Raw genomic sequence first — 72,089 nt, 5'->3', positions numbered from 1 at the left:
TTCACATGTGTTAGTCAAGCCTCTATTTTAAAATTTCTATTTACACTGCTTCCAAAATAAAACTGAAAAATCTAGAAATCCCCAAACGAATCGAAAATAAAACTGAAAAAATTGAAAAATCACAATTGAAGCATCCCCAATTATGATAAAAAAACCACGGGCCAAAATCACAAAACAATCCATTAAGAAGACAAAAGGAATTACACAAGTGTACTCTCAATTACCTAGCGAATCCACCCCTGAATTAAACCGACCCCTATATGCCTCTTCCACCACGGTCTTCACCTCGGAATTGTCTTGCCCAATGTTAAATCCACAACGCCGATGTCGAATCACGACGATGAGCCACTCTAGAATCCACCAAAGCTTCAAGCTCAAATTTCTCAGAATTCACTGAAGAACAACTCTCTCTTTTGTATAGAATGAACAAACAATCCTTTGATGTATACTTCTTAAACCATGAGTTGAATACTTAATCAAACATCAAAGAAAATTAACAAAATAGCCCCAGATATAAACCCTAATATCCAAGAAGAACATCTGGAGGCGTAACCCTAAAATCTGACTGAAACTAAGGGTGGGCGCGGATTGGTTGCGGCCACGGAACCTCCAATCCGCCATCCGTCCGCTAGATTGGTGGATTGGAGAAAATCAATCCGCATCCATCTGCCAATTTGGCGGATGTGGATTGAACGGTTTGGTGGTTTGGCGGATGGATGCGAATTAGTTTAGCGGTTTAAAATTTTATAAATTTTCAACATAATTCAACTTATGTACTTCCTCAAAAAAAAAGAGAAGAAAGTATTAAAGTCAATGACTTAAAAAAATATTATAATCACTGCATGTCTCATCCAAAGTAAGAAAGTTTGAAACTTTAGAATATGACAATCACTGCATGCCTCATCCACATACTACAATCACAGCATGTCTCAACCACATAAAGTATTACAATATGTGGTTCTTAAAACATAAAAATAATTCAAACCTCCAAAAACATGAACAAAGAAGTAGTAGAGATTGTATGTCTCTGTCTTGTTACAGCTATAACCACCAACATATATTATATTTTCTATTTATTATTTTTAGAGATAGATTTAAAAACCAAAAAATATAGATAAGTAATACGTTTATTTTTTTCAATTCAAAAAAGATATTCAAATTGAAAACCTTTTTTCAACAGAATATTTAAACTCTTTTTTAATTGAAAACACAAACAGAATATTTAAACAAACTGAAAACACAAAGTCTTATAAATTACTAGGGGTGCTCGCGGTTTGGCAGTTCGGTTGCGACCAAAGGAATCTCAAAACCGCCATCCGTCCGCCAGATTGGGGGATTGGAGAAAATCAATCCGCAACTGTCCGCTCGTCATCACGCATCCGTCCAAAATACGGCGGATCGGTTCGGTTCGGTCGGTTTTGGCGGATCGGTATATCCGCTGCTCACCCCTAACTGAAACACATATTTATGGCAAACTGTTCCTCGATCTCTGCTCGAGAGCAGGAAAGTTCGCTCGAGCATAAAATCCCAACTTCCAGTACTTTTGCAGACAGGTCAAATTTTTAGAACCAAACATTCTTCGCTTGAGCGCACAAACGGCCGCTCAAGCAAACAAGCAACTTCGAATGCATTTTTACATTTTGCTTCTGTGGCGCTGCCCCTCAACCCCATCGTGGCGCTGTCCCAGACCCGCTAAGGGATGTTGCCCCCTAGACCCTCGTGAGCTAACCGGGCAGCTCAATCCCCGGCATAGTCAGTGAAGTGGCAAACATAAAAGAATTATCTTCTGAAGCTTCTCTGCAAGGCACAATTCGGGTTGGATTCGCATCTAAATACTCATAGCCACACTAAAATAAAAGAGCGAATAAAACTACAACTGAAAGGAGTTTTGTTAAACGGGATTGTCAAGAACAAATACCCAACAATAACCATAAGAAATGCCATCTAATTTCTTTGTAATTATCTACAACTTATAGAATTATAATCCAAGGCTCAACAATTTGCATAGTTTAATCATTGCATATTGTTCATTTACACTTGCAATATATGAAAAATATAACCTTATGATCTATCCACATATAACAGGAAATGCCATCTAATTTTCTTATAAATCATAAAAAATTTGCTTGCATATTGTTTGTACTTTGTAGTGGTGATGAGACAAAGAACTACGAGGATTTGTCAGTTGTTTTGCTGTGTATATAAATGGGTTTTTTTCGATGGCTTTCAGGTACGATGTGTTGTTGGAAAATTTGAAGTAAAATTTACTCCAATGGTTGTGTCTCTTTAGTTGGAAAGGTGTGTCCTTTTGAAGGATCAGAACATTTCCGAAGAGTCACATAGAAGTCTATTTATTCCATCTCCCTCACTTCATTTTGATATCGAATTCGACCGTGTTTTCTTCCATCTTTGAGTTTATTCTTCATATTTCTGAGTCTGATTTTTCAATAAAGAGAGTGGATGCATAGCGACGTTCGCTAGGCATAGTGCTGCTAGTGCAAGATGTTGTTCGTTATATCCTGGGAGATAGACGTCCATTGAATCCTGAGCACCAGTGGGAGGATGAATCTGTCTTAAGGAGAGAGTGTCACACTCTTGACTTGATCAGGTTTTATCTATTTATGTACACTGTAAGTTTTATCACGTTGTTATGTTGATTCGTTTTAGTTTTGGTTTTGATCAAAAACCATTTACATATTTTAAAATTATATTTTCTATATAATTTGGTAAAATTTTCTAACAATTTTAAGACAGATTATGATCCTGCTTATGGTTTTTGGGAAAATATAATTATTTGTTTTTGTATGTGTTTGGGTACTTATACTGTGCAATTATATAGATTTGATTAAACAAAATTGGAACTGTTTTAAACAGGATCTGATTATTATTGAAAGGTATGTATACCATACATAATTGCTTAGACACAACAAAACAAATTTGGAGTTATTCAGATTTTGAAAAACTGAATGCGTTTTCCAGAATATGTTTTCTTTTTTTTTTTTTGGTATCTGTAAAATATAAAAATAAAAAAAATAAAAAATTGTTGTTTCTGGTAAGTGATTGATTTTATTGTCAAATATTAAATCAATAGATTTATTTTACTAGTTTGAGAATCTTCCTATTGGCCTAAGTTCATGAACATAAAAATAAATATATATATATATATATATATAAAGCGGCACAGACCGCAGATGTGTTTGCACCAAATATAACAAACAGATGAAATACGTTTAACAAAGATGACATTGCATGTACACCTGATATGTTGCAATAGAGTTGAATAATATATAAATGACATTCCCATGAATTCGTAATGAAGAAGATGCCTTAAGCATTTGAATCTTCTTGTTTGTCTTTGTAAAAGCAACACCTTGCCTTCATATGAATAATTACAATTACAAATTTCTATCTATTTGGTTTGGTTTACATAAATTATTGTTTCAGTCCAAGCCGCATTTGGTTTAGATAGAGTTTGTTTATGTGCTTTTGCCGACGTATCATCCGGGGTTGTTCCGGTATAGTCTTCACAAGAATTGCAACACTAGCCTTTCTTTGTCGTACTCGCCTAATCGATTAAACACTTTCTGCACCGATCAGACATGGGAAAAGAAAAAAAAAAATTCTTTTTCTCTAAACGTCAAAACAGAAGAAGGTTGTCGGATTGAATTTTGACATCTGAATCGGTGAGCTTTCCTTGAATCTCTCATCCTGAAGTTCACACTTTTGTGTTTCCTTCTAATGATTCCGATCCCTGAATCGTCTTGTTTGGTTTCCGAGAAAAATCGAAGGAATTTAGGCCTATGTTTCTATTTGTTTGATTTCATGAGAAAATTGAAAGATTCTTATTGACTATGGTCAATTGTCAAGTTTTATGTCATCTAATGATATATTCTGATGATCCAAACCATTGCTTTACATTTCCATGCGAGTAATAAGGATGTTTTCTAGGCACACCATGTGTTTGATGAAATGTCTGTGAGAAATACTTTTACTTAAATGCAATGGTAAAGGGTAATTGTTCACAGAAATTGAGAGTTTGTGAACATGTCGGCAATGAATTGTTGTTGTTTAAGTGCATGTTTGTTGATATCAGTGGATTGAAACCAACTGATATGACTATGGTTTTGTGTGTAAGTTGCAAGTCCATGTTAGAATGGTAATTTATTAAAATTAATTAATTATCTTGTAGCAAGTATGAATAGATGCAACGTTTTCCTGATGAGTCTTATGTACATTCAAGTATTGAAATACGGTTTTGACCGTTTGGTTTTTTATTTTTAAATTTAAAACCAAGTGTATGGTAAGATGCCTTTCTTTAGACTTGTACGGATCGATGTGAACTCTTGTTTTTTAAATAATTTCATATAATTAGAAATGATAAACAAATATATTCATTCTGTTGACAATTGTTTGTTATATTATTGATGTCATTTATCTGAGCGTATTAATTTTTTTGTATTTTTAATTAATTTGGAATGAATTTTATGGCATCATGCTGCCATAATTTATTTAATAATAGTGTATTTTTATAGTGATTAGTGGATGTTTTGAGAAAGTCAATCACCATTCACAAATATCAAAACGTATATAGTACTTTTGATGTCCAATTATTATTCAATTTTGACAACTTGTTATGGTCAAAATGTTTCCTTTTTTTTTTTTTTTTTTTTTTTTTTTTTTTTTTTAATACATTTCGGGTTTTATGTGTAATTTGGTTGTGGTAGTAATATTCTTGTAATATCAAAGCAATCATTAACATTGAAAAATTTAAACATGATATTTTAAATAGCAGTGTTGTTCCATTTAATTGAAAATAGATTGAGAAATCTTTTGTGTTGATTATTATTTTTAAATAATCAATTGAAAATTATTTTTAAAGTAACTTTGAATTTTGTGAGATAGGATGTCTTCAATCTTTATTTTACTTGTCTGGAAATGAATCATGTTGTTTGTGCTAATTTATGTATTATCACAAATGTGGGGGAGAGAGAGTAATGGGAAAATTATGATTATGATTGATTTGTTAATCTTGTCTATGTCTACATATGTTGTAGAGTTGACGATACATGATGTCATTAATATCAATTTGGTATGTGGTGTATTATAAATGAATGTCAATTTTTTTATCAAACTGTTGGTAAAAATGTGAACTTATGTGTTTTGACATAAGAGGAACTCTAACTATTCTTTGGAATAATGACTAAAATTGGTGTGGTGATTGATAACTCCGTAATGAAATATTATATGAGTTAAAATATTTCATGGGTGAAAGACACTTTGGTAATTGTTGACGTAGTCCCCAATACTGAATAAGACAAATAAGATGTAAATGTAATTATACAGTGATATTTATATTCCATGTTGAGATTGGAATAAAATAATGCATGGCTAAAGAAATGTTATTTGACAAAGTGTTGTGGCCACAACCGGTATTAGCCATTTTTCTTTTATACTGTAAAAGAAAGTTATGAAGTCTAATTGTTTTTTAGACAAATTATTATTGTGATTATATTCACAAAGGGCCGATTTGGTAACGTTTACATTTTCAATTTATATTTACAAAAATTTTATAAACTGGTTTTTGTTTACTTTTAGAAAAACATAAACCACAAATGCGTTTGGTTTAGAGAAAATGTTTAAAAAAATTTAAAAATATAAAAAAGAGTGAGAAATGGCAAGTGGTGGCGGGTGGTGGGTGGTGACGAGTGGTGGTGGCGGAAGACGGTGGTGGAAAATGATGGCAGGTGGTGGTGGCAGAAGACGGTGGGGGAAAATGGTGGTAGGTGGTGGGTGATGGTGGCAGAAGACGGTGGTGGAAAGTGGTGGCAAGTGGCGGGTGGATGGGTGGTGGTGGCAGAAGACGGTGGTGGAAAGTGGTGGCAAGTGACGGGTGGTGGTGGTGGCGGTGGAAGACGGTGGTGGAAAGTGGTGACGGGTGGGTAGAGGGTAGTAGTAGGTGGGTGGTGGATGGCGGGAGGTGGTGATGGGTGGTGGTAGCGGGTAGGTGGCGGGTGATGGTGGTGGGTCGGTGGGCGACGGTGGTGGGTGGTGGTGGCAGGTAGGTGGTGGTGGTGGTGGTGGTGAGTGGTAGGTGGTGGTGGCGGGTGGATGGCAGGTGGGTGGTGGGTGGCGGTGGCGGGTGGTGGATGGTGGTGGCAAGTGGGTGGTGAGTGGTGGTGGCAGGTGGTGGTGGTGAGCGGATGGATGGTAGTGGCGGGTGGTGGGTGGGTAGCAGATGGGTGGTGGCGGCAAGTGGGTGGCAGGTGGGTGGTGGGTGGTGGTCTGTCACAACCCAAACCCGCCCCTCTAGGTTTAGTATCGTAACCGGCCAGTAATCCTTGGATTACCAAAGGCCTCTTGACAGATTAGCAAATAATAAGGGCTGCGGAAGCAAATATACGAAATAGACAAGGTCCAATGAGCTGTGATAACATACATGGTACAAAGGGTTTCAAAACTTATATATATACATAAGCATGCCGGTCAAAGGATACCATATTTATAGAATATTTACAGGAGTGCAGTACCCAGGACCCAACTGTACAAAACAGACAAAGACCAACATAAGCACAAAAACAGCCATGTAGCTAGACTTTGGTCGGAACCTCATCGGGAGGCACAATAGTTGGCTGACAAAAACAGACACAAAGGCCGTCAACTCTGGCTCTGATCACGCGCCGGATCACCTACATACATAATATAAACTGTGAGCGAAAGCTCAATGAACAATAACAGAGTAAAGGGGTTTCAATGAAAGAGTCCGTACAGATTCAGAAATCATAATTCAGTTTTGTATCAAATTCATAGTTTGTTCAGATCATATACAGAAATCATAAGTCATACGTAAGCATACGTGATACATCTATTAGCATTAACAGAATAGATACGTAACAGATACAGACACGTGAGGGTTACGAATAACCAGTTCTATATAAGAACCTCCGGATCCGGGTAACAGAGAACAGATATGCTGAGCTCCCATGACAAAGCCTTCGGTACGGGTAACAGAGTGCAAACATATTAAGTTCCATAAAGGAACCTCTGATACCGGGTAACAGCCACAGATATCACAGAATGCTAAGGATGTCACAAATACATATTTCAGAAATTAGATAGTCATTCATTGTACAGAACATAGCACTTTAGGAAACAAATCTTATTTTATCGCACAGAAAATAAATACAGTTGAACATAACTTTACTAAGTTATTACTCACAGTTGGCCTTGAGACAGACAGACGGAGCAGATTAGTCAGACAGTACGTGGCACGTGACCTATACGACACATAACAGATACACACTTGAAACACACGTTTGAATTGTACATAACTTACGTCGTTTGCTCTTAGTGTGTTTCTAACCCTTAATCCTCATTATGAAATCTTAAACATGGCCTAGGGATACCTAGGATGGAATGAAGGTGCAAGAATGCATTGGAAAACATTTCTCAAAATTTGCTGAAAATAAGGTCCACGCTCGAGCGTGGCTTTCCTTGCTTGAGCGGACATTCAAATTGTGGAGAAGTGGTTTGGAAATACTCTTTTGATCTTGGGGAACGCTCGTGATCCTCTGCTAATCACCTGAAAAGGAACAAACACTCGGGTGCCGAAATTAGCACTTCGACGGGCAAGTTAGTCTCTACACTCAAGATTACTTGTATTCTCAACTAAGCCTAATAATTCTCACATACCATTGTTTAACTGTTGTTCCTCTATTTATACTTGTTTCTAGGGCCTTGGGGCCTGGTCCACTTTTCGCTCTTAAACTGCTTAGTTATTCGGCCCCATAGTTACTCGGCCTGTTAATTGTAATCGGCCTCCTAATCTTGCAGGTTAGAGCCGAACAAATGTCCATCCTTCAGAGCATACGCTTCTGACTCTGCCAATTATTCGGCTCCCACAATTACCCCCCAAACTCCCCATTGACGGTAGTTAATTAGTGTGTTTGGTTTCGAATTTGAAAAGTCAAGAGAAACATAAATTAAGCAGCTTCACCTATCCCAATGTGTATGTTAGAACACAGGCCTTTCGGTCATCATTATACGTTCCCGCCTCATTCGTGCATCTTTTGCATATATTACGATTTGAAACTCGAGTCTCTTCGAATGCATGCTTTTCGAATATTAGGGCCTCCTGGATTGCCAGCCGGAATTCCTCTTCTATCTCGCGTCCTCTGCAACTTCTTCCCGTCTCTCCGTGTCTCCTTTGCCTCTCGTAAGTTTTCTTCTCTTCTCTCTGTAATCCTATTTTTCGTGTTCATTTTTGATTAATAATACCCGAATCCTTACTATAATGGCTAAGCATTTGAAAGACCTCCTCTTTGAAGGTCGTATCTCTGGGTTCTGGAGACATTTCTCTATCCCTGATGATGTCCATATATCTCTAGTGACGGACAATAAGGAGGACCAAAATGCCATCGTCTTTCCTCTTCTATCCATTGCGGAAGGCGGGGTTCGCTTTCCCTTGCACCCATTTCTTAGGGTCGTCCTCTGCCATTGGGGTCTGATTCTTTCTCAACCCAATGTGAATTTCTTTCGAATCATAATGGGAATCGTAGAACTGAACCGGCGCCTTAGGATCAACCTCGGCATTCCGGCGATTCGGCACTGCTATGCTCTGGCCAAATCATTCGGTCGGCTCGGGCACTACTTTCTCAGGGCCAAGGACACCAACCATCACTTGGTAACCATGCTTGCCAGTTCTGGTAAACGAGTTGACGATGTCATGGTCAATGTCCACGGCAACTGGGAATTCGGTGAGGGCGAAGATTGCCTAGACCCTGTTCCCAGAAAGAGGGGTGAACCAGGTGGCCGAGTAAATCCTTATTTTTGTTGATCTTTCTTTTATTCGGCTTTCTCTTCAAGTCTAATCCTTTGTTTTTGCAGGCAATAAGTTGAAGAAGATTCAGACTTTGGCTGACGACGCAGGCCTCGCGGAGATTAAGATTGCACTCAAGTATTTTGGCCGTCCAGACGTACAAAAGCAAGGGAGAGCCGCCCATACGCTTTTGCGGTACGAGCTTACTTATACTACGTTTTCGGTTGCGGACAATATCCCGATCCCATCCGGCTAACACCACCTTAGGGCTCTTATCTTCCCCAGCTTCAAGACCCTCAGACAAATTGGTTTCGAAACTTCTGATTCGGAGCAAGACGTAGAGACGGTGGTCGAGGTAGTTGCCGAACCAACATGAGAGTTTGCTGTGGAGGCTGAAGAAGTCGACGAGGCTCTAAACTCGGCGTTTGAGGCAGCCGGTCTTAACCAGCCTGACTCACCGTCCACTTCGGGCCGGCCAGAGTTTTCCTTTGGAGATATTTTTACAGATTTGGGAGATCTACCCGGCGATTTTTCTGAAGGTATGGCTGCGGAAAACCTAATGCACATGGCGCGAAAGAGAAATGCCGAACGCATGGCCGCGCGACGGAAAGCCGAGGCCAGTCATTCTGGGTCTACCCTAATTGAATCTTCATAACCCGTTATGGTAAAAGAGACGGCTTAAGTTGTTTCGGCCGAGTCGGATAAGGTGGCCGAACAGCAGATCCCAGAAGAAAGGCCGATTCAACAAGAGCGGGGCAAAAAATGTACCGCCGAGGAAGAGGTCGGCTCAGGGGAGAGCCCTGCTGGCAAACAGCCTTGTCTAGAGGAGTCGGATGCGGTTGTTCCTTTCGTTATTCAACCGAAGATCAAAAATACGCCGATCTCCTCTGACGCATCTGCCTTGAAGGATTTAGCTGTAGCATTGAGCTTGGCCACCTCAACTTCGTTGCCGGCTGACAAGGCCACCTTTCGAGCAGAGCCGGATTTGGTAACTATAGTGTTAGCTGCCCAGTCGGCCCTTCTGGTATGTGACTTGATCTTTTTTACTCCTTGTTTATTTTGGTTTGCATACGATATTTGTTGATATGTGATGATCCTGACTTCTTGTTTTGCAGACGGTTGGAAGGATAGCCGAACTTGGCCGCCGCCAACACGAAGCCATTAAAATAATTGGCCGCTTGAAGTCGGAAGTTGAAGGTGAGAGAAGTAGGGCTGAATTTGAGGCGATAAAAGCTGCGATGGAAAGTGCTCGAGCCGAAGCTGAGAAGGAGAGGGCTCAGACTGTTGACCGGCTCAGATCCGATGCTGAGGAAAGGGCGAACGCGAGCGAGGAATCGCTCAAGTTAGCCAAGGAGGCGCTTGCTAAGGTGGAGGCCGAATTGGAAGAGTTGAGGAAGGCCAAGGAAAAAGCTGACTCTGAGGCTTCTGCGGCGCTCGAGGCTGGAAAGAGCACCGCCCTTAAGGACTACGTAGAAGAAGTTTCCAAATTCGAGAATCGGGGATTCAAACATGGGTGGCTCAAAGCCCTTGCTGCCACTGGAGTTACATTGGCCATGCCAATTCCATACGAGCAAGTGGACGTTGAGCCATTTGAGTATGATCCCAAGGATTGATTTGGGAGACACTAGTTTTATTAAGTATATTCAATTTCAATGTATGTTTTTGTCTAGTGGATTTTCATATGTAAAATGTCCGCTGCTAGCGCCTAATTTATGAATGAAAATTTAATATTGTACTCAAGTTACTGCTTGTATTGTTTGTTGTATGAGTGCGTAATTAGGAGAATTAGCAATTAGAACAAAATGTCATGATTACGTGAGATGGCAAACTTAGAAGCCGGTTAAATTTATGGATCTGATTTAATCATAAACAAAATGAATTCATGAGGTGCCGAATAACACGAACTTATGAATGTTGTACTGATGAATCGATTCGTGGAACGGCTGGGGCACTCAAGTCGACTAGATTGATGAATCTGCCCTTACCCTAGCTGGTTCACGAACATTAAACGCCAAATAACACGTTACTTATGAATCTTGTACTGATGAATTGATTTGTGGAACGGCTGGGGCACTCAAGCTGACTAGATTGATGAATCTGCCCTTGCCCCAGCTGGTTCACGAACATTAAACGCTGAATAACAGCGGCTGACGAGGCGATCGGGGCATATGACTCAGTCAGCGCCGGGCTGTTGACATTTCGATATTAATGAGATTGCCTCGAAGGTGCTGCCCGCGTAGGGAATAAATGGGCGTGTACTTTGAGGACGAGGGTCCTATTTATATGCTCAGTCAGCAACTCAGTCTAGCCCTTTGAGGAAGATTAAACAAGTGCGAATGTCTGAAAGACTTTTCTTCAACAGTAGAGGCGAAGCGAAGACGCTAGCTGAGCTGGGAGGAGCCATGAGTTGAAATGATGATCCGTCACGCACGGGAAGTAGGACTTCGAGGGATCAGGAGAGACACCAATCTCCTCATCGTCGAAATAGGTCACCCAGGAGGGATAGGCAGCCTCAGGGCAAAGCTCCTCAGCCCAGTTCTAGAAGGGAATCTGACGCGCCTCCGTGCCGATTGAGTTTTGTGGTTTTCGTGGGGAACAAATCAATGACAGAGGCGGACTCGATCGTTCGAGATCCAAACGTGGCCATCGAGTTCGCCCGACAGATTTTTCCACCCAAAGTTCAGCAATCGATGGTAGGTCGACAAGACTTCGAAGTGTTTCGCGAAGGCGTTCACGGGGCAGTGAAGGGGTTGTACACAGCTTATGAAATCGGCATGTGTCTTCGCGCCGCTCAGCGCGATATAGAACAAAGAGGTGAATGCATTCGGAAGTTACAAGCTCGTGCGGAGAAGGCCGAGCGTGAGCTAAGGAAAATCAGGCCTGCCGAGTCTCAATCAGCCAGCCAAACCAATTCGGTTGTGGAAAAAAGGGTGACTCAAAGGCTGATAAGTGATGCTATTGTCGATCGAAACACGGCTAGTATGTTCACGATTGAGACTGGGAGGGCCGCAGCCTATGAAAAAGGTTTTCATGATGGCCGAAAGATCGGAATTCAGAAGACCAAAGAGAAACTTGCCGAAGAGGTTTGCCGATGTGAAAATCGCGGTTTTAAGCACGGTTGGATCAAGACATCTCAAGCCGCGGAAGTTCTCAGAGCGTCGGGCATTGATTCGGCATCTCTACTCTACCGACGAAAGCATTTTTCGTTTTCCGCCTTTGAGGTTGAGCAGAGTGAGGATGAGGGTGATGCCGTATAAAAATACTCATTGTAATGTTTAAACGCAGATTGCGTTCAAAACTATGTAATCATTGCCTGATTGAATAAAATGTTGTATTTTAAATGTTTCGTTATAACTTTCATTCGGCACACACGTGTTTGCATGAGTTTTATTATATAAACATCATTCTGAATGTTTATATGTTTCGAAGTATAAAAGGATTTTGCTGGCTCAAAATGAGAGCATTCTATATTAAGTATTTAATTGGCATCATTATGTTACGCATGACCCGAATATCCGCGAAGGGTGCTCCGAATCCGGAGGCTTGATCGGCCCAAAGACGTCATGTGCCGACGGAGCTACGAATTCGGAGGCTTAATCGGCCCAAAGACGTCGTGCGCCGATGGGGCTCCGAATCTGGAGGCTTAATTGGCCAATCGTGATATCCATGAAGGGCGCTCCGATTCCAGAGGCTTAATCGGCCCAAAGACGTCGTGCGCCGATGGGGCTCCGAATCTAGAGACTTATTTGGCCAATCGTGATATTCATGAAGGGCGCTCTGAATCCAGAGGCTTAATCGGCCCAAAGACGTCGTGCACCGATGGGGCTCCGAATCCGGAGACTTATTTGGCCAATCGTGATATCTACGAAGGGCGCTCCGAATTCAGAGGCTTAATTGGCCCAAAGACGTCCTGCGCCGATAGGGCTCCAGATCTGGAGGCTTCTTCTGTCTTGGTCAATCAAGATATCCACAAAGAGGGCTCCGAATTCGGAGGCTTAATCAGCCCAAAGACGTTGTGCACCGATGAGGCTCCGAATCTAGAGGCTTAATTGTCCAATCGTGATATCCACAAAGGGCGCTCCGAATCCGGAGGCTTAATCGGCCCAAAGACGTCGTGCGCCGATGGGGCTCCGAATCCGGAGGCTTAATTGGCCAATCGTGATATCCACAAAGGGCGCTCCGAATCCGGAGGCTTAATCGGCCAATCGTGATATCTACGAAGGGCGCTCTAAATCCGGAGGCTTAATCGGCCCAAAGACGTCGTGCGCCAATGGGGCTCCGAATCCGGAGACTTATTTGGCCAATCGTGATATCCACGAAGGGCGCTTCGAATCCGGAGGCTTTTATTGGAACACCCTTGAACTGGATTTTAAAGTGAGTAAGTAGCGATCTTTGTATTACAGAAAATGAGATATACATGGCGAACCGTTTAGAACAAGTATCATGCCCCACAAGTTGGGTCAATGATAAAATTTGCGTAAATGTGTGGAATTCCAAGGCCGAGACAGACTCCTTCCTGACATGTCTTTGAGTCGATATGCCCCTACTCCCGCGATTGAATCAATCTAATAGGGGCCGTCCTAGTTAGGACCCAATTTTCCATCAGCCGGTTTCTTGGCATCTGGAAGTACCTTCTTCAGGACCAATTCCCCTAGTATGAAGCGGCGCAGCTGAACACGTTGGTTATATGACTTGGCAAGCTACTGCTGGTACCACGTCGTGGAAGCAAAGGCATGGTCTCTTCGTTTTTCAATCAGAATCAAATCCAAAGTCAGCATCATGTCATTTTGGCCCATGTCAAAAACTTGAGTTTTCAGGGTTGGGTGGCCGATCTCCAGGGGTATGATCGCCTGGGTTCCAAAGCATAGAGCAAACGGCGTTTCTCCAGTAGATCGCCTCGGCGTAGTTCGATGAGCCCACAATACACTCGGCAATTCTTCGACCCATTTGCCTTTAGCTCTCTTCAGCCTCTTCTTGATACCGTCCAAGATGGATTTGTTAGAGGCCTCGACTTGACCATTTCTTTGTGGGTAAGCCGGTGTAGAAAAGTAGGGCTGGATACTATACTTGCTGCATAGTTCTCGGTAGACACCACAATCAAACTAGGTGCCGTTGTCTGAAATAAGAGCTCTTGGAATGCCGAATCACGTTATGATATTTCTCCATACAAAACGCTTGACATCAGAATCTCGAATGTGCGTTAATGCTTCCTCTTTGATCCATTTTGTGAAGTAGTCTGTGGCGACGATCAAGTATCGCTTGTTCCCTAGGACCCTCGGCAACGGTCCTACGATATCAAGCCCCCACTGGACAAACGGCTAGGGACTGGTGATAGAGCTCAACTCTTTAACAGGCAGATGGGTTAACGAGGAGAACTTCTGGCACTGTTCACATTTTTTCACATAGCATTTTGCATCAGATCTCATTGTCGACCAATAATACCCCTGTGTTATAGCTCTATGGGTCAAGGAGCGCCCGCTAGAATGGGCACCACAACTGCCTTCATGTATTTTAGCAAGAAGCTCCTTGACTTTGTCAAGGTGCACACATTCCAAATATCGACCAGAGAGGGATTTTTTATAAAGCCTTCATTGCGGATCCAAGTAGTATCGCAGGGCTTTGTTTCGCAGCTTGTTTGCTTATTTCTTGTCTTCTGGGAGCTGTTCGGAAGACAGAAATGCAACAATGAGATCTATCCAACTCGGTCCAGATTCTACAACATTGACCTGAACTTCCTCCGATGGGCCGATGCTCGGCTCTGGGATGAAACCTACTTCAATGGTCAGTTTAATCTCTGAGTTAATGGGGGAGGCTAGGCAGGTAAGGGCATCTACATGTGTGTTCTGATCACGTGTTATCTGGTTCAATTCATGATGGTCAAATTTTGCCAGCAGGGAGTTTACCGTTTTCATGTAAGCCGTCATACGATCGTTTCTTGCCGCGCACTCCCCTTTTAGCTGATTGATCACCAGTTTTGAATCGCAAAATACATGCAAGCGCCGAGTGCCCAGAAGATGTGCATTCCACAAACCGGCTAGAAGGGCTTCGTATTCGGCTTCGTTATTTGATGCCTCGATGTCGAGCTTGACGGCCTATTCAATTATTGCGCCGTCGGGAGCATGATCACAACTCCGGCTCCACTGCCCCGCTGATTAGATGATCCATCACAGTACAACTGCCAGATGTCCCCAACATAAATTCTCCAGTTCGGCTCCGGTCGAATTTCATCAAACTTGAAATCGGCAAGCCCCCCAGTGAATTCGACAACAAAGTCAGCTAGCACCTGTCCCTTGATTGAAGTTCTAGGTAGAAATTGAATGCCGTATTGGCCGAGTTCAAGAGCCCACTTTGAAACACGCCCTGATGCTTCTGCACTTCGTAGTACTGATCGAAGGGGATAATCTGTTAGCACCCCAATGCTATGTCCTTGGAAGTAATGCATCAATTTTCTTACCACCATGACTAGGGCTAGGATGAGTTTTTCCAGCGGAAGGTAGCGTGTTTCGGCGTCCACCATTGCCTTGCTCACATAATACACTGGCCGCTAATCCCCCAGCTCTTCCTTTATCAATACGGCGCTGACGGCCCTGTCGGAAACTGCCAGATACAAAATGAGCGGGTTACCAGCTGCAGGTGTTGTCAAGAGTGGTACTGAGCGGAGGTAAGTCTTGAGGCCGTTGAAAGCAGCTTCGCATTCGGCGGACCACTCAAAAGCCTTGCGCTGCCGTAGTGTATGAAAGAATTGTCGGCAGCGGTCCGTGGAACGGCTGATGAATCTGTTGAGAACGGCGGCCATCCCCATTAACTTCTGAACTTCTTTAACCAATCGAGGGGAGCCGAGTTCTAGGATTGCTGTGATTTGCCTTGGGTTGGCTTCGATTCCTCGGTGGTTGACAATGTATCCCAAGAATTTGCCAGAGCCGATCCCAAATGCACATTTGGAAGCGTTCAGTTTCATTCTATATTTGCAAAGAATGCCGAATGTCTCTTCCAAATCGGCTATATGATTATGCTCTTCCTTGGACTTGACCACCATATCGTCAATGTACACTTCCATAGTGCAGCCGAGTTGTTCCTTGAACATGGCAGTGACCAGTCTTTGGTAGGTTGTCCTTGCAGTCTTCAGCCCAAAAGGCATAACCTTGTAGCAGTAGGTTCCTCTTGGGGTGAGGAATACAGTCTTTTCCTGGTCCTCAGGATGCATGGCGATTTAATGGTAACCTTTGTAAGCATCGAGAAAGCTCATACGTTGATGGCGTATCGTCGCATCTACAAGTTGGTCAATTCTGGGTAGGGGAAAACAATCTTTGGGGCAAGCTTTGTTTAGGTCCGTGAAATCGACGTACACTCACCAAGTCCCATTTTTCTTCTTCACGACCACCGTATTAGAGAGCCATGTAGGATAAGTCACTTCCCTGATTGCCCTGGCTTCAAGCAGCTTGTCAACCTCATCAACAATGGCGGCAGTGTGCTCTGCGGCTGACCGTCGACTTTTCTGAATGATCGGCTTGCACTTAGGGTCAACATTCAAATGGTGCTGTGAAACGGAAGGATCTATACCCAACATCTTGTATGGAGTCCATGCAAAGACATCAAGGTTGCTGAGCAGGAAAGAAATTAGCTGCTATCTGTTGGCTTGATTTAGGGAGGCGCCGACCATGAAGAACTTGTCTGGGCTTCCATCGATTTCAACTCGGTCTAAGCCTTCTGTGGCTTTTTCATTAGGGAGCCACCCAACATCGTCGAGGCTCTCTCGATCCGGCAGCTCAATGGAATTCACCCGTAGTTCCTTTGGCTTTTTTTCAGCAAGGAGATAACATGCTTGTGCCGAGTTCTGGGAGCCATGGATTTGCTCAATACCGCGTTCTGTCGGGAAGCGTAGCAGCTGATGATAGGTGCTTGGCACGGCCTGCATAGTATGCAACCAGGATCGCCCCATGATCAGATTATATGGCGACAGCAGTTTGACGACCAAGAATTCCACATCCACTGTTCGGGAGCCTGCTCGAACGGGTAGTCTGATTTTCCCCAACGGGTACTCTGGATTGGCATTGAAGCCGAATAGGGGATAAAGGGCCAGAGAGACATCTGATTCGAAAAAACCGAGTATGGTAAATGTCTTAGAGTACATAATCTCCGATGTGCTCCCCAGATCAATGAGTACGCGCTCAACTGTGAATCGGTTTATGCGTAATTCAATTACCAAGGGATCAATGTGGGGCAGTGTTACTCCGGCCAAATCCGAATCATCAAAAGTAATGCCCTCGTCTTCATGGGGCCGTTTAGCCGGAATGAGTTGGCCTTGAGGGTCAAACTTCGACTGAATCGCATGCACCGCCGATGGCATTGGCAGGCTATATGTTATGTGGATCACACCGAGCGGAGGTGAATCTTGTCTCAAGGCTATTGCTTTGGTTGGGTTGCCTTTTCGGACATACTGTTGTAGCCGGCCATCTTGTACCAGTTCCTCTAAGTGATCCTTCAATGCATAACAACTCTCAGTGTCATGGCCATGGTCCTTGTGATACTCACACCGTCTATCCCGTCTTCTCGTGTCGGGAGGTCCCACCATTTTCGATGGCCATTTGAAGAACGAAAGGTGTTGGATTTTGGACATAACCACATTGATTGGCTCTGCCAACTCCGTGTACTTCTTGTCAGCGCGCCTTGTGCGCCTGCTGTCAACTTGCAGTTGTTCATTTTCTCGGTGGGAGCCGTGGTCGTTTGATCGGCGGGAATCCCGTCTCTTGTCTCGTTTTGCCCAATGACGTGGTTCAGGGTTCTGAAGTGCTACAGAATTTAACGACTGAATAATTTTAGCAAGAGCCGTCTTGTTAATCACATTGCCGACTTTAACCCTCAAGGCATCATCTTCCACTTTACAGTACTCTTCAACTTTCTTCATCAACGACCAAACTGTTTTGGGGGGCCGTCTGGTCAAAAAGATGTGAAAGGCACTGTTGGGATGCAGCCCCATCTTAAAGGCGGTGATGGCCATAGAGTCATTGCAAGAATCGTCTACCAGATTGAAACATTCCCAATACCGCGCCGAATAAGCACGAAGGGTTTCCCTCGGTTGAATTTGCATTGCCCAGAGGGAATCGGCTTGCTTTGGCTGGACCTCATTAGTGATAAACCTTTCCCTGAAGGACTTTTAGAGTTGGTGGAAGCTTTTAATCAAAGCCGGCTCCAGTTTGTAATACCACCTAACAACTAGTGGTCCCAAACTGCTCGGAAATATTCTGCACATCAAAGCCTCGTCATCTGCATCCAGTGTCATGGCTTGCTTGTAATGGTGGATATGATCGGTGGGGTCTGATTTACCGTCGTACGAGGTGAATGACGGTGCTTTGAATTTCTTGGGTAGCATTGCCTTTGCAATCCGTCGTACGAAGGGATCATGCTGGTCTTCTTCATCTGAGCTATTTCGTCTGCGTTTATGCCTTATACGTGGACTCTCTTCAGAGGAGCTAGAAGTTTCAGATCACCCCTTCTTCTTGGGCTCCGGGGATAACGAGTCGAAGTCACTATCAGTGTCTTGTTGTCAGGCTCGAGATCGTCGACCTCCTGCCCTCACAGGTCGTTCCGGATCTTGGCGTACAGCTTGTTTGGACTTCGCCACCTCCATGGCCAAATCCTGACAGAGACGTTCATTTTCTGCAATCATGTTCTCCAACCTTTGTTCGTTTTGCTTTGCTTGTTCCATGATTGCTTGCATTGCCTCATGTTCTGAAGTCGACGGTGAGGCAAAGTTCAAAGTGCGTCTTACGATGATAGTCTCCGGTCCAATCATGTTCGTTGGAGTGAGGTCGTCTCTCTGCGTGGTTTCATCAGTGACTATTGGAAGGTCTTCCGTTACACCCGCCATGGATGTGTTTGAGTATTTCCACAGACGGCGCCAATTGTAGAGAAGTGGTTTGGAAATACTCTTCTGATCTTGGGGGACGCTCGTGATCCTCTGCTAATCACCTGAAAAGGAACAAGCACTCCGGTCGAGGGTGCCGGAATTAGCACTCCGACGGGCAAGTTAGTCTCTGCACTCAAGATTACTTGTATTCTTAGCCAAGCTTAATAATTCTCACATACCTTTCTTTAACTATTGTTCCTCTATTTATACTTGTTTCCAGGGCCTCGGGGCCTGGTCCACTTTTCGCTCTTAAACTGCTTAGTTATTCGGCCGCATAGTTACTCGGCCTATTAATTGTAGTCGGCCTCCTAATCTTGCAGGTTAGAGCCGAACAAATGTCCATCCTTCAGAGCGTACGTTTCTGACTCTGCCCATTATTCTGCTCCCACACAGACAATGAAGCCCCGCTCGAGCGTGACTTCCCTCGCTCGAGCAGACTGTAAACTCATGAAAAAGTGCTGGATGCATGATTTTTTATGCTCGACGAACGCTCGGCCTTCGCTCCAGCGTGAGACTCAGACTCTCGCTCAAGCGTGAATTCCCTTGCTCGAGCGGACTGCAAAACACAAGAACTTCTGGGTATATGCATTTCACGCTCAAGTGTAAACATCTTCGCTCGAGCGGAGTGCACGTACTCAGAGTGCACGCTCGTGCATGGATCAAATTTCTGGAAATTCCAGATTTGATCACCAAGCTCAAATTCGACCTTGAAGCATTCAAAACTCAATTTTCTGGGCCCAAAACTTTGGAAAACACTAATAACTCATAGAACAACATGTTTAAAAGATCATTTCAAGAAATCATGGCCCAAAAGGATATCAATTTTGCACAAACTCAACTTAATTTCAAAATCAATTTATGAACATCACATGCATGTACATTTTTGAGCTAAGGCTCTCCAAAACATGATCAAATCCAAAACATGCATGCATGCATGAATTCACTCTTAATTCTCATCCTTTAGTTCAATTCACATATTAATCCACCTAACACCATTAATTTCATTCTCTAATCAACCATACTTCAAGGCTAGCGGTTAACATTCTTACCTAGGGGTCTCAATTCCTTATGCTAGAGATGGTCTTGAGTGATCTTCCAAGTTTTCCTCGCAATTTCCCTCCTTGTGAATTCAATCTTCAAGCTCTACACCAATTCTCCCTTCCCTCACTCTCTCTTACGTTTTCTTCCTCTCAAAGCTCAAGTGTGATTAAAAATGAATAAGAGAGGTGAGTGGGGTTCAATTAGCCTAATAAGTGGTAAAGGCTCAAAAATAAACAAATGGCATTATTTTAATCAAATTTAATTGTTCCGAACTGAGTTTTAATTAAACCTACCATAAAATTTTATAAATCCTAATTAGCACGTAAATCAAGTCAATTTTCGATTCGGACGCCGATAAGGCTTTCAATTCGCAAACCGAAACTAGAACATGAACAGATCTTTCTACACCGAACAGATAGAGACACAAAAATAATGCAAGGCACATGAAAATTAATTCCAAATCCCTCTTAAATTACTGTTAGGCATAATTAAATACGGATTAACATTAATCAGAGGTCGGGGTTGTTACAGTCTTCCCCCTTTAAAAGAGTTTGGTCCTCCAAACTCAAATTATCTTTATTCTGGAACAACATTGGGTCTAATGGGAACAAATCCGGATATCTCTTCATCATGTCTTCTTCTGTTTCCCAAGTTGCATAGGTTCCTTCGTGGTTTTGCCAATCAACTTTCACCAACGTTATTTCTTTGTTTCTCAATCTTTTGATCCTGCGATTCACAATCTGGATAGGTCTTTCCTCGTAAGTGTAGTCATGTTTCAAAAGTACACGTGTTGGCTCAATGACGTGGAGTGGATCTCTCAAGTATTCTCGAAGCATCGATACATGAAACACGTTATGCATATGCTCCATTACCGGTGGTAAGGCTACCCAATACGACACCGGATTGATCTTTTCAAGGACTTCATAAGGTCCAACATACCTTGGCGCCAACTTGCCCTTAACACCAAACCGAGTTTGACCCTTCATCGGGGTCACTTTAATGAACACATGGTCCCCAACTTCATATTCCCTATCTCTTCTTCAGACATCAGCATAGCTCTTTTGCCAGCTCTGGGCAGTTTTCAGACGTTGCTGGATCAATTTCACTTCCTCAGTTGTTTCTTGCACAAGTTCCGGTCCCAACAAAGGTCTATCACCTACTTTAGCCCAGCATATCGGAGAACGACACTTTCTTCCATACAAAGCTTCGTAAGGAGCCATTCCAATGCTTGAATGGTAACTGTTGTTGTACATAAATTCAACTAATGGAAAATAGGTCTCCCAATTCCCCTGGAAGTCTAACACACACATTTTAAGCATATCCTCTATAGTTTGATTGGTTCGTTCAGTTTGCCCGTCTGTCTGTGGGTGGTAGGCACTACTCAACCTTAGTTCAGTTTCCAAAGCCTGTTGCAAACTCTACCAAAACCTTGACACAAACTTTGAGTCTTTGTCAGACACAATAGATACTAGCACTCCATGCAATCTCACAATTTCAGTCATATAAATATTGGCCAATTTTTCTGCATTATAAATAGTTTTGACAAGTAAAAAATGGGCAGACTTAGTTAAACGGTTAACTATGACCCAAATAGAGTCCATACCTCGGGAAGAACGAGGTAATCCCACAATGAAGTCCATAGTAATGTGCTCCCATTTTCATTCCGGTATTGGGAGTGGTTGTAGCAAACTAGTGGGTCGTTGATGTTCAGCTTTAACTTGTTGGCAATGTAGACATCTAGCCACAAAATCAGCAATACTCTTTTTTATTCCAGGCCACCAAAAATTCTGTTTCAAGTTGTGATACATTTTCGTGTTCCCCGGGTGCATGGCAAATTTACTACTGTGAGCTTCGGTCATCACACATTTTCTCAAATCACAATAATCGGGTACACAAAGACGGTTATGAAATTTCAGCACATCATTCTCAAACACAAATCCCGGCCTTGGCTTGGAATCAAATTCTTCTATGATCTTTTTCAAGTATTCATCTTCGCATTGTTTTTGTTTGATCTCGTCAAGAATTGTAGGTTAAGCGGAGATAGCAGTTAAGACTCCACCTTGTTCTCGCACAACAATCTCAATCTCCTTCTGTTCCAGGTCATCTAGCAATTCTTTTCTGTTGGATAACAAGCATGACAAATTCACACTGGATTTTCGGCTCAAGGCATCTGCCACGGTATTAGCTTTCCCTGGGTGATATAAGATCTGCAAATCATAATCTTTGGTCAACTCTAACCATCGCCTCTGTCTCATGTTCAATTTCTTTTGGGTGAAGAAATATTTCAAGCTTTTATGATCGGTGTACACCTTGCAAGTTACCCCATATAAGTAGTGACGCCAGATTTTCAAAACAAACACCACTGCTGCCAATTCAAGATCGTGTGTTGGGTAATTTTTTTCATGAGGTTGGAGTTGTCGAGAAGCATAGGCAATCACTTTTCCGTTTTGCATTAATACACACCCCAAACCTTTGTAGGAAGCATCACTGTAAACTTGAAACCCATCAGTACCATTGGGCAAAGTTAAAATCGGTGCAGTCACTAACCTGGTTTTCAATTCTTGAAAGGCGGCCTTTCTTTGTTTGTTCCAGTCAAATGGTACATTTTTCTGAGTTAACTGGGTCAATGGCATGGCAAGCTTGGAAAAATCTTTTACAAATCTCCTATAGTAACCTGCAAGTCCCAGAAAACTTCTAATCTCTGTCACATTTGTCGGTCTAGGCCAATCCACAATAGTTTCAATTTTCTGAGGGTCAACAAAAACACCATCCATGTTAATTACATGGCCCAAAAATGCCACACTATCAAGCCAAAACTCACATTTGGACAATTTCGCGTATAATTTCTTTTCTCTTAAAGTCTGTAAGGTAATTCTCAAATGGTTCTCATGTTTTTCTCTGCTTTTGGAACAAATTAGGATATCATCAATAAACACAACAATAAATTCATCCAGAAATGATCTAAACACTCTGTTCATGAGGTCCATAAAGGCGGCAGGTGCATTGGTCACCCCAAACGACATTACCAAAAATTCATAATGTCCATATCTAGTTCTGAATGAAGTTTTCTCTATGTCTTCAGCCTTAACTTTTAATTAGTGATACCCAGATCTGAGGTCAATTTTGAAAAATATTTGGGCTCCCTGAAATTGGTTAAACAAATCATCTATTCGGGGCAGAGGGTATTTGTTATTGATAGTTACTTTGTTGAATTCTCGATAGTCTATACACAATCTCAAAGATCCATCCTTCTTTTTAACAAATAGGATCGGAGCACCCCAAGGTGAAGTGCTCGAACGGATAAATTTCTTATTCAATAGCTCCTGGAGTTGAGTTTTCAATTCTTTCAATTCTGAGGTAAACATTCTATAGGGAGTCTTGGAAACAGGTTGTGTTCCTGGAAACACCTCAACAGTGAATTCAATTTCTCTATCAACTAAGTCCCTAGGTAAGTCATTTGGAAACACATCGGGAAATTCACAAGTAACAGGGATAGTTTCTACATTCGTTCCGTCAGATGATGCAGTCAGTACACAACACAAGTAACCCCCACATCCCTTCCTAAGCAGTTTTATGGCTTTCAGAGCTGAAATCAGATATGGGAGAGGAACTACCCCATTCCCAGTAAAAGTGAATTCAGGCATACCCGGTGGTCTAAACACAACAGATTTACTTACACAGTCAATGGTAGCACAGTATTTAGTCAACCAGTCCATTCCCAAAATACAATCAAAATAACCAATGTTCAAGGGCAATAAGTCAACATATAACATCATATCACCAATCATAATATCACATGCTGGATAAACATGAGCACACATCATAGAACCCCCAGACGGCGTAAATACAGATAACACATATGTCATAAGTTCTAATGGTCTAGTCAATTTTCGAGAAAAAGCATGCGATACAAAGGAATGTGTAGAACCAGAATCTATCAGTACACATGCATTTTGAGAACATACAGAGAGTGTACCTGACACCACAGTATAGGTGTTTGGTACGTCACCGGGCACTAAGGCGAACACTCGACCTTGCCTCAGAGGTTCTTTCCCAGTATTGGCCATTGCATTTGTTTTGGCCATAGAGGCGGATCCAGCTGAACTTGCCGTAGGACGGCTAGTATTCTCAGACCTGAGTGGGCAATCTTTCACCACATGACCTGATTGGCCACATCGGAAACAAGCACCGGACACTCGGTAGCACACACCCCTATGCCTTCTACCACAATCAGAACAGACCAGGGTAGACCCACTACTCTAGCTTGAGTTGCTTGTAGACCCCGTGTTTTGCTTCTTATTGACAAAAGACCGGCCTCTTTTAAAACCAAACCCAAACCTTTTTCCTCTCCAATCAGTTATTGTAGCTGCTGGGGCTTTACTTTGTTTCATAGCGGCTATGGTGGCTTCCGCCATTAAGGATCTATCTAAAACTTCCACATAAGTAGGCAACTTCAATACGCCTACCAGATCAAACATCTCTAAATCCAATCCACCTTCACATTTTTGTGCTTTCTTGTAGTCGGTGTCCACCATATGTGGAGCAAACCGTGCTAGTTCGGTGAATTTGGTTTCATACTCTGCTATAGACATTCTTCCCTGTTTAAGTTCTTGAAATTCAGACACTTTCCGATCCCTGAAAAATTGGGGAAAATATTTATCATAAAAGATGGCATTAAACTGTGCCCACGTCATATTCCCATTGTTACTTCAAATCAGTAACCACCACCTTCGGGCTTCATCCTTTAGAGTATAGGTGGCTAGGAGGACTTTCTGGATTTCAGAATAAGGAAGCACCTCATATAGTTTCTCCATTTCAAGTAACCACGTCTCTGCTTTCAACGGTTCAATTCCACCATAGAATGTCGGTAGTTTCATTTTCATGAATTTCTGTGTCAAGTTGATGATGTCATTATTATCTGCTTCGGCTTGTGCTGGCGGAGGTGGAGGGGGTAAAGGTTGTTGTCTTTGCTGTTGTGTCAAAGTTTCAGTCAATGCTGCAAGCATCTGTTCCATTCAGCCCATGCGAGCCTCCGAAGATTCACTTACGTCACTTCCCCTTACATTCTCCATGTTACTATAGAGACATCAAACGATAATAAACATAGGCATAATCTCATTCATTTCTTTCAATTCATTTGCTCCAAATTTACATTCAGTTTTCACATTCATTTGGATTACCACACACTCACACATGCAGATGGAATGCTCCTAACTTTTATTAGGACATCCTAAGCTCATATGGACTTGTATGTGCGGTAGAACACGTGCTCTGATACCACTCAATCACGACCCAAACCCGCCCCTGTAGGTTTAGCATCGTAACCGGCAAGTAATCCTTGGATTACCAAAGGCCTCTTGACAAATTAGCAAATAATAAGGGTTGCAAAAGCAAATATACGAAATAGATAAGGTCCAATGAGCTGTGATAACATACATAGGATAGAAGGTTTCAAAACTTATATATATACATAAGCATGCCGGTCAAAGGATACCATATTTACAGAATATTTACAAAAGTGCAATACCCAGGACCCAACTGTACAAAACAGACAAAGACCAATATAAGCACAAAAACAACCATGTAGCTAGACTTCAGTCGGAACCTCCTTGGGAGGCACAATAGTTGGCTGACAAAAACAGAAACAAAGGCCGTCAACTCTGGCCCTGATCACGCGCCGGATCACCTACATACATAATATAAACTGTGAGCGAAAGCTCAGTGAACAATAACAGAGTAAAGGGGTTTCAACGAATGAGTCAGTACAGATTCAGAAATCATAATTCAGTTTTGTATCAAATTCATAGTTTGTCCAGATCATATACAGAAATCATAAGTCATACGTAAGCATACGTGATACATCCATTAGCATTAACAGAGCAGATACAGAACAGATACAGACACGTGATGGTACGAATAACCAGTTCCATATAGGAACCTCCAGATCCGGGTAACAGAGAACAGATACGCTGAGCTCCCATGATGGAGCCTCCGGTACGGGTAACAGAGTACAAACAGATCAAGTTCCATAAATGAACCTCCGATACTGGGTAACAGCCACAGATATCACAGAATGCTAAGGATGTCACGAATACATATTTCAGAAATTAGACAGTCATTCATTGTACAGAACATAGCACTTTAGGAAACTGATCTTATTTTATCGCACAGAAAATAAATACAGTTGAACATAACTTTACTAAGTTATTACTCATAGTTGGCCTTGAGACAAACAGACGAAGCAGATTAGTCAGACAGTACGCGGCACGTGACCTACACGACACATAACAGATACACACTTGAAACACACGTTCGAATTGTACATAACTTATGTCGTTTGCTCTTAGTGTGTTTATAACCCTTAATCATCATTATGGAGTCTTAAACATGGCCTAGAAATGCCTAGGATGGAATAAGGGTGCAAGAATGCATTGGAAAACATTTCTCAAAATTTGCTGAAAATAGGGTCCACGCTCGAGCGTGGCTTTCCTCGCTCGAGCGAACATGCAGACTGTGGAGAAGTGGTTTGGAAATACTCTTCTGATCCTGGGAAACGCTCGTGATCCTCTGCTAATCACCTGAAAAGGAACAAACACTCCGGTCGGGGGTACCGGAATTAGCACTCCGACAGGCAAGTTAGTCTCTGTACTCAAGATTACTTGTATTCTCAGCTAAGCTTAATAATTCTCACATACCTTTCTTTAACTGTTGTTCCTCTATTTATACTTGTTTCCAGGGCCTCGGGGCCTGGTCCACTTTTCGCTCTTAAACTGCTTAGTTATTCGGCCCCATAGTTACTCGGCCTGTTAATTGTAGTCGGCCTCCTAATCTTGCAGGTTAGAGCCGAACAAATGTCCATCCTTCAAAGCGTACGCTTCTGACTCTACCCAGTATTCTGCTCCCACACAGACAATGAAGCCCCACTCGAGCGTGACTTCCCTCGCTCGAGCGAACTGTAAACTCATGAAAAAGTGCTGGATGCATGATTTTTTACGCTCGACGAACGCTCGACCTTCGCTCCAGCGTGAGACTCAGACTCTCGCTCAAGCGTGAATTCCCTCGCTCGAGCGGACTGCAAAACACAAGAACTTTTGGGTATATGCATTTCACGCACTCCGCTCGAGCGACGATATTCACGCTTAAGCGTAAACATCGTCGCTCGAGCGGAGTGCACGTACTTAGAGTGCACGCTCGAGCGTGGATCAAATTTCTGGAAATTCCAGATTTGATCACCAAGCTTAAATTCGACCTTGAAGCATTCAAAACTCAATTTTCTGGGCCCAAAACTTTGGAAAACACTAATAACTCATAGAACAACATGTTTAAAAGATCATTTCAAGAAATCATGGCCCAAAAGGATATCAATTTTGCACAAACTCAACTTAATTTCAAAATCAATTTATGAACATCACATGCATGTACATTTTTGAGCTAAGGCTCTCCAAAACATGATCAAATGCTACTAAATCACATGAAACTCGTTGTGTTTCCAAAATTAGAATGGACTCAACACCTGCATGAAGGAATTCTTGAAAATCAATCTCCAAAATGCCATGAAACATGCATGCATGCATGAATTCACTCTTAATTCTCATCCTTTAGTTCAATTCACATATTAATCCACCTAACACCATTAATTTCATGTTCTAATCAACCATACTTCAAGGCTAGCGGTTAACATTCTTACCTAGGGGTCTCAATTCCTGTAGCTAGAGATGGTCTTGAGTGATCTTCCAAGTTTTCCTAGCAATTTCCCTCCTTGTGAATTCAATCTTCAAGCTCTACACCAATTCTCCCTTCCCTCACTCTCCCTCACGTTTTCTTCCTCTCAAAGCTCAAGTGTGATTAAAAATGAATAAGAGAGGTGAGTGGGGTTCAATTAGCCTAATAAGTGGTAAAGGCTCAAAAATAAACAAATGGCATTATTTTAATCAAATTTAATCGTTCCGAACTGAGTTTTAATTAAACCTACCATAAAATTTTATAAATCCTAATTAGCACGTAAATCAAGTCAATTTTCGATTTGGACGCCGATAAGGCTTTCAATTCGCAAACCGAAACTAGAACATGAACAGATCTTTCTACACCGAACAGATAGAGACACAAAAATAATGCAAGGCACATGCAAATTAATTCCACATCCCTCCTAAATTACTGTTAGGCATAATTAAATACGGATTAACATTAATCAGAGGTCGAGATTGTTACATGGTGGCAGGTGATGGGTGGTGGTGGCAGGTGGGTGGCAGGTGGTGGTGGCAGGTGGGTGGTGGAAAATGGTAGCGGGTGGTAGCTAGTGTTGGGTGGTAAAAAAAAAAACTGAAAACTCAAAACGTAAACTCATTTTTTGAGTTTACATTTTTTGGCCAAATTTATAAACTAAGACCACTAATTTATAAATCAAAAATTTACCAAACAAGTTTTTATTTGAGTTTTTAAAATTTTTGTAAATATAAACTGAAAACTGAAAACGTAAGTGTTACCAAACAGCACCAAAGCAATTTGCATCTTGTTCAAGCACACCAATTAATGATATATTCTGATTTACCTTAGAATTGTGGGGGTGTATTAATATTTTTGTATAATTATACATCAGCAAGAGAAATTAAGTTTCCTTAGAATGCTTCAAATGTGGGGGTGCTAGGAGGATTTTACCAAAGTAATGGTTCTGTTAAATAGGTCCACAAAGAATCTTAATTCTATAGGACAAAGGTGGTGTAGAAGCAAAAATAGTTTCATTAACTCCTAAGGAACAACTCTATGTTTATTATTTAAATTTGAAAATGGGAGTGACATAGAGTAACAGCAAATCTCGATGTAATCAAAGACTTAAACACCATAGGACATTTTCTTTTAGTTGTGAATATTGTCTTAAGGATAATATAATAGATCCACTAATTGAGAAGGTCAAACGAAAAATAGCGGCCGCTAAACAAAAAGTTTGACCAGAGAGGAAATGAGGGAAAGTTCATCGAGGGAAATGTGATTAAAACCTATTACACCAGAGTCATCATAATGGTAACCCTACTTAGATGACTGGAGATCCTAAGAACTAAGTTCAAAGGGGCAACTAAGTTATATGTGGTTCGCCAGAAATCACTAAAGGAGTCTATCTCCTATCCATTCCTATGATGAGAGTGATATCTACAACATGTGTTGTATGTAGGGGACTTAGGATAAGCTATGCTTTTAATGATCACTTAAATCTTGAAAACCCTAGAGAAGTATCTTTCAAGAGGAGTATTTAAAAGACTTGAAATAAGAATCACTTATATGAGTGTGAATGGGCCGCTTCTATGAGAATTAATAAGGCTAAATTTTCTAAAGCACTCATGAAACACCAGGACTTGCCCAAGGCCAAAACGGGCACAACCATGAGAACTAAGTTGTGTTTGGAGATATTCTGTGTGAATTCTATTGTCTTGGCTTACACAAACGGTTGAACAATTCAAGGCATCACGTCCACTAATTAGCTAATAAGTCCGATAAGCTTTCACTAGGGAAGGTTCAAAGCCTAAAACTACCTATCTCAATGCAGGGTATTTCTTTCTCTACACTGTAAGTTTTATCACGTTATTATGTTGATTCGTTTTAGTTTTGGTTTTGATCAAAAACCATTTACATATTTTTAAATTATATTTTCCATATAATTTGGTAAAATTTTCTAACATGTGTGGCTTCGGACCTTGAAAGGAAAAGGATTTGTAGCGGTGGTCATAATGGGCTGCTTAGGTTGTGGGATGCAACCATCAACATCTAAATTTTCTCGGTGTTGTAATCTTGTATCATGTCAAATAGCGTGTTCTATATCAAACCATAATGTATCAGAACAATGCAGTTTTGTCTCTCTATTTTTGTGTTTACTTTCATTTCCATTAAAGTTGTTATGGTTGTAAACTCAAGCTACACTACTATTTTGCCTCAAATTGTTGCCCTAACATTATGGTTTGTTTGACTGCTAAGGAAATAGAGCAAAACAAAAATGTTTTAAATTTTCTTGATACTGGAGCTATTGTTTTGCTTGTCTATCTGTTTTAGGTACACATCTTCGGTTAGTATTATTTTTTTATAATAAATGCTATGGTGTCACTGGACCAAGTTTGATCATTTTTGCATTATTGTTATTATTATTGTGGGTGTTGATTTCCGACCACACTACGAAAAGGGGGAACTCAGCTGGAGAGCACCGGCAGAATAGATTAAGCCCAAACAACTTGTCACAGAAAGATAAGAATCTCGCGATGGTTCGTCTACCCGGGGGCACTCCAACGATCAAGTCAGTAAAATATCTCTCAAAGATAACCAATAGTGCTTAACTCACTAGACAGAGCATAAAAGACATACCTTAGACCCATGAGGGTGCCTTACTTTTAGGTGTCCAACTTCCCCTAGAAGTCTTACTTTATGGGATTCTATCCTTTACAAGGATAACATTTATTACAACTCACATTATTCAAATTAAGATGAACTCCCTCAAGAGTCTCATCTCTATCCAAATAGGTAGCTTGGTGTCATCTAGGACTCTAGTCCTCTATCCAAATATCTCAGATTTCGATATCCCCGCAGAATACCTCGGCAGTGCCCCAAACATCTCGACAAACATGATCTACCCACGTGGCACCTCGGCTAACAACCTTAGTCATGTGGACTATCCAAAAAATATGTCCCCGCAACCGCCCCCTAGGTTCTACTACCTCGGCAACCTGAGGTGATGGAACCTATACATGTACTTCCCCGACCGAGATCGTGACTCGTTGGCACCAAGAAACAAGGACTCAAATGTCCACTCGTCAAGAATGAAGAATGACGAACCAAGAACCATGAACCATCATGTTCCATTTCATCTAGGCCCAACATCTCGAAAGAGATCGTACTACTAGCAGAGATCATGACTTTCAAGAACATCAAGATCCCAGTATCAACTCATCAGGTGCCAAGAACAGACAAGTTTTGTTCTATCAAATTCAATATCTCAACCAAGATCAACATCTCAAATGAAATCATCATCTCAACCAAGATCAACATCTCAAATGAAATCATCATCTCAACTAAGATCAACATCAGATTAGAGTGTATCAATCATTGTTTTTGAAGCTTTCATTGCTATAAATACTCCGTTTGTGCCCAAGGTTCAAACTCTACCAGCTGAACCAGACTAGCAGCCAAGCACTTTACCAACTGCTCCGCGCATCAACCCACCATCTCAATGGCAGAGCAAACACTGACATAGCGACAATCTTGCAGCTAGAACCAGGAACAGGAAACACTAAGGTCCAAAGATCTCAGCTTTTAGACCTTGATAATCCTCAAATTGCCCTATCTGCGAGTAACCATCACCGTAACCAATGACAACATGTCTTGCCGAACTCTTGTCGTAGAAGATCTTCTTGTTAACATCCCCGATGTCATAACCGTGCAATCCACTCCATCTTCTTATAGTCAATCTAATATACTCATGCCTCCAGCAAACATCTCAGAAGAGAAGCACATGAGGAAAAAGGACCAAGTTACTACTAGGAGCAGACGCCAAGACCTGCTCTGAAGGGTAAACTGATGTGTGGGATGTGTACAAAAAATAAGTCAACATGGCCTGCAACAAAGGCTACTATTTTGGCTGGATGACAGCCCTTAAAAAAGCTGTTTGTCCCAAGGACTCACCCCTCCGTGACATCGGTCAACTCAATTTTCCTTTTCCCTCCCTCTCCCAATTAATCTGAGAATGAGGCCGATGAAGCAGAAGAAGCCGACGACGAGGAGGCCAAAGATAAGAAAGAGGTCGAGGCCGGGGTTGCAGAGAAAGAATCTGAAACTGTTGCTGGGGCCAAGTCCTTTACTCTAAATGATCAAGTCCTGGACTTGATTGAGGAGAATGAGGATGAGGTCTCCAAGAGCACCTTACCAAAGAAGGCGGACACTTCTGAAACCGAGATCACTGCCGCTGCAAAACGCCTGGACCAGACTCTTCTGGAAATCGACGCCGAAATCACGACCGAGAAGTCTGCCCAGCTGTCTGCCGAGACCGAAACAATGCTAACAGCTAAGGTCAAATAGTCTGAGATCAATGCACAAGATCCTAGTACTTAGGAATTTTTTCTTTCCATTTGTACTTTTTTCTTTGTAATTTTATTCTCTGTTTTAAACAGTATCTGTTTTGTCAGACCGATATGCCTGTTTATGTACTTGAACAAGCTGTCTCTTTTCAATGCAAACTTTCTATTTTCTTCTAAGTGTTGAATATTGCTTTCATCATGTATGTTTACCGCTTTTCTTCTATGCTTTGCATGTTTTTATACTTAGAATATTTTTGTACTTCTTCCAAGTATACTTTAACTGTGTAATCACTTTGGGTTAGAACACATCTAACATGTATCACCTCAGATCCATTTCATCTCGGGTGTACCCTTAGTTGGTCACCTCGGACCAACTTACCTCGGAATTCACCTTTTACTGTGATCTCGGCCAACGGGCACTTTGTAGAATTTCTTTGAATAACATTCAACAAGTATTGCTTCATTTACTTGTACTTGCTGTCTTTTATCAAGACTTCACCCTTCCAACATTCCCAGGTTTGACGACCTAGTTGGTGATCTCGGGTAACCAACAACTCGAGTGTCCCCTCATCTAGATACCTCGGCTAACTCCAACTTGTAAATTTTTTCAAAAATTTCAACAAGCGTCAAGCCTATTCCTGTTTCCTTCATTTGGATACCTCGGCTGACTCCAACTTGTAAATTTGAACAAGTGCCAAGCTTATTCCTTATTCCTTCTTCCTACTCCCTAATATGAACCTAAGTATCACTTATGTTCACATTAGGCATGCATCTTCAATTTCGCCGGAGTTTGATTCAAACAAAGACTAGCCGAGGTATTCAACCTTGGTTTCTCTAAAGCAAACATAGTTCCATTCTGAGTTTTAACTCTGCCAACATGGCAAGTCTAGGTGAATTCAACTTAGTTCAACTCTATTATATGCAAGTATAATTCAACTCTGCCATATAATAAGTCTAAGTTACTTGTCACGTTTCATTCAGAAACATCGCCAACTTAGTTCAACTTTATTATATGCAAGTATAATTCAACTCTGCCATATAATAAGTCTAAGTTACTCGTCATGTTTCATTCAGAAACATCGCCAACTTAGTTCAACTCTATTATATGCAAGTATAATTCAACTCTGCTATATAATAAGTCTAAGTTACTCGTCATCTTTCATTTCAGAAACATCGCTAACTTAGTTCAACTCTATTATATGCAAGTATAATTCAACTCTGCCATATAATAAGTCTAAGTTACTCATCATGTTTCATTCGGAAACATCGTCATAGGACTGGTCGGCCCTATCGCACAAATTTCAAATTCACAAAAATCAAACTAGTACTTTTATTATTACTTCAGCTGATATGACCCATTGCCGCAATCGAGATAATTCTATTTGGGCCAAGTTTGCCCTCCCTAGGATCCTTTTTATTGCCGACAACCTTTCTCAGGATGAGGTCTCCAACCTTGAACTCTCTTTCTTGTTGTAAGCCCTAGCAAGCTGTTGCCAGTATGCCCCTAGTTGAATTGTTGCTCTCTCGCACGTTACAGGTGGATTTCAACAAAATTTTCACGCTTTTTTACATAGGCTTCGGCTTCCTTTTGCATGTAGGGCCACCAGAATCCCTGCGATATAGCTTTGTGGGCAAGGGATCTGCCCCCTGCATGACTTCCACATACTCCTTTGTGGACCTTGTATAAAAAGTCTTCAACCTGGCCGACTTCAGTCTGATCTTGTGTGCTTCCTTTTTGTCTACTGGGATCCGGGATTTGCATACTTAGATTGAGTTCTTCTCTTCTTGGATTTAATCATCTAGGTCGAGATCTTGGAATCTGGGATCTGCTCAATTAGGCTGAGCTCTTCTCTTCTCGAACTTAATCATCTAGGCCGAGATTTTGCTTTCTAGAGTCTAGGATCTGCTCACTTAGGCTAAGCTCTCGTCTTCTCGAATCTAATCATCTAGGCCAAGATCTTATCTTCTTGAATCTAGGATCTGCTCACTCAGGCTGAACTCTTCTCTTTTCGGATCTAGGTCCAGATCTTGTCTTTTAGAATTTGGGATCTGCTCACTCAGACTGAGCTCTTCTCTTCTCGGACCTAATCATCTAGGCCGAGATCTTGTCTTCTAGAATCTGGGATCCGGGATTTCGGATTTGGAATTCGGGATCTACTCACTTAGGCTGAGCTCTTGTCTTCTCGGACCTAATCATCCAGGCCGAGATCTTGTCTTCTAGGATATGGGATCTAGGATCTGGAATCCGGGATCTACTCACTTAGGCTGAGCTCTTGTCTTCTCAGACCTACTCATCTAGGCCGAGATCTTGTCTTCTAGGATCTGAAAGCCGGGATCTGCTCACTTTGGCTGAGCTCTTGTTTTCTAGGCACCAGTTTTGGTTACTGGTGCCGGCATGTCTTGTAATAGGGATGTCAGCTACATCACGTTGTTCTGTATCATGAGGTTGACCACTGTTTGTAGATCTGTCAACTTATTTGCCATGTCTTTCAGTTCTCTCGTCTTTTCTCCGGCATCTATCTCTCCATACCTGAAGGTTGCTTTTATGGTAGTACTTATCTCGACCTGCTTTCTTCGGTGCGTCTCCCTTTTGGCCGACGTCATTCTCTCCAGGATTCTGATCCCGTGCTCCTTCATTACGATTTTCTTTTTCTACGTTTAGATTGGCAAGTTTACCACTCCCACTAGGGATGTTGTCCCCAATCTTTTCTCCCTGCTCGTTGTTGGCTGTCTATTCTCCTTAAGTTCCCATAGACGGCACCAAATTGTGGGTGTTAATTTCCGACCACACAACCAAAAGGAAAACTCAGCTGGAGAGCACCGACAGAATAGATTAAGCCTAAACAACCTATCACAGAAAGATAAGAATCCCACGGTGGTTCGTCCACCTGGGGGCACTCCGACAATCAAGTCAGTAAAATATCTCTCAAAGATAATCAATAGTGCTTAACTCACTAGACAGAAGGTGCCTTACTTTTATAATGATCGGTGTCCAACTTCCCTTAGAAATATTACTTCATGGGATTCTATGCTTACAATGATAACTTCTATCACAACTCACATTATTCAGATTAAGATTAACTCCCTCAAAAGTCTCATATCTATCCAAATAGGTAACTTGATGTCATCTAGGACTCTAGTCCTCTATCCAAATATCTCAGATTCCGATATCCCCGCAGAATACTTCGACAGTGCCCCAAACATCTTGACAAACATGATCTACCCACGTGGCACATTGGCTAACAACCTTGATCACGTGGACTATCCAAAAAATATGTCCCCACAATTATGTTTACATTCTTTAGCTGGAAAGCTAATAAGGTTTTCTCTTTATTTTGCCAACCCATAAATTTTTAGCAGAAAATATAAGCTGTAGTCGAGATTATTTTAGATGAAGGCGCCACCGCCCGAGAATTAAATCTAGGCTATATATAAATTTTCTGGGTAAAATTCTGATTCCGTAGTCTTTTTAAGTTTTTTGTTTTTTTTTGGACCTTGCCTTCCCTACTTGTACTGGTCCTTCGTTTGAGCCTTATATACTAGGGGCTTCTTCCTCTGTTTATATACCAGGGGCTTATTCGCTGTTTTTGGTTGAATTTTTTGATTTCGTAAAAAAACAAGAAGAAAGGGAAAAAAATTAGTTTGACGAAAAAAAACACCATTTATGAAAATATTGATTTTTAACCATGGCCAGTTTTCTGATAGTGGCTTCCACATGCTTGCTCAGTCAGATGACTCTAGCTGATGAATCCAGTTTCATTTGGTGTTTTTTGTGGTTGTTTATCTCCAGATCTAGGCTCTGTTTGGTTTAGATTTCAAAACATAGTTCTACTACTAATTTGAGTGTGGTATTTGATTACAGTTTTCAAATCATAATTCTACACCTATTTTTCAAAACTCATAACCAAACACACAACTCAAAACCCTTTTAAAAACTCAAAAACAACTTAATTTTAATTTTAATATTTTATTTTATTTTATTTTATAGGAATATTTTTAATATTTTAATTTTCATAAAAATATTTTAATATTTTGATATTTTAATTGTAAATATTTTGATTTTCGGAATATTTTTAAATTTTTATTTTTAGGAATATTTTTAATATTTTAATTTTCTAAATAATTTTAAAATAATTTTAATATTTTTAATGTTTATACAGGCCTAAAAAAATAAATTGACAGAAAAATTAATTGACATAAAATAATTGACATAGAAGTTATTTGAAAAAAAAATTATTCAAAAAAATTACTTTAAAACAATTAATCGAAAAAAAAATCATATTTTTATTTGAGTATTTTAAAAATAGTTTGGTTATGACTGTTGATCAAAAATACGAATATCGAGTTATGAATTGCGTGTTTGATTATCAATTATAGGTTAAGGGTTGGTTTGGGATGTCCTAAAAAAGTGCACTTTTTGACTTATTGGTGGGTTTGGGTTGGGTTTGGGTTGGGTTTGATGTGATGTGTTAGAGAGGTGATGTGATTTAAATAAGATGATGTGACTTAAATAAGATAGTGACTTTTTGACTTTTTGGCTTATTTAGTACATGCCAAACTAGCCCTAAATTAAGTTTTGAAAACTATTTTGAAAACTTATCACCAAACAAATTTTCTTATTTCACATGTCACATCAAACTTTCAAAACTCAATTTAACACTCTATTCAAAAATCATAACCAAACAAATTTTCTACACTCAAATCATAATTTCACAACTCACAAACTCAAAATACAACTCATACTCTCAAATCATATTTACAAAACTCTACCAAATGCAACCCTAGCTTTTCTTTGTATTCTTTGTTTGACTCTTATTTATGTATTTAGCTTGCATTAGTTTTTTTTGTGTTTGGCATCTTATATATTTTGAAATTCTATATGTTATTCTCCAATAGTTAATAGAGAAGGAAAGGAAAAAGAAACATTTTTTTTTTCTTCATAAATTCATTTATTTTATTTTTTCACAAATTTAATATTTTAATATGATCAAAGTAATTCTTTTCCAACATTAAAATATAATTCTAGTATTGTCCGATACGACTTAACTCAAATTAGAAGTTTATTCATTTAAACTCTAACTAAAGAGGCACCTCCTCAATAGAGATGCCATGCAACGTATAAATCCATCATGAATATCATCCATAACCGATGTGAGATGCCAACATCCTCACCTCAGTCCAAACACTACCATAATTTTGATACCATATTATATGCATAATCAAGCACCTAAAAGTATTGTTCATATAATCAAACCCAATAATTAGTTTCACGGGTTTGTCCTTTAGAGTTCTAACTCGAAAGGCACTTTTGTCTTATTAACATTTTAAAAGTTCATCTTAAATATGATTCACAATCCATTTCATGTGGATGCCAACTAGACTATTGACAAATTTATGCAAAAATAAAAAATAAATAAATTTTTTGCAAAAAAAAAAAAGTTACACCAGCATTAAAAATGCAATTATTAAAATTAACATTATCATGGAATCATTTCTGTATTTCACATAGTTTGCAGGAAACACATATATTTATGCGTCTCTTCGATAAAAAAAAAAAAAAGAAGCAAATTTCAAGCATAACACAACATGTATATATAAGAACACAAGTGGAAATTATAAATTACAACTGAGAAAAAAAGGCACAACTTTTCCAATTCAATCAAATTTTGTAATCAACCCATCATGGTTTGGTTCATAGGTGCCACCATTGCAACCTGCGGCTGCTGTTGCTGCTGCTGCCTAGCCACGTTTCCAAGCCATCCTATAAAAACAAAACATAATATTCAAATCAAACTTTTTGCTTGTTAGTATCATTCATTTAGGAACAGGGTTCACTATAAAAAGAAAATGAAAAAGCAATACCATATAATTAGAATTTTATTTAAAAATATCAATGTATGTATATAAATTCCACAATATATCTTTTAAATGTCTTAACCACAATTTCAATTGCATGGTAGTATTCTTGTCATGTTTTATGGGTATAATTTCTCTTGCAACAATATTACATACCACAAATTTTTTTCATAAAAATCATCTCGAAACTTTTCCAATCCATCCTAAGCTTTTTTGGTCGTCTGACAATAGCTTCGAGTTGTCTTCATGATACATTTTTTCATTGTCTCTAGCAATTTCATTTCTCTTATTGAGCTCAAATAAATTTTTTGTATCAAATTTCAGGTCAAACAAGGTTACTAAACATGTTCACTAAAATCACCTCTTCATTATGTGGTTATAATGACATGATTTATTATTAAAATTCAGAATGAGATAACAATTATAAACAATTCATTTTAGATTTTTAATAAATGGAGAATATGTAAATTTTTTATTTTCTGATTTTTAAAAATTATTTATAAAAAAAAATAATATGACTTACCAATAGAAGGGTCCAAACCCCTATGCTGAAGCTCCCTATATTCTTGACAAAGAGCACAATGCTCACAGAAGAAGTGAGTTATCCAGTCCGGAGCCGGCGACTCCACCAGCCCATATCGGCTTCTCAGCTTACTCCGGTAGCCGCATGATATCAGACATGGCATTCCGATGACGCAAGCAATCAATCCATACAACATCCCACTTGTCGCACATGCTATATGTACACAAACATACAATTTACAAACAACAACAAAAATACTCTATTAAAAAACGCTTCATAGTTTGAATTTGTATAATTGGAACGGTTCAAGTATATCAAAACCATTTTTTTTTTACTTCCAAAGCGATATCGTTTTGAGATACTCGAACCATTCAGACCATAAAAATTCAAATTATCAAACATTGTTATACCCCATTATTAGACAAAGAAAAAGATTAAAATTTTAGAAATATTTTTTATTTCGCATATATATATTTTTATTCACGTAATATAATTGTAAGAAAAATTTAAAATTTATATATAATATACTATTCTTCATTTTTCTCATATCAAATATGTCTTTTTTTAATAATTAACAGCTGACTTTAGTCGTTTAAAAAAAAAAAATCCCTCTCTTGCATGAATTAAAGTATGAGTCATCTTGATTTTTTAATTATATTAATTTGATTCCTACTCATCCTTATCCAATTTGAATTTAAATGATTCGTTCTTCAAATTTTATAATGAAAACAAAAGGTTTTTTTTTTTTTTGGGGGGGGGGGATTTGTGTTAAAACTATTTAAACACAAATTGACTAAATTGATGACTAATAAATTAACACAATTAAACTATTAAAAATTAAAATGAAACAAAAAGTGCATATAGCCCCATGATATATTTAACCCTATAAATAAATAGGGAGGGTTGGAGGGCATTGTTGAGACCTATGGCACTTATTACGGGTCTTATTCTGATGATCTAAATTATTTATTTTGTTAAACAATGTGTATAGATCTTTTTTTTTTTTAAAAAAAAATAGATTAATCTGATGATTATAACAACATGATTCTATCATATTTGTTTTTGAAAAAAATATATAACCTATTTTCACAATTATATTGCGGAAAGATAAAAATTAGCCCATGTAAAGTGGGGTTGCTCACATGGAATAAGAATTTACTAATGATTTATGTAACTTGCCAACTTGCTTTGATATACATGCATCGGATGAGTTTTGAGCTATACATGTAACTTATTTTCATTGGATAAAATTGGTGGCATATTAACCTATATAAAGGGATGTAATTTTCAACTCCAAGGAGATATCCCAAAACCATTCTTTTTTACTTATTTAGTTTCATTGAGATACATGTTATTTAACTTGATCGTTGAATACCCTCCGGCTAGCAACCACTAATCGGGAGGCATTAACTGTTTATTTTTTTACAGATTTGAAACGGTGTGACTCATCACTTCATTGATTTCTCGATTAATATATGTGGGACAATTTTAATTTCCACATATATAAATCATCTATTTTTATGAGACAAAGTATTAAAATTATGTGACTATAACTATTAAATTTTTTCATAATTAATATCCACAAAAAAAAATGCAAAATAAAATATTCAAAGTTAAAGTGAGGCCTATAATAAACCTTACAAACCTCAACAACCACAGAATGGACTACAAAGAATAATTATTATTATGTTGAACTAGTAATTGACCCGTGCAATATGTATGTTATTTTTTTAAAAAAAAAATATTTGATAGTACAATGTGTGTTATAAAAGAATAATTTAAATTTAAATTTAAAATTAAAATTAAAATTAAAGTATGATTTTTATTATTTATTTTGATAATATTTGCGCTATCATTCTATAAAATTGTTACTTGAATACTTATATATATATATATATATATTAATTTTAGTTAAATTATTTGTGTATTTTAATAATTTTAGGTCTATTGTTTATAAAAGTATAATTATCATATAATAATTTTTTATGATATATATTAAATTATAAAATAGTAAAATAAATATCCATTTTGATATTCAAAATAATAGTTAAATTAGAAAAAGAATTAGTAATATAAAATTAAAAGTAATTCTAACTATTTAATTTTCTTTTATATTCATTTGGAAAATAAAATTATGTAGAAATAGAAATTATATAAAATTTATTAAATATAAATATGCTGTAGTTGGATTATCATATAATGATTTTATATGATATATATATATATATATATAATTATAAGATTGTAAAATAAACACTTTTAATTACATTAAAATATTAAGTATATATATAAAAAAAATTTAACAACGACTAACCAAGAAAGAATCACATAACAACATATAAACCTAAAAAGAAAAAATAATTAAAATATCCGAACAATAAATACATCTCAGCGTATGAAGTAATTAATCATTTGTAATATGATGTTAAAACATAAAAGAACTTACTATTCAATAACTAAAAAAGTAATTCAATCAGTAAATTCAAATTTAAAGGTTGCTCAAGAGTATCATTTAAATTTGAATTTACTGATTGAATTACTTTTTTAGTTATTGAATAGTAAGTTCTTTTATGTTTTAAAGGTTGCTCAAGAGTATCATTATTAAAAAGTCATGGAAGGTGGATGGATCCCTGTGTTGAATCAGAAAGGCAGAAAAGGATGGAGTAGGAAAGCTAATGCAAAACTATTCACAATCTTCGTCGATGATCTGCCCAGATCAATGAATGCGAAGATGTTGGTCGACATTTTCAGGAATTTTGGAGTGGTAAGGGATGTCTACATCCCTCACAAGAGAAGGATAGTGAGGAATACTAGATTTGCTTTTGTCCGATATGACTGTGAAGTTGCAGCAAAAGTGGCTGTGAAAAAGGCGAACGGGTTATGGGTGGAGGACAAGCAACTGGTAGTGAAGCATGCGGATTACGGCAAGGTAACTCTGGAAGACAAAATCCCACACCATCCTAAACCAAATGGTCCTCTAGATACTGGAAAGGGTGTAAGCAGTGCTTGGAAGCCAACAGTAGGACTCCGTTCGTATGCAGAGGTTACTAAGAACACTAGCGTCATGGGGGATGAAATTGCATCAATCAAGGCAGAGGAAATAGGCAACGGGTGGCTATATGACAGTATAGTGGTTCGTCTTAAATCTGAATATGCCAACCTCCAACTTCAAAAAGAAATTCAGGAAAGGGGTATGCAGAACATCGTAGTCAGGGATGGAGGGGGTAGGGATGTGTTATTAACATTCACATCCAAGGAATGTAAGGAAGCCAGCATGGGGTCCGTAAAGGAGTGGTTAGGGGATTGTTGTGAGGAAATTGTGGAGTGGAAACCTGACCTTGATAGAATCAGAGAACGCAAGGTGTGGTTATGCTGTTACGGTATACCATGGAATCTATGGAACAGAACAACTTTAAATAGAATCGGAAATATTTGGGGGGAGGTTATCTGTATTGAGGGTGATCTCTGCAACCCGACATCATTTGAATGTGCTAAGATTCAGATTATAACCAGGCGTATGGAGCCAATAAATAAAGCCGTTAACCTGGAATGCAAAGGTTCTTTCCAATCCGTAAGAGTGTGAGAACTTCAATCTGGATTACCAAATATCACCGCTGTAAGTTGTGTTTGTTCTAAGAATTGTTGTGGGGAAGAGGTCTGTAGCACAAACAATGGTGAGAAGGTGGTGAAGGAAACTGTAAGTGATGTGGCTATAGGAAATGATGACGGGTCTGATGAGTCAGCACAGAAGCTGCACCAGGCTAATGACGTGTTCCAAAGGGATGGGTCATGTCAAGTAAGGAGTAATGATGCGGTGAATATGGAGCTACCTGGGTGTTCTGAAACAGTGGTGGCAGAGTCGGCTGAAAATGTGCTCGAAGGGAAAACAGGTAGCATGATGAACGCAGCTGGAAACATAGGCAACGGCTGCGAAGGGGTAGGTCAGAAAAGTCTTGAGCAAGTTGTCACGCATGGTGTTGTCAGAAGTCTAAGTGGCTCTAGCTTACTTAAACCTGGGGTGTATTTAGAGGTGGAGTTGGGTCTGGGTAATGAGGTGGGCTTAGGAAATGGGCTTGAAAATATGGAAAAAGGGGTGGAGGCACAAGCCCAAGGCCAAGGCCTGAATTCAGGTCTCCAGAGTGGGTCACAACAAGTAGTTGGCCCTTTACTAATATGTTCAGATGTATCATCACATACCCAGAACGACGCAGCACGCTTAAGTTCAGAATTACAGAAGAAGAAAGGGAGGAAAAGAGTAGTTAAACACTCTAGTGGGAAGAAGCTCAAACAGATGAAAAATGAACTTGTAAAAAGCTGCGGTCATAAAGGAGCCTCATCAACTAAATTGGGTCCAAAAGGGGCAATTTGGAGAGCAGCAGCCATGGCAGCAACTGGTTCTGCAATATATGCAAGTGGGGAAGCCAGAAACAGGACTTTGCTTAAAGAGGCTAAAGAGACTCTACAAATGGGGAAATTGCTGGGAATTAACTACAAAGGTAATGAAGAGGTTGTATTATCCAGAATTATGGATTTTGAGGCAAAGGATAGAGAAAAAATGGGAGGGGAGTTCGGTGCTACAGCGTAAAGTGCAGCATCTAGGGGTCAGAGGTAAGTGTTTTTGTTCAATGATGAAGATACTATCTTGGAATGTAAGGGGTTTGGGAAAAAAGGAAAAAAGGAATAAAATTAAATGTATGTTGAAAGCTAGAGGAGTTGATATTGCTCTATTCCAGGAAACAAAGAAGGCTTCTTTATCAGAAAAGGAGATTAAGGATCTCTGGGCTAGGGATAGGTTGGAATTCATGACGGTGGATGCTGAAGGATCTGCAGGTGGCCTATTATGTATATGGGATCCAGGTGTGTTTCAGGTATTAAGTTGCTGTTGTAATAGAAGATTCATACTTCTCTCTGGTACTTTATTCTTTTCCTTCGAATGTGTCTTAATTAATCTGTATGCTCCTAATGAAGTGGGTCAGAGAGGGAAACTATGGAAGTGCCTCTTGAAACTAAAAGAGGAGTTTTCTAATCCCTGGTGTATAGGAGGGGACTTCAATGAAATTACAAATATTGGAGAGAGGAAAGGTTGTTCTAGGAGGGAGAGGGGAATGAAGGAATTGAATGATTTCATTGATAAAAGTGAGGTAAATGACTTGCCCCTATTGGGTAGAAGGTATACATGGTGTAATGCCAGGGAAGGGGAGAAGTGGAGCAGAATTGATAGGGTTTTAGTGGATCCAAAATGGCTGGAATCTTTCAACCTGAAGTTGTGGGGGTTACCTAGAGTTTTGTATGATCATAGCCCTTTACTTTTAATGGAAGATGAGAGAGATTGGGGCCCTAAACCCTTTAGGTTTATAAATGCCTGGACTCTACATTCTAACTTCCTACCTTTTGTGGAAAAGTGGTGGGCGGAGCAGCAGGTGGAGGGATGGGCTGGTTTTAGATTATTTCAGAAGCTGAAAAGGTTGAAAATAGCACTCAAACAGTGGAACTGTGAAGTTTTTGGTAATGTGAATACTAAGTTGAAGCAAGTGCAGGATGAACTTCATATGTTTGATCTGGTTGCAGAAGAAAGGGAGCTTGAAGAGGTACAAAAAGCTAGAAGAAGGGAGGCTAGAGCTGAAGCTTGCAGGCTAACTAGAATGGTGGACTGGATGTGGCTACAAAAGTCAAGACTCAATTGGAATTTGAATGGGGATAAAAACACTCGATATTTTCATGTGACAGCTAAGTGTAGACAGGGGAGAAATGAAATTAACTCTCTAACCATTGGGGATGTGGTCTTAGATGATCCTTGCAAAGTTAAGCAAGAGGTCCAAGCTCATTTTCAAAAACAATATACTGAGGTTTGGAAGTGTAGGCCTTTATTAGAGGGACCCTTCCAGTCAGTGAGGGAAAGTCCCTACTTTGATTTGTTGGAATTAGAATTTTCTGAGGAGGAGATATGGAGTGCTGTTAAGGGTTGTGATGGTAATAGGGCTCCAGGCCCAGACGGGTTTAACTTGTCATGCTTTCAGAAATTGTGGAAGGTAATGAAGTCTGATGTGCTATCTTTCATGGCTGATTTCCACCAAAATAGTAAGCTGGTTAGAGGGATCAACAGTTCATTCATTACTTTGGTCCCTAAGAAGGAGAATCCTATGGGCTTAGCCGATTACAGACCTATAAGTCTGGTTGGGTCATTGTATAAAATCCTCAATAAGGTTTTATCCTCAAGGTTGAAGGCAGTCATCCCTCACATCATTAGTGTGAATCAATCAGCATTTATTGGAGGCAGGAACATCCTAGATGGTGTGTTAGTGGCTAATGAGGTTGTGGATAGTTGGAAGAAATCTAGGAAGAGAGGATTGATTTTAAAACTTGATTTTGAGAAAGCTTTTGACACAATGAATTGGGAGTTTCTGTTCTCTATGATGGAAAATTTTGGGTTTGGTAAGAAATGGGTGCAGTGGATTAGGGTATGTATAACTTCTGTCAGATTATCTGTACTTGTCAATGGTGCTCCTACTGAGGAATTCAGTCCCCAAAGAGGTCTTAGACAAGGGGATCCCCTGTCTCCCTTCTTGTTTAATATAGCTGCAGAGGGGTTGAGCATTTAAATGTCAAGAGCTTTGAGTTTGGGGATAATAAAAGGGGTGAAGATTGGCACTGGTGGGGTGGAACTTACTCACCTTCAGTTTGCAGATGATTCACTAATATTGTGTGAAGCTAATGTTCGGGAGGTGCGAAATCTAAAGAAGATTCTGAGGTGTTTTGAGATGCTTTCAGGTCTTAAGATAAACTACCACAAAAGCATTGTTAGTGGAGTGTGTGTTCCAGATGAGGAGATGTTGGAGTTTGCTTCAGTGCTAAATTGTAAAGTAAGAACTATGCCATTCCAGTACCTTGGACTCCCATTGGGCGCCAACCCAAGTAGGAAAGCAACTTGGAGGCCTGTCCTGGACAAGTTTAGAAGTAAATTATCGGGCTGGAAAAGGAAATTACTTTCATTTGCTGGGAGACTTACGTTAATTAAGTCGGTTCTGTCCTCTCTGCCCATTTATTATCTGTCATTGTATAAATTGCCTCAAGGGGTAGCCAGAGACCTGGATAAGATTCAGGCTTCCTTCCTCTGGGGTGGTTCTGAATTGAAGAGGAAGGTTCACTTGGTAAAATGGAAGGAAGTAGCTAAACCAGTGCAGCAAGGGGGTCTGGGGGTTAGGAGAGTCAAGGAGGTTAATAATTGTCTCTTGTTGAAATGGAGGTGGAGGTTCGGGGTTGAGAACAAAGCTCTGTGGAGGAGAGTCATTTGCAGCAAATATCGATTAGAGGAGGGGAGTTGGAACCCTCCTGCTAGCCCCATTAACAGGTTTTCTAAATTGTGGAAAGACATAATATCAGGTTCTGATCAGAGTAGCAATCTGCTGGAGTTCTTTCTGAATAACTGTAAGGTGAAAGTGGGGAATGGCCATAGAGTTAAGTTTTGGGTGGATAAATGGTGTAACAACTTATGTCTCAAAGATGAATTCCCACTCTTGTATAGGTTGGTAGGTGAAAAGGGTGTGACTCTAGCTGTAATGCTGGATAGGAAGGAGGATGCTGGTGAGTGGGTGTTCCAGCTTAGAAGGGAATTGTATGATTGGGAAAGATTGGAGGCAACCAGATTGATAAACCAGCTAGAGGCACTTGGCTCAGTTCCTAGGAACTCTGAAGAAGATACACTAGTTTGGTTGGCCTCAAAAACAGGGAGTTTTTCGGTTGAATCAGTGTACAGTTTTATCGCAGAGGGTTTCGGTAGCCTCAGTCCAATCAGCAAAAGGATTTGGGTAAACCACATTCCACCTAGAGTTCAATTTTTTGGATGGCTTGCTTGGAAAGGAAAATTAAAGACTTCTGAATTTCTTACCAGGATTGGTGTTTTGCATGCTAATGCACCCTCAGTATGTTGTCTGTGCAAGTCTGGGATTGAGTCACTCAACCATGTGCTACTGTCATGCCAAGTGGCTTGGAGTGTATGGTCTGCAATACTAAAATGGTGGGATGTACAAGGTGCTCTGCCAAATTCAGTGGAAGCTGTCCTTGACTGGTGGGCCGGGGTGAGGTTTAAGAAAAATGTGAGGTTGATGTGGAAAGCTCTTCCTTTGGTTGTTATGTGGGCTCTATGGAACCATCGCAACGAATGCTTATTTCGAGATGTTACCCCAAGTGGGGAGGATGTTTCTGATCTGATTAAGATTAGAATGGCTGTCTGGTTTAAGGAGGTCTTTAAGGATAGTAGGTTCTCTGTGCATGATTTCATTTTTAATTTGGAGCACATTAGATTTTGCTTGGGGAATGGTTCCAGAGGTGTTTCTTGATGCTTTGGACTGTGGATTGGATTCTGGAGCTTTTGATTCGTCATCAATTCTAGTATTCTGCTGATGTGTCTACATTGCTAAAGTGTTTGTTGTGCCCAGGTGCTGTATATGGTTTGGTTGTTGGTTTGAATTGGTTGTTGGTTGGAATGGAGCTCATGGCAGCTGAAGCTTGCACAGGCCTCATGTTGGTCTGCTGTTTGATGATCTGCAAGGTTCTGGTTATTAAAAACTTCAAGGAGTATTGTTCTAAGTTTGCAGAATGACTATAGGGCTGCAGTATTGCTCATGGGAATTCAAGGAGGTTGATGCAGGTTAATGCAGGTTTTCTTCTCTGGTTGGGGTATAGTTTGCGGAATGTCTGATCTGTGCTGGTTTTCTTCTCTGGTTGAAAGCAAACATCAAGACTGATGGTTTGTGATGGTTTGTATGGGGATTGGCCTAGTTTCTCAGCTTTGGACTGTAATCTCCCTTAGCTGGAGTACTAGTTCTCTGGTTTGGACTGCAGTCTCCCTTAGCTGATTTCCTGATTCTCTGGTTTTTTGCTCTGTTGGTTTCTCACCAACTTGGAGGTTGGAGCTTGTTTAAGCTCCAAGCTCCTCTTTATTGATGTAATTCTTCTTATATTTCATCAATAAAGACTTCTTTTTGCCGATCAAAAAAAAAAAAAAAAAGAGTATCATTATTGTGATTCTATAAAATAATGTAAGAAATGAAGTATAATTTCATATATAGAATCACTATAAAATTTAAATAACAAATCCATAATATAGAATTGATATTGGGTATAAAATAATACATTGGAAAATAAGAAGAAAAAAAAAGTAATTTAGCATTAAAAAAAATCTTAATACCCTTGAAAGAATTAAGAAGAAAAATGTAAAATGCAAAATTAGTATTGAGTTTGTGGATTATCTCAATTTATTATAAAAAATATAAATAAAAAAAAAAGAAATATTTATCAAATAAAGTTCATATAAAATAGGTAAAATTAGTATAATTTAAATTAGATTTGAATTCGTGTAAAATTCTATATGTAACTAAAAAAATACATACTAACCTAGTTATCTTAGAAAAAATTAAGTCCTCATAATGTTCCATTTAAGTATGGAATATATACATGATAAGCAAATATTTGGACTTACAGGTGTGGCCATTGTCAATGATTTCTGCGATCTGCCCGAACGTTAAGCATGGGAAGCACACTGTCATAATTGCTGAAAATCATAGGAAAAATTACCATGTTAGTAGAATTTTTAAAAATTGATTACATAGTCATAAAAAAATTATAATTTTATTTTTTAATATTTACAAAATTTATTATTAATTTAAAAATATTTTTCTAAACATATACTGAAATTTTCTTTAAAACATACATACATAACAACCAATTGCTTTTTAGTTCCACCTTGTTTCATACATATTGTTGTTCATCATCCTTGTAGAAAAGCACAAACGTGCTAAAAAAAATAAGGGGAAAACAACTTCTCCGTGGAATTAGGGAAAAAAAAATTATCAAAAGGTGATAAACATTACAAATACAGTATTAATAATTAAAATTAAATTTTTTTTATTATTAATGTGTTATAATTTTTGAAGATTTGTCCTGATTGGCAATTTCTTCTAAAAAATAAAACAACTACAAAATTAATTATGAATCGCATTTTGATGATTGTATTCTTCCGTCTAGTTGGAGTTGGTTCGATTCAATCTACGACTCTTAGACGTGAATACCTTGTGTTTAGTTCGTGATTTAAATAATTATCAAAATACAGTATTAATCATACGATTATATATGATATCAGATAAGTCAATCTACCGATATCAAAAGTCTAAATTCCAATCTCTTCAGGTTAGTGATTCCAATTGAATGATGTTGTTGGCCCTCCGTGAGCCCACCACGAATCTCGCATTGATAATTCAAACTATTTATTCATGTTCCAAAAAATCATTCATACACAAAGTAATGTTAATGGAATAACAGTAATCATACGATTGGATAACTGGCCTCTTTTTAAAATCATATTTGTCATATTTATATTTTGTTTTCATTTTGTTTTGCCTTAATGAGCGCAAAAAAAATTGATATATGCACTACTTTAAAATCTTACTAACAATGCTACTAAAAGTATTTATATCCAAATATCGTTGGAGATTACCACCAGGGTTGGTGGCCTGGTGGAGGATGCGGCCCATTCCCCAGCTGAGGAATTAGGGTCGATTCCTGGGAGGGGCATTTGAGATCACTCTCTGTGAGCAATGTCTTTACTCTCCTCGGTCCCTGGCCTCTGCTGCGGCGTGAGGTTTACCCTCCATTAGTGCCCTGATGGTGGGTCCCTCACTTGGTGAGGGTTAATTCCTAACTGGCAATCGGTTACTCTCACTTGGTGAGGGTTAATTCCTAGCTGGCAATCGGTTACCCAGGGCTAGGGCCCAACGGGACTGCGATGACACCACAGACCCCTTTTTTTATAGTTCAAAATAAAAAAATATCGTTGGAGATTCAAATATATATATATATATATATTTTTTTTTTTGACAACTAATTACATTTGATCATTTGTAATTTTAGTAAGATTGTTAGTATGTGTAGAATTATTCGTATCTGGAACGACTATATATTTGTCTTGAAACATGGAGAGAGAGAAAGAGAGATTTGTCACCATTTAAAGGATCATCCATGCAATCAAACAGCCCAGTCTTCCAACCCTCAGTCCCAACCTGTGGAATTGGATATTGATTCACCGGAAACCCAGACGCGACGCCATTCATCTGAACCGTTGGTTTCATCGGCGAAGGCGGCATGACATTGTAAGCCATCTGTGCTCCCATCTGCTGCTGCTGCGCCTGCTGCTGAAATTGCACTTGCTGTTGAGGTTGGTGGTAGGTGGCCTGATAATCATGGCGGAGACAGAATTTTAATTCAGGAAAAGCAAATACTAGGACAAATTATTAGGTCGGCTCAATTTAGAATGCAAATTTTAGTTTGATTTAAATTTTACTTTATTTCTTATTTTTCAACGTCTTATTTTAAGTATAGTTTTAATTTGATTTTTTCATATAAATTAGTGGCAAATTTTGTGTGTGTGTATATTTTAGAAGATGGACACGTGTCACAAAATTGTTAATTTAAAGATTCAATTTAAACGGAATGATTAAATTAAAATTAGATTTAAAGTTTAATAAACAAATTGTTTAAATTGAAAAAATAAGAGCAAAATAAAAATTAGGTCAAATTATAGGAGTTAGAATTGTAATTTATTAAAAAAAAGAAGGATATTGATATTTCAAAACTATTCTAATATCATACATATTATTTATTATTAAAAAAAAACCATCTTAATATTAAAATTTATAAACTCTAAAGTAATATAATATGGAAGAAAATAAATTTGCAATTAAATACACGAAAATATTTTCTTAAATTTATTTGTGAATTAAATAAGAGTCTATCTTTGTAAATATTTTAATTTCCGTGGGTTAAGTTTTTTGGAAGAAAAATATAAAAAATTTAAGAATATCCCGGTTCAAAATCTGGATTTGGATATTTGAATTGTTTATTTTGTTGGACACTTCATCTATTTTATTTATAAAAAAACTTAAGTGGATCCGATAAATATAACTTGTTCAATTTATCATATTTTTACTAAAAAATGAACAATAGTTATGTTTTAAAAAAATAAATCATACATTGTTTTATGACAAAAATAATAAATTAAAAAATTAGAGTTATCAAATCAATCTAATTTTTTTTTAAAATAAAATACATAAAATATCCGATAAAATAAATAGTTTGAACAATCAGCCGGGATAAGTTTTATAGATCCAAACAACTTCTTCCAATCCGGATTTTGAACCGGAGGAATCCTCCTCCTTTATGTATATATATATATATATATAAATAATCAAAATTAAATGACAGCGCCCCTCCTGGTCCTTTACTAGCTCCGCCCCTACCTGAGAAGGTGATGGAGGGAATTGCACAGGCTCAGAAGCCTGGGGGTAAGTCGCCTGAGAAGGAGGCGGCGGTGGTGGAAATTGCACGGGCTCAGAAGCAGAAGTCTGGTGGTAAGCCGTCTGAGAAGACGGTGGTGGTGGTGGTGGAAACTGCACTGGCTCCCCTTGAGGTGGGTAGTTTCTTGGCGGAGTTCGCGGTGCAACCATTTGTGGGTTTTTAGGTGGATATGACGGAGGCTGACTCCCATTATTTGCTTGTGGGAATTGAGGTGGGAATCGAACAGGCTGAGCCGCCGCTTGTGGTGGCTGAGGCTGAGACGGTGGTGGTGATGGTTGTGGAGGCTGGAAGTGTTGTTGGTTTTGGTTGTTGTTAGTTACATTTGGGTCTGATGAGCCGCCGTGTTCGTGGTGGTGGTGGTGGTGGTTTTCATCGGTGTAAGCCTCAAAGGGTGGTGGTGGAGGAATATCATCAGTGGCTTGTTGATCATAATGATACTCTTGAGGCTGTGGTGGTGATGGGTTAGATGGTGGTTGGGACTGTGGTGATGGGTCTCCTTGGGTACGTCCCATTTGCTATGCTCTCTTTGCTTAGTTTTTGAGAGAGAGAAAAAAGAGAGAGGGGGAGATGGAGATGGAGATGGTGATGGTTAGGAAAGCAAGCAAGAATTATATAAGGACAAATAGAATAGAATTTTAGTGGGAGAAACACGATTGGCAAGTCATTGACCTCAAAAACAAGAGAAGAATGAGAGAGAGAGAGAGAGAGCACACAAAAATCCACACGGTTTTCTTTTCCCTTTGCATTGTTGGTAGCTATTCTTTACACACTAGTTGGCTTTAGTCTACAATTTTGTGTACCGAAATCGAGTATTCAAGTATGGGTGACTATTTAGGCTTGGGTACTTTTAAAAAAGTCAAAAAGTCAAAAAGTTACTCAAAAAGTTAAAAAGTTAACACTATTCACCAAAAGTCAACAATTACGGCTGCACAACTCCCAATTCAAATTTTTCCCTACAAATCAATTTTTACAATTTTTTATTACACATTTTTCAATAAAAAGTCAAAAAGTTAACCCAAACATCTATATTTTCAACCTCAATTTTTTAGTTCAAAAAGACAAAAAGTGCACTTTTTTAGTCTTCACAAACTTGGCCTTAGTATTGTGAGAGTATGGATACATGTTGTTTCATAAAGTTTTGATTAGTAAAGAAGGGTAGAAACTCACAATTTATGTTGGAGATGGAGAAACAACATGGGACTAAGTAAATAATGATTACTTTGGAATATGATCACCTGGTGTTTCAAAATTATTGAATAATTTTCCTTCAAGTATATATAAAATATTGGTTCAAAAATAAAAAAAAAAACTAGACATAAAATATATATAAATGAATAATTTTTTTCAAAAATAAATCTCATTAATATATTTTGTAAAATTTAATTTATTTGTATGTATTTAATAAGATTGATGGGATAATGAGAACAATTTAGTTGAGTGGGAAAAAAAAAATGGCCGACCAGTTCATCAAAAATCCGAAGAAGGAAATCACTATGTAACTTCTTGCCCATGACTCAATGAAGTGATTATCATTCTTAAAATTAAGTGCACAATTAAACTATTATATAAATTGACAATAAGAAAAAGTATTTGCCACACACACAGCTGATCACATGGCACTGAATTTAAATTTATATTATATATTTAAATTTTATCAACTAAGGGAAGAGTTTTTGTCCCATAGTTAAAATAGATTGATCTATTCATTCAAGTATTTTGGGCGAGCATAACCTCATTTTGATTATTTGCACCATTCACCTTCTTGCCACCCTTATATGTAGATTATTTTTGAAAAAATAAATAAATTTGTCTAATGATTATAATCATATGACTTCATCATATTTATTTTGAAAAAATGACAAGTAATATAGATTTGAGTATACACCATTCATTTATGTTAAAATAAATATAGTGAAATAATATGGTTATAATAATTGAATCAATAAAAAAAAATTAGGGTGCTCTACGCGTAAAAATCTAGAAGACCAACTAGCCAAATCATCATAATAGACCTATAAGGAGCCCAAAAGACAAGATTGAATGGGTGTAGTATATTTACAAACTATAGGAAAGCCATTTTCTTTCTTAAATTTATATACAAATATATATATATATATATGAGCGCTGATAGGGGCCTCGAATCCGAGGCTCGAATTTGCCTCGAAAGTGCCTTTTTTTTTTTTTTTTTTTTTTTTTTTTTTTTTTTTTCTTTTTTTGACTTTGTGTATTATTTTTTTTGTTTATTTTATTTTTTTAGGGTGGTTATATGTAGGAATGTATCAAAAAAATTAAATATTTCGTACCAGTTCATCGTATAAAAATATATAAAATTAATAAATTGATCAGTCAATTTTGGATCAGTCAATTTTATCACTCAACCAGTCTAACCTAATTGATTGATCACTGCTGGTTAAAATTTATTAATTCCATATAATTTTGTATGATGAGTTGGTGCAGGATGTCTAATTTTTTGGCACACCCTTACATATGACTACCTTTAAAAAAAATAAAAATAAATAACACAGCCCAATAAATAAAATAAAATAAAAAAAAAAAATTTATCAGTCAATTTTATCATTCAATCAGTCTAACCCAACTCACTTGCAAAATATCTAATTTTTTATCACATCCCTATACATAAACTATCCTTGCAAAAAGAAAAGAAAAAAAAAAATACACAACTAGCTGTCTTAAGTTAAAAAAAAAAAAAAAAAAAAAAAAAAAAAAAAAAAAAAAAAATAGGATTCGAGGCAAATTCGAGGCCTCAGATTCGAGGCCTCAGGCATTTCCGTATATATATATATATTAAATTAAGCACATAATTTTGAGGAAGTCATTTTCTTTTTTAAAATATATATGTATAGATATATTAAAATAAAGTACATAATTTTTTTATAATACGATACAACTTGATGACCAAATTGTATATTGGCCTCCACTCTATCTGAATGACTTTAATTTTTCATATCAAGCTTAATAAAAGTACATTAAAAATTTTAGAGGACTATTATATATCTATCACTTGTCTTTTTTCTTTTTTTCTTTTTTTTGAGTTATTTTAGAAAGATGGTTAAAAATCATCTTTTAACTTTTAATCTATTTGGAATCACATCATCTCTTATATTTTTTATACATTTTTTCAAAAAAAAAACTAATAAAAGTTAAAAAACTAATTTTTAATCATTTTTTCAAAACAATCATTTACTACTATTTTAGATTATTAGAGTATTTAATATGTTATTATTTACTTTTATTAATAATTAAATAATTATTTTTAAATAAAAAAATAAATCATAAAATTTCACATAGGCAATCATACAAAAATTTGTCATATGACATTTTTCAAAATTTTATTGATAAAAGTGGAGACAGTGTTGATGAATGACAGAAATTTGTTTAGTCGTGTTGACTTTTGCGCAAAATGACAGATGGCAATGTGGGAAGAAGGGGACAAAGAGCGTTGACGTTGACTAATCACAGGTCGTCTGATTCTGTTGGCGAGGAAAGCTGGCCGAGCCATGTGCGGCCTGAGTTTTCGCAGCTCCTTTCACGGAGCCTATTGTCAATGATTTTGGCTACACCAAATCAGAGTCCATGATTTGGGCTGACTCAGCTTATCCACTTGTCATTCACCTTCTAATAACTAATTATTTTATGATCTCAAAATTTCTTGATTGATAAAAAAAAATAAATCATAAAATAGCTTCATCTTCAACTAAAACCCAAGTGGGTGTGACAAATTGATAAGGTATTGAGGTAGAAATTTTAAAATCTCATCTTTGACTCTCTTTGGATTAGTTATTTGAATGATCATGAAATAGCTTCTTCTCCTTCTAAAACCCAAGTGGGGCTTGCCAAAAAAAAAATCCAAGTGGGTGTGACAAGTTGATAAGGGGTTGAGGTAGAAATTTTAAAATCTTATATTTTACTCTCTTTGGATTAGTTATTTGAATGATAACATATATGGTTGATAAAATAAACTTTTCAAATCTAAACGAATTATATCTAGTTTTAGAAGTGTGAATTTGAATCTCACCTGTACATGAGTTTACGACTTACCGTTACATAATTGAGTAGTATTACTATGTAACATCGCTTAGAGGTAATCTTGGGGTCTCAGTTCCTTATGGTCTAATTCCAGAGATCACCTCTATGTGATTAGATCTTTTCTTTCTGTAATAAAAAAAAAATCATTTAAGAATATTTGAGAATTGACTTTTTAAATTTGTTTATAAAAAAATATATAGAAAGAATAGAGAATGATCTGATGGTTTGTAATAATTTTTTAATTTTTTTTACTGAAAACCTAAATTTTTGAATAGAGCTTTATTGTCACTGTTATCACTATCATCATTCATACCACTATAACTATCCTTAGTGATTGATCTGTGTATGTGTATTTTCTCTTATAGTGCCATTTCAACAACTAATTTCAAATTCCGATAGCATATACACAATTTGTTTCCATTTCTCCCACTTAGCTTTGTCACACCCCAAATCCGGACATAACCGATCATGGCCTATAAGGTCTTAGCCCAAGGCATACATAAGTCTAAACATGAATCTATAATCACATTGAATAAATGTAACAATAGTCTACTAATAAATAAACCAAAATTCAATCCAGTGACATGTCACAAGTTTAAACGGGCAAAACCAATCCTAATCAATACCATCCAAACTAATGAGATACAAACAAACCCACATAACAAAATAATCTTAAATGAATCTCAACCAAAAAGTACGCACAAAATTGGCATAACAATCTAAAACAATAAATAAATAAATGTCCTAGAGGTCTATAAAATCGAGTCTTTGCTAAGCCATGAGTCCATTCTAAGTCCTCTCAACTAAAAATGTTAAACAATTAAGTTAACTGATAACTCAGTGAGTAAAAACATGTATAGTAAATACAGTTATGAAAACAAGGTTTCATTCCAAAATAAGATGTATATAACAGAAATTAGATTGACATACAGTTTTGATAAAGATAATCTATTTCAAAAACAAGGTTCCACAATTTAGATAAAAATATCAATGTCAAGAGCACAACGAATGAGATTCTCCGCTTAAAAAAGATAACAACATGATCATCATTATAATTTAGGAACCAAAAATAGCAAGTAACATGCCACAAAGTTCTCAAGGCAATAAGCCCATTGTATCCAATATCAAACCAAGAGTCATCCTCGAGGTGGCAACTCAGGCATTTTCTCTAAGACAATCCGATTGAAGGTCACCTAGCCTAGCTTAGGTCTTTTTCTTACATTCGTTGAGCACTAGAGTCATCACAACCCAATCCAGATCTATTCCCTAGTGGCCAGAGTCACCACACATAGTGGAATAAATTCCTTGGGCTTTTATATACAGATGGTTCCAATAATCACTGCAATTCAATTTCGCAAAACGTGATAATTCACCATTATAAACATGAGACTATTTCAAACAGTTTATAGTACGCCAAGTTTACATATGTTTCAGAAAAAATTTAATTCCATTGATAATATAATAATTTTATCAAAACAGTTTAATCCTAAAACAACAATTTAATTTTCCAACAGTTCATGGTAGGAAAACATTTATAAAAATATGTAACATGCAACTACTCACCTGAAAACGAAATAATATGATCCTTGAATAGAGTATAAAAGTCCAATTAGTGCCCTGAACCAAGTATGAAAACTACACGTCAATACTAATTTAAAAATACTAAAAAGAATAATAAATTAAGTAACCCCAAACTAAAACGCACTAAGATGGCTCAACCCAACTCACCGTTACTCTTAAATAATACCTAAGTTATTGTTCTTCAAGGTCTCAAATTACTAAAGACATGGGTTCAGCTCGAAACTTAATTAAATGTGACTTTGAGATAAAAAAGAATTTTAAACAGATTTTCCCAATATATTCACTGACTTTGAAAATTAAAAACCCACTCTACACCATTCGAAAAATTCCAAAACCCTTTAGATATCAAATACTACATCCTAAGTTTCAAACCCAATTGATTTTACTCGATTTGCTTATCAAAATAATTATTTATAATTAATTATGTCAAAACAGGTTACTTTCTGCAGCACTTTAAAGAAATTGACAATTCTCTTAATATACACGAGCAATCAACGCAAGGAAAAAAATGTTAAATACTAGACTCGTAACTGGTTCTAATGACACTGATTTCATAATTTTTGTATTTATACCCAAAGAGAACGACACTTCTAAAGTTACTGTTTTGTACTAGTTTTTTGGACAGATTTGAATACATCAATTTATATGGATTTTGACTCCCAAAAATTATGAGAAAATTCTATAATGAAATTCAATATGTAATAAGCTACAGTAAAAATTTTAATTCAAAATTCATCTATTTGATATGATTTCTTGATTTTTAAAGTTTGTGTTCATGTGCAAAATTTTTAGACTACAAATTGCATCCATTCTTTATTCACCAATCACCAATTTGACACCTAATCATGGCACCAATAAGCCATTTCTCCTTTTCTTTTCCAACAACAAACAGAACACACACATGAACAAGAATAGATATAATATAATAGAACAATAATAAATTGACTTAAAAGAATGGAAAGAATTATTTGGCTTACCAATCAATAAGGTAGATGTCATATATATATATACTAGGGTATACCCGTGCCTGAAGGCACGGTGACCATTAATTGAATATAAAATTATTGGGTTAAAATGTAATTTATTTAATTTGTTTTTCAAAAAAATTTGAGGTGAAAATATAAATAGATGATCCGTGTGGTTTTAAATTTTCAAATAAATTTTATAATTTGATTTTTGAAAAGAGTTTGGTGTATTGTAGTATTTTTGTTTATGTAACCCACTTGCAATTTGTAATAGAAAATAAGCATTTTATTATCCTAGCCAATAACAGTACCCAAATAAATTTCTATATCCACATTTTTTTAGATAGTGAGTTTTGGTTGAAGTAAAGAAGAGAAATCTCAAAGCTATAGTTTTGCATCAATTTTAATGTAATGGTTAAATCTATCAATTTTTATGGTTTGGTGGTCAGTTTATTGTGTAGAAAATTAAATAAATGAAAAATAAATAAATTGTATGCTGCTTGGTGAATAAATCAATTTGAACATAAATTTTCCAAATTTATAGGTAAACGAAATAGTGAAAAGTAAACACATAATTACGTAAAATTCAAGCACAATAAAAGCATAAGATTTTAAACAAACAACAAAATGTAAATCCCACAACACAAAAACATCTATATAAAAATCAGACGAAATACGCCAGCCAATGCTATGCAATAGAAAAAAATAAACAAATTAAGCACACCAGCCAATGCTCTGCAATACAAAAAAAAATGACAAATAACAAATTAAGCACCCCAGCCAGTGCTCTGCAATACAAAAAAAAATGTCAAATAACAAATTAAGCACACCAGCCAATGTTCTGTAATACAAAGAAAATGCAACACCCTTCCTAATAAAAAGATAACCAAATAAAAATATGATTAGTTTTGTTTAACCTAATTCAAGAGCATATTAGGAAGAAAAAATATCTAACATTTACAAAAACATATATCACCTAGTGTGTTACATTTACAAAAACAAACTCATAGCATAAATCAATAATTGAAATGAAAATTATCTAACATACATCTAAACTTAGTTATAAATTTCACATAGATAAAAGGCTTTACAAAACTATTGTAAGTAATAAATTTCACATCGATCGGAAACTTTACAAAATATGGATCGTAGCTAGCATATGTACGCTATTCACAGAAGTAAATATGAGATTCAAACTTGTTCTTTCTTAGAAATCCTAGGAGCGCCTCATCACTTTCCAAAAAGTCCTCGTATCAACTTGTATGTATCTCCAGTGAGGAACATGCACGACAATCTATTAATTTATGAAAATAAAAAAGTTAGTATATTAGCAAATAAAAAAGTTATATATCAAAACACTTTCAAATTACCTTGTTACATCCCCATCGAAGTAATCTAGTTGTATTTATATTTTTGAGCTCCATATATTTTTTAACCCAATCCTACAAAAGTCGACACATATAGTAAAATATTTTTAAAATAACAAATTTATCAATAAATAAATTGTACCTTTTGACAAAGTTTTTCTTGGAGTTGATAAAGGTTACAATTATTTTTTAGGAAATGTTAAAGAGAGCTAAAAATACTTTGTTTGAGTGTACAGAAAACAAAGAGCACACAAAAAAAATTGACAACACAGTTTAAATGATCAATGGTCACTTAAACAATATGATTGGCTTTGTTTCACTCGATAAATATTTTTTTAAAGATGTTGAATATATACCATTGGACATGCGTTTTCCTTCCATTTGTCAAAAGAAGTTGCCTTTTTTTTTCCTTTAGACATTGCCTTGGCCTTTTCCTTTTCCTTTGCCTACCAAAAATAAATAAAATTTATTCAGAATATGTAAAAGAACATGTATTTATAGAATTTATTAAGATTACGCAAAAAGAACATTTTGAACTTGATATTTATACTTACCTTAGAATTGCGGATAATATTAAGATTGCACTCATCACGAATAACAACACCGATATTCCTAGTCTCATGGAGCAATGAGTTTGCATGAGTAGGCCTACAAATATTTGTTGTGTAGAAAATAAAATTTGTTAAATAAAATCTTAACAATAAGAATATGCATTTGTATAATTAAATACAATGTTTTACCAATTCCTTTGTGAAGCTAAAGATGTGCTTGGCGAAAGTAGATGTGTAAACATTACTCCTTTCTGAGCCGGTGGAGTATTAGTTGTGCTTGGTGAAATCAATTCTCTCGATCTTTCTCGTTCACGTCGCGAACGTTGTCCCAATTGATATGAAGAACTTGCCTCATCATTTCTTTCGCGTTCTCGCCGTGCACGTTGAGCCAATGCAGCTTTCGATATAACATTATTGTTATGTGCCTAAAACATGAAGATTAATTTCATAAGATGCCTAAATTTTATCATCTACTGTTTTATACTTTTCTCTTCATTTTTCATTTCTATTAATTTACTTTATCTTAATTCCCTTTCCTGCTGATATTTAAAAAATTGAAAACTTTTTCTTTCTGTATCCCTCCTCCCCTCATTCCTTTTTTGTTATATTCTTTTTTTATTCTCTTGTCAGTAGCAAAAAGCCAAAAAAGAATAATAATAATAATTTAAAACAAATATATTGTTTTTTGTACAAATCCTATTTTAGTATGCTTCAAAAAAAACATTTCACAAATTTATATGAAACTGTTTACTATAAGAACAGCATATGTCACTATGCAAGTAGTATGTCAATTTTACATTTACAAATAAATAAATAATCAAGGTTCATGGTCCAAAATAAATATTTCAAAAAAAGAACTTTAAATGGGAATGTTGAAGAGCCATACTACTGAACATACATTTTCCTTTCCCTTGCCCGAAACGGTGGTCTTTTCGTTTTTCTTCAACAATGCCTTGGCAATTTCCTTTTCTTTTGCCTACAAAAAAAAAAAAAAATTTAAAGAATAAAGAAAAAATCTATATATGTAGAAAGTTTTTAAAAAATCTATAAATAAGAATATACGGTGTATACGGTGTTTTGAATGAAAAAAAAATCTATATAATTAAATTGGGCCTACCTCTCGAACACGGATGACATTAAGGACACGCTCATCACGGATAACAACATTAACATTTCTTTCTTGAAGAAATTGGACCTAAAAATACAAAAGAATTAGAGGTAAAAAAATAAAAAAATTATACATGTAAGAAAATGAGTAAAAGGAATCAGTATTACAGTTCGACGTAGGTCTCCATCCATCTGTAAATTATAAGAAAAGAGATTTTTTTGTTATAAGGAATTAGATAAAAAAAATTATGAAAAGAAAAGAAAATTGACTTTTGCTTATAAGAATTTTTTATTTTTTTTTCAAATAAATAAAAAAGAAAACAACTTATGTGACCAAAAATAGTAATGTTGTCCATAATTAGCGGTTGAAGGTCAATGGTGTCTTAACCTGAAAGTGCCTGGTTATGTAAATTTGACAAAGATAACTGTATGAAGGCAAAATGAGGTTTAATAATTGTCATAAAGAAAAATTAATCGCTACAAAATTAACAGCCTCCTAACATATTTTAGTTAACAACCTAGTTTAAGAAGTTCGTTTGTGCATGAATATCACAGATAGAGAAAAAGGATAGAAGAAAAATTAAATACTCTCATAGAAATCTTCATAATTTTTCTCTATTGACCAAAATGTAGAACTATAGCAATACATGATTTTGTGGTTGATTCAATATAGCAACTTTGCACTGATAAAGGTTAATTCTTATGGATTGTATTGCCCATTTTTCCTACTAACAACTAAGTAAATTATAAAAAAAATATAAATTATACTAATGAATAAAATTTTAGCCAAACTTAATTATAGAAATTTAATTACTAAATTTGTATTTTAAAATGTGAAAAAAAAAGGTAAAAAACTACAATAAAAATTTATAAAAGGGCTCACCACACTGTAACTGAAAAATTACAAATACCTTTTGTATGATCTGTATAATTGCAAATGCCTTTTTCAAAAAAGTATACTACACAGTAGCTTATTTACTCCAAGGAATAATACTCTCATAAAAATCATTAAAAAGTTAGTAAAACAAATTTTTAAAATAAGTTTAAGTTTTTTTCAAAAGTCCTGATAAACATCTAAAAAGTCTTTTTTTTTTGTTTGAAAAATTCCATAAATAAAATTGAAACAGCAAAATAAACTGAACTCTTTTTAAAGAGAGAGAAGCCTAAACATTTTAAAATAGCAGTTTAATAAAAAACCAAATTAAAAACAATTCACTAAAAGCAAAAAAAATAAGGGTCATCAAATAAAAAGGATTAACTTTTTAATATTCCCTTTTCTTTTCAATCAACAAATTCCCTTCAAATCCTAAATCCAAATATAGCCTAAGAGAGATGGGAAAAAAAAAAAGAAAAAAAAGAAGACCTATCATATTACAAAATTAAACTGTAACAAAATCTTTGTAAAAAAAAAAAAAAGAATAGTTATTCAGGCCCAGAAGTTTGACTTATTTTATAGGTCTATTGATATGTTTAGAAGAGGACTGGTTGATAATTAAATATTATCTAATTATCAACTAATCATCTTCTTAACACATCACTGGGTCTATAAAATGGGTATAAAAAATGAACTTGTATAAGTATTCACATAATTCATCATACATTCCAAAAAAAAAAGTATTCTCTAGAAATTGAACAGCTATATACCAAGATACATAACTATACCAAACATTAAAAGCTTAATGTGTAATCTAATTATTGAAATGGGTTTGAAATGGTTTCAACTTTGAATCTATATCCAATGGTAAAGATAAAAGAGACAAAATCTCAAATTAATCTCAACCATTCAATCTCATGGACACTTAGGATAGATGTCCCATCTGGGAAAAAAAACAGAGCTCCCTTATTATATAGATTGGCACAGGTTTTGTTAGACATGGGTTTCTTAGACATGGCTTCTCAATATATATATACATACTAGAATCATACATAAAGAGAGGGCTTGGGGTTTGAAAAATACGAAATGTGGTTTAGATTTTCATACTTACCACATCTGTAAAATTAATTTAACTCCTAATAAAATTAATAAAATTCAAACTAATAATTGATTAATTTAACTCCTAATAGATTAATTTTACAAACTAATAAAATTCAAATGTTATCGAATGTTACAAACTAATAAATTCGAACGTTATCAAAAGGCTATACAAACTAATAAACATGTGTTTTATGCAATAAATAAAACTCAAACTAAGGCCTTGTTTGGAATATATATACTGGAATCATACATAAAGAGGGGGTTTGGGATTTGGAATCATATATACATACATATTAGAATCATATGTATAGATATATATACATTCATAATCATATATAAAAATAAAAGATTATTTACCTTGTTTGGATATGAAAGGTCTTAAGGAAGTCCACAATGCTTCAGACTCAATGCTTCAAACCTGTTGTCAATATTATTGAAACAAAAGATTATTGAAGATTATTAAAGATATCCAATTCATTAATATTTTGAAAGATTATTAAAACAAAAGATATCCAAAGTTCAGATTTCCATTTGGCCAATTGTTAGCTACTAATTAATGCATGGTTGGTTGTGTATGAATGACATTTAATAAATCATAGAGGTTATTTGTAAATCAAATTTGAATGTTATCAAAATGCTATACAAACTAATAAATGGGTAGTACCTTTGATTAATAAAATAGTACCACTATTACTACTAATCAAACATGCCCTAAGTGTCATTCAAGGAGAAAAGAAAAAACAAAAAAAAAAAGATTAATTTAACTCCTATCTATTTTGGTTAAATTTGTTTGCGAATAGGAAAATTAGCTAAAAAGTCAAAAACTAACACATAAAATCAACTCATTCTCTCTATTTAAAAAGCCACAAAAAATAAAATTAAATTATGGACTTGTATCACATACATACATACATACATACATAAAATACAATTATACACTTGTATCCAATCAAAACTCAGTTTTCCATTTTTCCCATTATTTGTAAATCAAATTCAAATGTTATCAAAATGCTATACAAACTAATAAATTCGAATGTTATCAAAATGCTATACAAACTAATAAATAGGTGTTTTATGTCCATGCCTGAATGCACTATCTAATAAAATTCTTATATTACAATCTATGTGTTGCAAAAATGTTAACGACCATAAAAATATTTTATGAAAAGTGTCTCCAAGTTGTGATCAAACAACCAAAAATGTATAGTATCAATCAATCAACCAACAAAGGCTAGATGATTTTTCATAAAACTTTTAAGAGAAATTATGTATTATGTAGCATACCCAAACAAATATTGCCCTGAATAGTATATCAAAAAAACCATAGGAAGACCACTATATCAAAAGTTACATTGATCACAAATTGTTCTAGGACCATCTCAGATGAAACAAACAAATTTAGATGAGTAAACTAAACCAAGCCTTAAGTCCCATCAAATGGGATCGATTGCATAACTAAAAATGTACACAATAAAATAATCAATTTCAAATTAGTTTAATAAAAATTAAAATTAAAATTAAAAAAGCCATTGCCTATTTTGAAGAGTGATTGTGGTCAGCCACCATGACAAAATAAGAAGCCACTTACACACAAATGCAAAAAATATATTCTTGAAGCCCCAAACACATTTCTCATGTGATGGCATTTTTTGATGCCCAAAATATTAGAGTGATTTCATGTGGACAATGACACTTTTTACCAAGAAAGGTAATATATCTTGTATATAAGAATAGCACTATCACATTCTCTCTTCTTCTTTTTTCATCTTGTCGCACTCAAATGCCTCTCCAACTCACAGAAAATAATGTAGTGGAATGGAATACATCTATTGATCCTCCATAGCAAATTTTGTTTCATAAAGTCAAAAAGCCAACAAATAATTTCATAAAAATAGTACCACTTTGATTAACAGGTTAATAAAATAGTACCATTAATACTATTAATCAAACATGCCCTAAGTGTCCTTGAAGGAGAAAAGGAAAAAAAAAATAATAATAATTTAACTCCTAATAAAATTCAAACTAATAATAGATTAATTTAACTCCTAATAGATTAATTTTACAAACTAATAAAATTCAAATGTTATCAAAATGCTATACAAACTAATAAATTCGAATGTTACCAAAATGCTATACAAACTAATAAACAAGTGTTTTATGCAATAAATAAAACTCAAACTAAGACCTTATTTGATTAACAGGTTAATAAAATAGTACCACTAATACTGCTAATCAAACATACCCCAAGTGTCATTCAAGGAGAAAAGAAAAAAAAAAAACAAAGAATAATTTAACTCTTATCTATATTGGTTAAATTTGAAACATTAGATAAAAAGTAAAAAACTAATACAAAAAATAAGCCCATTCAACACAAAAAACATGCCCTAGGAGGCAGAGGAAGGTATGTTTATTTTCTTCTTCCAATTTTCCATTTTTTTTATTTAGAAAAAAAAAAAAAGCCCTTTGTTTACCGCCTAGAAAACAGAAATTAATATTAATATTCTTCCAATTTTCCATTGGCACAGGTTTTGTTAAACATGGCTTTCTTAGACATGACTTCTCAATATTATATATAGATACTGGAATCATACATAAATAGGGGGTTTGGGGTTTGGAATCATATATACAGATATATATACACGTCCATAATCATACATATATATATATATATATACACGTCCATAATCATATATAAAAATAAAAATAAAAGATTAATTTAACTCCTATCTATATTGGTTAAATTTGAAACATTAGCTAAAACGTCAAAAATTAATACAAAAAACCAACCCATTCTTTTCTCAACCCACAAAAAATAAACCCATCCAACACAAAAAATGTATGCTTCTTTTCTTCTTCCAATTTCCAATTTTTTTATTAAAAAAACCCTCTGTTTCGTTATGTAAAATTAGAATTCTCTACTCAGAAAGACCCACTTAAGTCTTCGTTCCAATGATTTTATCAATCAAAAGCTTTTCAAAACCATAGAAAATCAACACCCATTTCCCATTAAAGAATCAAACCCATTGGATGATGTTTCCACTATAGATGTGGCAGATACATAAATAATTTCTATGTATAAACATCAGATGTAGATGTTTATCCACACCCCTAGGACTATAGATGTTGGAAAAATAATTTTATAAACATTAAAATAATTTCCCACAATTGGATGTGGCAGATACATAAAACCATGTGAGAAATCAAACATTTCAAATTAATTTTATAAATACATATCAGATTGGGATCAAAATGCATATAAATAAGGCAGAACTCAATGGATACAAATGAAAGCACAATCAAAGAATTGGATTAAATCACAGTACACAGCAAAGGTCCAATAATTCAAACCTTGGGGACATAATTCATCTCCAGAACATTCCTTCCCTAAATGAAAGAATTGGATTAAATTCAGATTCAATTCTCTCTCAAACTATCAAATGTATATGGTATTACACATACGTATCAGACACATGAATTGAACTGAATAAACAATAGGATACCTTGAGTTCGGCCTAAAGTTCTTCACGTTCATGACCTGTAGCAATTGGCATAACATCTGCAACTGTCTTCTTCTCCTTCAGAATAATATCTGCCATCCATCAACAACTAAATGATATTTCGAATCCTTACTCCTCTTTTTTCATCAAATTCAATTGAAATCTTGGTTAAAAACTTAATTTGATAGGAGTACTCCAATCCTTACTATTTTTTTTTCAGCAAATCTTTTTGAAAAATTCCAAACTCCAATCCTTAATTTGATGGGAGTACTCCAATTATATTAAATTTACTGTGATATTAATTATAATATTAGTTTGATTATGTATGCCTTATGTAATATTTGATTATGACTCAATTTTTTTTTACGTACAACATTAAAAGAATTCAATTATGACATTTATAATGATTAATTTTATAAATATCATAATTTACATATAGTACATATATTTAAAAATGGGGGAATTACTTAACAGTGAAACAGAAAAAAAAAATACAAACAAAATAAATAAATAAATAAATAAATAAATAAAACACTTCAACACATAGGGATGCAAGTCTCATTTGTGTATTTTTTTTTCCCCTATTACACTATTAAGAAATTAAAAAAATAAATAAAAAAACACTTCAACACATATTTTTAAAAAAGTAAAACAAAACAAAATAAATAAAACACTCAATCAGTGAGCCAAACAGTGTCTCATTCCTACCCTAAAACCCATCCCTCAATTACAGGGTTTCTGTCAAAATCTAATCCTTTTCTCTGTTCAGTACGTGCATCATCTCCATCACCCTCCTTACTGTCTCAATGACTACTATCATAATAAGGGACCTGGGGAGCATGTTGTGCCATGTGAGATTCACTGAGACTTATAAGTATATTTTGATGGTTTGAATCAAATATAATGGCCTTGTTTGGTTTAATCAGAACCATGTTCAACATCAAACATTTCAAACATATGAAACATATCAAACCCATTACATACATCTATATATATCAAACATTGTTTAATCAGATTAACCATATATCAAACATTGTTTAATCAGATTAAACTTTTCAAACATATCAAACCCACCATATCAAACATTTCAAACATATCAAACCCATATCAACATCATCTATATTTTTAATCAAATTAACCATATCAAACATTTCAAACCCATTACATATATGATACACACAAATACATACATGTTCAACATCAAACATTTCAAACATATGAAACATATCAAACCCATTACATACAAATTGTTTAATCAGATTACATATATCAGATTACAAACAAATTGTTTAATCAGATTACAAACCCATTACATACAAATTGTTTAATCAGATTACAAACCCATTAATCAGATTACATATCATCAAACCCATTAAATATATCAGATTAAACATTGTTTAATCAGATTAAACATTTCAAACATATCAAACCCATTTCAAACCCATTACATATATGATATATATAATACACAAATACATACATGTTCAATATAAATCATCAAACCCATTTCAAACCCATTTCATAAATCAAAATTATGTTCAACATCAAACATTTCAAATTAACCATATCAGATTAACCATATCAAACATTTCAAACCCAAACATTTATATCAAACATTGTTTAATCAGATTAACCATATATCAAACATTGTTTAATCAGATTAAACTTATATCAAACATTGTTTAATCAGATTAAACTTATATCAAACATTGTTTAATCAGATTAAACATTTCAAACATATCAAACCCACCATATCAAACATTTCAAACATATCAAGCCCATATCAACATCATCTATATTTTTAATCAAATTAACCATATCAAACATTTCAAACCCATTACATATATGATACACACAAATACATACATGTTCAACATCAAACATTTCAAACATATGAAACATATCAAACCCATTACATACAAATTGTTTAATCAGATTACATATATCAGATTACAAACAAATTGTTTAATCAGATTACAAACCCATTACATACAAATTGTTTAATCAGATTACAAACCCATTAATCAGATTACATATCATCAAACCCATTAAATATTGTTTAATCAGATTAAACATTTCAAACATATCAAACCCATTTCAAACCCATTACATATATGATATATATAATACAAAAATACATACATGTTCAATATAAATCATCAAACCCATTTCAAACCCATTTCATAAATCAAACCCATTTCATAAATCAAAATTATGTTCAACATCAAACATTTCAAATTAACCATATCAGATTAACCATATCAAACATTTCAAACCCAAACATTTTAGATTAACCATGTTCAACATTTCAAACTTTGTATATATATGTATACATATATATACATCCAAAATGCAAATTATATATATTATACACACAAATACATACATATTGGCTTGAGAGAGAGAGAGAGAGGGGGGGTAACCGGGGACAGTGACGGTGATGCTCTGGCCGGGGACAGACTTCGGTCCGGTTCCGATAGTGACGAACCCCTGTTGACAGCAGAGAGAAGATGAAGACAGGAAAGCACGGCAAGGGTTGGATTGGGTTTCGACAGGGAAGCACGGGAATGGCTCCAATGGAGGTAGAGAGAGAGAGAGAGAGAGAGAGAGAGAGAGAGAGAGTGAGTGTTCAAAATTTGAAAACACAGAGAGGAGAGGCGTATCTGTGAGAGAGAGAGGGTGTGTGTTGAGAGAGTGTGTGTTGAAAGAGATGAGAGGGAGATGTTTTTGACCCTCAGATTAAATGAATCCAATGGTCAAAATTTGGACAACGGGACAAATGTCCCATCTGATTTGAAAAACATAGCTCCCTTATTATATAGATATATATATATATATATAATATATTCATGATATAATTTAGGAAACAATATACAAAAGGCAAGATGCTTGGAATCAAAATAATTCCTATTCTAATCTCCATATTCAAACATAATATTTTGATTCCTATATTCAACACTCCTCAAGCTGGCGTGAAGATATTTAACAAATAGAGCTTGTCAATAGAAGATTGGAGCAAAGTTGGTCCCACATATTTTGTGAACATATCTATCAACTGCTGAGAAGAAGAGACAAAGGATGGACACACAATGCTAGTCTGAACAATTTCTCAAATGAAATATATATCAACCTCGATATGCTTAATACGCTCATGATGCACAGAATCAGAGGATAACTGTAGACGCGTCCGGGTCAAGCTTGCTTACTACAGTTCGGACTCAATGTCACGGTTCTGAATCTAGTCTCGCAAAGTGCAATGCAAGACCGATAAATCACCAAAGAGTCCAAATCCGGCAAATCGTTTTGGAAAACTGATTTTTTGTAAAGAAGTGCCAAACATAGACTGCTTTGCCAGATACAGAGTCGCCACCTAAATATTTTGTTTTTGGGAAATTTAGAAAACCCTGACTCGTTGCCTAAGGCCACGTGTCCGTCATCACCAAAGTTTCCTCGACTCGGGAACTTGGGTACGAGAGGGGAAGGTCATGCAATGAGCATCCCCGCTCGCTCGATCAAAGATCGGCCTGTACTAAGCATAAAATCTTGTTTTTGAAAACACATGTGTTCTTATTCCGGTTATAGCCTAGATTTACTATGTGATGCGCACAGCATACAAGTACAGACCAGATCGCCTAAGTTGGAACAAAACATTGCATATTCGTTTGTTTGAAAATTGTTTGAAGTTTGCTACTTGCAAGTAGGCTAAATCGAGAATTTCAATGAATTGTTCCAATTTAGGTAATCCAACCTTCACCCACAGGCATTCAGGCAGTTATATCAACTAAGCAGTTAGCCTTATGGCAAGCATGCTATCATGGCAAAACTCACACACATGCAAGATGCTAAAGCATAAAAGCTTACCTAGTACTCCGAACCAAAACAAAAGCTAGTTAGTAATCAAATGCATGATCCTAGCTCATGTTAAGATGGCTAATGCAACGCATGCAAAATGCAACTAGAAATAGGCTCGACTATTCTGAAATGGCATGTGAATGCTACACTTGATACATGTATTCAAATTGGTATTGAAATACAATGCAGTCAGCATGATGTGCCGAGCCCGGTGCATGCAATACAGATGAATGGATGCACGCATGCAAAGCATAAGGTATGCTAATTGAAAATGCCCTAAAACTAACCATCAAAAGCGGTTTAAGTAAAAGGGAGAAAGAAGTGGGGGTTGGAAGACATGCACACACACACGCACTCTTATTACAAAATTCACCCTATCGACGGAGGGTCCGAATGAATAATACAAATCAACTAACTAACTAACTAACAAGCTAATTAATTACACAACAAATTGAATAACTAGTTACAACTAATTATTACAACACTTAATTAATTGACAAATTAATTAATTAATTACAAATTCGAATACTAACTAACAAGTAAGCATTAAAATATGCAAACTAGGCTGCCTCAACTCTGCCTTGAAGTTAGAAGATGCATGCTCTCGGTTGCCGTCTCGAAAAGCTCTCCAATTGCTCTCTTGAGGCTCTGTCTGCAGGGTGTCCTTGAGAATTAGCTGCTGGATCTTACCAAAACCAGGCTGAGGAATGCACCAGTGGCCTGCCGGCCATGAGGAGCTGCTGCCGACCCCACTGCCGACCAATGATGCACATTGCCGGCCAAGGATGAGGGGGGTACCGGCCAAGGATGAAAGGCTGCCGGCCACTGGTGTGCTGTGACACCAAGCTGCAACAAAGCACAAAATAAAGAAAATTGAGGGTCTCCCAATGGTATGTACGTACTATGCCCCTCCATATCATCTCGAAACATCAAGGGAAAGGCATAATTGGATCCAAGACCATCAATCGAGCATCGCAATGCATGATAGCCAAAGGTCTAATTTGTACAAACTCAATAAATGCATGACAAATAAGACACCAAGTCCATTTCCTTATCATGGGAAGTCAAAGGAAATGGAGACCAAGGGTGATTGGCTCACTTCATCACTTCAAGTATGAAGTGGACCAATTAACCTTGTGTTCAATCACAACGTCCGGTTGAACACAATGCAATGCAAACAACATATGTAATGCAACATAAGTATGCCAAACGCAATGTAACATGCATGCGAAATGCAATGAAACATAATCATGCAAACATGCAATGTACCAAACATGCAAAATGCAATGCAACCATAACAAGCATGCGACAACATGCAAACTAGCAAGCATGCAACAACATGCAACGTGACAAGGATGTAACAACATGCAAAGATGGATAAGCATGCAACAACATGAAAAGATGGACTTAAACCAAAATGGGTAGGCCTCAACCATGCCCAAATCAGTGGCCAAAACACAAAAACAAAGGCACCAAAAGCATATGTAAGCATGCACAATGCAATGGCCTATCAAAAAGGCCTAAAAGCACAACTCTCAAGAGTGCTCAAAGAGTGACAAAAGTGGAAGTGTAACAACACTAAATGCACTGAAATTAAGTAAGAAATGGTGCCAAATCATTCAATCAAACACAAATATAGCATGCGAAAGTCCTAGAGCATGAAGCTAATAAAGAAGGCTACAAATGAGGCATGCAATACATGGACAGAGCTCAAGTAGGTCTTAACAAAGACCAACATATGCTGAGATGAAGGCTCGAATACCTAGGCAAGATGGCATATATGCTAGGCCCTAAGCTAGGCAACAATGCACAACACTTAAAGGCATTCAAAGCATGAATGAAGTGGGCGCATGGCAATGCTAAAAGCTCTGAAATGTCATGTTAAGTGATGTCAAATCATGTACACAACACAAAAGAAGCATGCTATGGTGCCCGAAGCTTGAAGCTAGCATAGGCACTTGTACTACAATTATGCAAAACATGAAGCATGTGATCAAGGCAACCTAAAACAGTCCTAGAATATGTTAAAATGAGTCTAAAACATGCATGAAAGGAAGCCAAAATGTGCTAGCATGAAGGGCATACGGCATGGTGAATGCAAGACAAATAAGGTGGTTTACACTACATCTATTAAGACCAAGCATGGAATAACTTAAGCAACAAAAATCAGAGTTATATCATGGCATAATAACCCCAAAAACACATAAAAATGATAGCTCACAAGCTTAGGCATGAAGGCATAGGCAATGACTCATATTAAGACATAAAGGGGGAAACCCTCCAACGCATTGAAATAGTGAAAGATGCAAGTGTATGGCCATGAAACATAGACTGAAATCACATTTCACATAATGTCAAATCATGAAAATACTTCAAGTAATACATGCTCGTGGACTCAATGCATAAAGCCTACAAGCTAGAATGAACCATAGATATACAAGGCAAGTCATGCATGACCAAAATAACACAAATCAAAGCTAGAGCGTGCTAAAATATAGACAAAAGCTTCTTGAAGTTAAGCCTAAAGCATGCTAGAATGACATGTTAAAGCATGAGACATATTAGGCTAATTCATGGAATTACACTACAAGTGCATGGAGCATACAA

General features: G+C 36.7%; 1 protein-coding gene across 1 annotated transcript; it reads right to left on the bottom strand.

Moving 5' to 3' along the window:
* Positions 1-37,263: 37,263 nt before the first annotated feature.
* On the bottom strand, positions 37,264-51,367 carry LOC114309218 (uncharacterized). The gene is made up of 5 exons (XM_028254924.2): positions 50,483-51,367; positions 49,189-49,417; positions 47,671-47,742; positions 38,193-38,405; positions 37,264-37,574 (listed from the first exon to the last, which is right to left on the bottom strand). Exons 1-5 carry the CDS (start codon positions 51,050-51,052, stop codon positions 37,486-37,488), a joined length of 1,173 nt encoding a protein of 390 aa, XP_028110725.2. The 5' UTR covers positions 51,053-51,367; the 3' UTR covers positions 37,264-37,485.
* Positions 51,368-72,089: the final 20,722 nt, after the last annotated feature.

Source organism: Camellia sinensis, chromosome 15, assembly GCF_055761805.1.
Source record: "Camellia sinensis isolate YWXY chromosome 15, ASM5576180v1, whole genome shotgun sequence".
Taxonomy (NCBI): Eukaryota; Viridiplantae; Streptophyta; class Magnoliopsida; order Ericales; family Theaceae; genus Camellia; species Camellia sinensis.
Note: the sequence above shows the minus strand (reverse complement) of the source record. Positions and strands in the feature narration are given on the sequence as shown.

Coding starts and splice junctions, on each gene's coding strand:
- LOC114309218 (XM_028254924.2), bottom strand. CDS start 51,052: ATGGGACGTACCCAAGGAGACCCATCACCACAGTCCCAACCACCATCT. Junction 38,406..47,670: donor CATTGACAATGGCCACACCT/GTAAGTCCAAAT, acceptor GTGTACATATAG/CATGTGCGACAAGTGGGATG. Junction 37,575..38,192: donor GGGTTTGGACCCTTCTATTG/GTAAGTCATATT, acceptor TTGTTTTTATAG/GATGGCTTGGAAACGTGGCT.